This window comes from Artibeus jamaicensis, unplaced genomic scaffold, assembly GCF_021234435.1.
Source record: "Artibeus jamaicensis isolate MK-2021 breed Jamaican fruit bat unplaced genomic scaffold, CSHL_Jam_final contig_465, whole genome shotgun sequence".
Classification (NCBI taxonomy): Eukaryota; Metazoa; Chordata; class Mammalia; order Chiroptera; family Phyllostomidae; genus Artibeus; species Artibeus jamaicensis.
In genome coordinates, this window is record NW_026521843.1 from 14032300 (window position 1) to 14095533 (window position 63234).

Genomic DNA, 63234 nt, shown 5'->3' on the forward strand with positions numbered 1-63234 from the left:
ATCCTGGTGGTGGCATATGGGATAAGTATATTACTTTCTTTTTTAAAAATTATATTTTATTGATTATGCTGTTACAGTTGTCCTGATTTTTCCCATTCCCCTCCCTCCACCCAGTACCCCCACTCCCTCAGGCAATCCCCACACCATTGTTCATACCCATGGGTCATGTGTATAAGTTCGTTGGCTGCTCCATTTCCTATACTGCACTTTACATCCCCATAGCTATTCGGTAACTGCCTTTTTGTACTTCTTAATCCCCTTACCTCTTCACCTATTCCCCCACAAACCTCCATCCCATCTGGCAAACATCAAAACACTCTCCATATTCACGATTCTGTCGCTGTTCTTCTTGTTTGCTTAGTTTGTTTCTTAGATTCAGTTGATAAATACATATTTATTGCCATTTTCCTGTTTATAGTTTTGATCTTCTTTTCCTTAAATAAGTCCTTTACCATTTCATATAATAATGGTTTGGTGATGATGAATTCCTTTAGTTTTTTTCTTGTCTGGGACAATCTTTATCTGCCCTTTGATTCTAAATAATAGCTTTGCTGGATAGAGCAATCTTGCCCAGAAAAAGTAAGACCCCCGCTTTTCATGACTTTCAATATTTCTTGCCAATCCTTTTGAGCCTGAAGTTTCTTTTGAGAAATCAGCTGACAGTCTTATGGGAACTCCCCTATAGGTAACTAACTGCTTTTTTCTTGCTGCTTTTAAGAGCCTCTCTTTATCTTTAAACTTTGGCATTTTAATTATGATGTGTCTTAGAGTGGGCCTCTTTGCATTCATCATAATTAAGACTCTCTGTGCTTCCTGGACTTTCATGTCTATTTCCTTCACCAAATTAGGGAAGTTTGCTTTCATTATTTTTTCAAATAGATTTTCAATTTCTTGTTCTTTCTCTTCTCCTCCTGGCAACCCTATGATGTAAATGTTGGAAAGCTTGAAGTTGTCCCAGAGGCTGCTTATACTATCCTCATTTTTTTTAATTCTCTTTTCTTCTTGTTCTGATTGGTTGTATTTTGCTTCCTTAATCCCAAATCATTGATTTGATTCTTGGCTTCATCCACTCTACTGTTGTTTCCCTGTAAATTGTTCTTTATTTCAATTAGTGTGTCCTTTGTTTCTGACTGGATCTTTTTTCATGCTGTTGAGGTCCTCACTAAGTTCCTTGAACATCCTTGTAACCGGTGTTTTGAACTTTGCATCTGATAGATTGCTTATTTCCATTTTGCTTAGTTTTTTTCCTGGAGTTTTGATCTGTTCTTTCATTTGGGACATGATTACTTGTCTTTTACTTTTGGCACCCTCCTTGCGTTTGTTTCCATGTATTAGGTACACTGCTATGACTCCCTGTCATAGTAGCTACTAGACCATTACAGCAGCTAGACCACTACATTAGTGATCTAATGTCATGGGTGTCCTGTAGGGTCTAGTGGTACAGCCTCCCCTATCACCCAAGCTGGGTTCTCGAGGTGCAACCTTTGTGTGGGCTGAGTACACCCTCCTCTTGTAGTTGAGCTTCGGTTGCTGTTATCGGGTCAATGTGAGAAATTTACTCAGGCCAGTCAGCTGCAGGGACTGGCTGTGACCACTGACCACCAACCTTCACCCTCCATGGAGGATTAGCTGTGCAGAGACAGGTTGGTGGTGCCCCATGTGGTCTGTAGCTGTCCACTGGGTGGGCAGGCCCTGGGGTTTCCTGGGTGGTTGCAGGCCAAGGTCGGCCCCAACCTGCATTTTGCCTGGAGCCACCCTGCCTGAGCTATAAAACAATCTGAGATGGCTGCTACTTGTGCTGAGCTTGGAGATTCCCAGGCAAAGCCAAGCTGTGAACCTAGGCTGGCTGCTGCTCATTCTGAACTTGGGGCCACTTAGCAGGAGGTAGGGGGAACTAGGGGGTCACTGAGGCTGGCTGTTGCTTGTTTGATAGGATTTAGGAAGTTGTGAAGCTTCAGGCGAGATCAGCCATTCATATGGAAAAGTCACTGTTAACAGTTTGGTTAGGCCCAAACATTTGGTGGACACAGTCTCAGGGGATCTCCAGGGTGGGGCAAACAGTGTTAGCCAGGTTGATGGAGTTTCAGATGTGGCACTCACCTGCCAGCTCTGTTGGGGGTACCATGTCCTCTTCCAACCATGTTGTCTGACAAGGTCTGGGCATGGAGGACTCGAGTTCAAGGAATTCGTCTCCCCGGAGGAGAACGTGGCATCCAAAATGGGTTACCAATTGGCTGTTTTATTTTAACCATTTTACTCTTACTACTGAATATAGACATTGTACTATACTTACTTATTCCTGTGAAAATCACCCAAGAGGAAGGGACAATTCAGGGGAAAACATTAGTATTCCCCACGGAACTGCCTGAAAGGATGGACAAATCCCCACAGATTCCCCTCTCCCTTATACAGGAGAGTACGACAGCCAGGGTAATATAATTGTTAACCATAAGGGAAAACACGTCAAGTTGTATAAATTACCCTGGTTTGAGCAACTTAAAGTGATCAAGACTGCCATGGTGTACCAGAAATAAGAAAAACAAATTACATCTCTTAGATCAACAGTTAAGGCCAGTTAAAAAAGAACCAGGTTATTGTTGCAAACACAGGTTGTGCTGCCAACAGTTGAGGAATTGGAAGAACAGATTAGAAAGACTTTCCCACGACTGTTCCTTACCCACAGATACAAAGGGTCTTCCAAGAAAACAAGTAAAAACTATATAGACCCCTATCCACAGCCCAGGGATATGGTCGGGACGGTTGAGATGCATCTGCAGGGCAGAGGCAACTGTGGCTGGATTTCCTGTCTATCTCTCCTTACATGTTTGTTTGGGTGATCAAAATGTGGTAGGATTGTTAGACACCTGTATTTCAGGTTCATTGATTCACATAATTTCAATGAAGTTGTACAAAATAATTTCTTGACCAGAGAACAAAATCCCCTCTAATGAAATAGCTTCTGAATGTCTAAAAGTTGTTGGAGTAACAGCCCCTCCTTTACCTTGAATAAGAATATATATCAATTAGTGCTCGCTTCGGCAGCACATATACTAAAATTGGAACAATACAGAGAAGATTAGCATGGCCCCTGCGCAAGGATGACACGCAAATTCGTGAAGCGTTCCATATTTTTAAAAAAAAGAAAAAAAGGGGACTTCCGCCAAGATGGAGAAGTAGGTGGAGGGTCCACCTCGCCTCTGTGCACAACCAAATCTAAGAACAACTATTTTTAACAGCAGTCACAACCAAGCCACACGGAAAATCAACAATACGGAGTCCAAAGGACAACTAGATACTCGGCTGGAACGGTACAAGGAGCGAGACCAGAAGCGGAGCAGGTTAGCAAGAAAAAATTCCCGGGGCGGTGCGCGGGGCGCGCAGGCAACCGAGGGCTGATCGCCAGCGAGCTGGCTGCGGAGCGCATAGGGAAGAGGCGCGGTGGGTCAGTCGGTCGCGCGCATTTACGTGCGGAGAAACCAGTGAGAAGGGAAACCCGCGCGCGGTGCAGCAGGCTCGCAAAATTAGGATCAGATAAGCAAGCCCGAGGCGTTTGTGTGAGTGACTGGATGCTCTGGGCTAGCGGAGAGGAACGCCATCGCTCCCTCTCTGACCCCGCCCCCACACACAGCATCACAAACCAGCGACCTGGGTCGCCCCCGTCCTGGTAAACAACTAAGGCTTCGCTCCGCTCACTTAACAGCACGAATAAACCAAAAATGGCTCTAGATCAACTCAGAGCCCCAGAACCGATAGACCTAAGTGATGAAGAAATAGCCAGTCTTTCAGATGCACAGTTCAAAACACTGGTTATAAAGATTCTTACAGAACTGGTGGATTTTAGTCACAAATTAGAGAAACATATGGAAGCTAAATTAATTGAAATGAATGCTGATACAAAAGATACCAATAGTAATGGAAAGAAAATTGGGACTCAAATCAAGGGAGAGGACCAGACAGAAGAAAAAAATGATAAAACAGAAAGGAATGAAGAAATAAGAATTCAGAAAAATGAGGAGAAGATTAGGAACCTCCAGGACATCTTTAAACGTTCCAACATCCGAATTATAGGGGTACCAGAAGGGGGAAAGGCACAACCACCAGTTGAAAAATTATTTGAACAAATAATAAAGGAGAATTTCCCCAAGATGGCAAAGGAAATAGACTTCCGAGAAATCCAGGAAGCTCAGAGAGTCCCAAAGAAGTTGGACCCAAGAAGGAACACACCAAGGCACATCATAATTACATTAGCCAAGATTAAAATGAAGGAGAGAATCCTAGAAGCAGCAAGAGCTAAGGGGACAGTCACCTACAAAGGAGTTCCCATCAGACTGTCAGCTGATTTCTCAAAAGAGACCTTACAGGCAAGAAGGGGCTGGACAGAGGTATTCCAAGTCATGAAAACCAAAGATCTACAACCAAGATTGCTCTACCCAGCAAAACTTTCATTTAGAATGGAAGGACAGATAAAGTGCTTCTCAGATAAGACCAAATTCAAGGAGTACATCATCACCAAGCCCTTACTATATGAAATGTTAAAGGGACTTACCCTAAGAAAAAGAAGATAAAAAAGATGAACAGTGAAAGGACAGCAAACTCACAGTTATTAAGAACCACACCTAAAACAAAAGCAAACTAAGAGGATAGCTAGATCAGGAGCAGAACCATAGAAATGAAGATCACATGGAGGGTTAGCAACAGGGGAGTGGGAGGAGGGGGAAGGGGGGAGAAGGTACAGAAAATAAGTAGTACAGACAGTAGATAGAAAATAGATAGGGGGGAGGGTAAGAATAGTAGGGGAAATACAGAATCTAAAGAATTTGAGACACATGTTCATGAACTAAAGGGGGAAATGGTGGGGGAGGGGTATGCAGGGTGGAGGGGGAGGGGGGGAATAGAGCAAATGTAATGGCATAATCAATAAAAAAAATATGAAAAAAAAAAGAAAAAAAGAATATATATCAATTAGACAGGCAAAGAAATAAGATATGCTGGTTAGCAATTACAAATTAAACACATAGAAACGATTACCAGGGAGTCAGAGTCCATAGTACACAGAGAAACATTTTAGACAGAAAAGGCTAGATAGCTAAGTTAGACATCACAAAGGCCTTATAATAAATCTCCTATTACCTCTACTCAATCTAGCATATCCTTTTGCCCCATGACAAATTCTGAGAAATTTTAATATACAATAAGACATTCAAATTCTGTGCACACAGCTATTTCTAATTACCTGATTTATGGCTCTCCTGGTCAAAATAATCTTTGTTTATTATAACTGAATCTATGGGAACTTTCATACTTTTCCTGGTTACCTTTGTGTTAATTTTTTCTGCTTAACTGATCATGCTATACTGCAAATGTTAATCACTAAAATGAAAATATAAAAACCTGCCTGTACTTGCAATAAACGGAACAGAGCTTCACTGTCCTTTGAGGCGTGTTGTCGTCTGTTACCCATCACCGATGCCTTACCCACCTCTCAGGAAACCCTGGACCCTGCTGCGGCTGGTCCACGGCAGGGGGGAGGGTTCAGAAAAGGGACAATGGCCTCTGTCCGCCTTTCTCTATGAAAGATAGTTGTTCCCTAGCTCCTGCCTTGATGCCAGACAGTTCAGTTTCTCCCTGTTTGCCACTGGTGCCTCTTAATCTGGTACCCTGGTGCTGGAGCTCAGAGGGAGTGAGTCTGAGTAAGTCCACATGCGGGTTCTTTAAGGGGAACTGCTCTAGCAGTTTCTTTCACCACCTCAATCCCTGCTGGTTTTTGCAGCCAGAAGTTATGCAGACATCTTCCTGGCACTGGAACCCTGGGCTGGGGGGCCAGGTATGGGACTGGGACTTATACCTGAGATATTTCTCCTGAGTTTTTATCCACCACACATGGATGTGGAACCATCCTGCATCCCGGCCCGTCCTGCCAATCTGAATAAATGTGGTTTCTTTAATTCCATAGTTGTCAGAGTTCCATTCAACTCAATTTCTGATGTTTTTGAGTGATGGTTATTCTATATTTTAGTTGTAATTTTGATGTAATTTTTAGATGTAATTTTCATAAGAGGAGGCAAGCTGTGTTTACTTATGCCTCCATCTTGACTGGAAGTTCTTCTTTTAAAAAACAAACAAACAAATAAAAAACAAACAAAAAGCCAAGAACCTCTACAAGCTGCTTGTAAAGCTAACCTAATTAAAATGATGTATAAATGGTCTTTTAAAAAACTTCCCAAGAACCTCTTTATTTAATGAATTTTCTGAAGTTCTTGTGGCATGAGGATTCTCTTTTTAAAATTACATTTACATTGCTCTGTGTTGCATGCTATCATTAAGAAACAAGGGTAGTCACTTAGGAATGTCACTGAAAATTTAAAAACCATATATTTAATTCAGGTGTGTGACTAGATTCATTTTTTTCCCAGGTGACACAGTACAGGTGAAAGTCTCCCAATCTGTCTAGGCTACAGTTCAAGCATTTCTGTCACTTAAACTCATGACCCAGAAAGGAAATCAGTTGTTCCAAACGTGTCCCTGGAATTTGAGAAAGTTTTATGTCGCCTGCCCCAGGCCATGACATATTGCTTTCCATTTACTGTAGTGATAACAGAAAGTGAGGATGATGGTGATGAACAGAGGGATGAGAACCTTTCCTGGTCTTGGCCGGAAAGACAATAATGATTGATCCTTCTCCTTTTTTCTACTAAAAGATAAGTTTCTGGATACAATATATAATGTATATTATATATTTGTATATTATGATACATACAATATATATTTCACAGATACCTTCTTTTTATCTAGTTTAAATCATTCTAATATTTAAAAACAAAAAGCGAGTGCTGACATTTTCCCCCTATTAGTTGTTTTCCATTATATTTATTTGTTTATTTTTAACACACACAGTTCTAACAGCCGCCATGCCCAGAGGAAACAGGGAAAGCAGCCGCGGTGCCCTTGGTTGGTGATGCCGTGGGCCCTGCCCCATGCTCTCCAACACACGTTGGAATTCACAGGGGCTGCTTTACCCTATAGCTCATGCCTGAGCTCAGTTTCACATCATGTGCATGTTCCTCCCCAACATCTCCACTCCAAAATAAAACACAAACAGTTGTTAATGGTCAGGGTACATCTGTCCCACGGCATCAGCTCCTGCCCTGTGATGGGAGAGTGAGGGGGTCATCGGGTTTGGAGCAAGTAAGAGAAAGGGGAGGGGTGACCGGAACCGGAGGAATGGTCTGCGGAAGACCTAGGTCAGGAGAGCATAGAAGGCACAGGTGAGGTTGGAGCCATCTCTGTGAGATGAAGCATGGAGAATTCTCCCCAGGTTTAGAGAGATCAGTGTACTAAAATTTAAAATAAAAAACAAAAGGCATTCAGATAATCAGCAACTCAAACACTACTGAATTTCTCGTTTTCCCACTGAGACAGCTCAAATATAGCAGTAACATTCTAGATCTTTCCAGGAAGTGGAGGTAGAACCCCAGCATTCTTCCTGACAGCCCTGGGTTGGATTCTAGAAGGATCCTGAGATGCCTCCGTTACTACATTTGCAACCGTTCCGTCGGAAAGACGCCAGGAAGGGTCAGGGGCATAAAGCAAGTGGCCTCAGCCCCCAGGGCTGCCCTAGACGACCCACACATTTTTGGAGCCACGAAGAAGGAGCTGTCAAAAGTGGTCCTGGCCTTGAACCTGGCTCTCTCTGGGAGTCAGACCCCTACAGGGGCTCCTCTAGCTCCTGTCATCCTCTTCAAGCTCCTCCTCAGTCTTCTTGGTCACTTGTGAGAGCGACTCCTCCCTAGAACCAGGGCCGTGGCGGTGGTGGCCCCAGCCGTCAGGTTGCCCCAGCCACGGATGCCTTTTGTTACAAGAGAATGATTTCTTCTCATACACACTTAGGCTTTCATTTCTAAAAGGAAAGTCTTTGCTTCTAGCACACACAAAATTTAAAGCACTTACACAGAAGATGAGATTTTTAAAATTTCCTATAAAAAGTGCTTTATACTACTTTATTCTCCCTTGACTTTTACTGACATTCTTACGTGCAAGCCTTATTCCTTAGTAGCAATTTGGGCTCTTGAGTCCGTCTTAATGCCTTCTTTCTTTATTTCAGATTTCTCTACGGAAGCCGTAAATATTTCACTCTCTGCTGATTGCCTACATACTGTTTTCAAGAGGGAACCGGCGGGTGGCTACCTCAAGGGCTTACTTTTCAAATCACAGATGCTTTAGCCTTTCCTGTTCCCATCCTGAGTCAAACCAGAGAGAGAAATCCAGTATGAGTAGTTTGCTGACACATCAAATCCTTATGACTATCTCTCCATGAGTAAAACACAGGGTATCCTAAACAACCACCCTATTAACACAAGGATGTATCTACCCTCTCCTACTTTATAAAATGATAGAACTTTATAGTTTTACGCTCTCTGGTAGAACTTCATCATTCTACAGTTTTAGCTTTGTACAGGTTGCTCTAATATTATAGTAGATATGCCTTTAAAGTACTAACTTGGAATAACTTTACTTAAAATAATAAAAAGCTCATAAATTAAAAACACCCAATTCATGACATTCGTCTGTCTTCCCCTTGGTGATATCAGCATTTTGGGGGTCAAATTATAAGAGAAAGTTTATTTAGCCCTGGCTGGTGTGTCTCAGTGAATTGAGTTCAGGCTGAGAACCAAAGGGTCGCCAGTTCAATTCCCAATCAGGGCATATGCCTGGGTTGCAGGCCAGGTCTCCTGTAGGGGGCATGCAAGGGGCAGCCACACGCTGACATTTTTCCTTCTCTCTTTCTTCCTCCCTTCTCCTCTTAAAAATAAGTGAATAAAATCTTAAAAAAAGAAAGAGAAACTTTATTTTAGGACATCGTACAGGTAGCAGCAGTGAGCCAGCTGGGCTATGTAGGCTCGGAAAACAAGTTGCAGAAGCACAAGTAGGGCCTTTGGATCTTAGGAGAGAGAAAGGCAAAGGTAACGTGCCTGTGGGGGCAAGACAGAGGGGAGGGGAAGACTCGGGTGCTCCTGATGAGGAGAGTGTGTCCCAACACATTTTTGATGGTAAGAAGTATACTTGTATATATGTGCTATTTTTTAAAAAAACTTTTAAAAAAGATTTTATTTATTTATCTTTAGAGGGGAAGGGAAGGAGAAAGGGAGGGAAATATCAATGTGTGGTTGCCTCTCGTGTGTCCCCTGCTGGGAACTGGCCTGCAACCCAGGCATGTGCCCTGACTGGGAATCAAACCGCGATCCTTTGCTTCACAGGCCCGCGCTCAATCCACTGAGCTACACCAGCCAGGGCTTATGCTTTCATTTTTAATATAACACTGCCAATCCCTTTTGGTTTTGTTGAGATAAAATTCACCTTTCTAAAGGGTATGATTCAATGGCTTTTAGTATAGTCACACTGTTGTGCAACCATCACCACTGTTTCCAGAAAGTGTCATCACCTCAAGAAGAAACCCCACACCTGTTAATCATTCCCAGTCCTCCTCTCCCGACCTGCTGATAACCACGAGTCTCCTTTCTGTCTCTGTACCTCTGTCTCTTCTGGACACTTCCTATAAATGGAATCATACCACATGTGTCTTTTGTGTCTCGTTTTTTTCACTTAAGAGTATTGATTTCAAGGTTCATACACATTGCGGCTTGTATCAATCCTGTATTTCTTTTAGAGGTTAAAAATATTTCACTTATAGATGCACACATTTTCTTTTTCCATTCATCAGTTGATGAGCCTCTGGGCTGTTCCCATTTTGCGGCTGTTATGATTAATGCTGCTGTAAACATTCACGTACAAGGTCTGGATTATGTACTTAGGAGTAGAGTTGCTGGGTCATATGTTAACTCTACGGTTAACTGTTTGGGGAACTGTCAAAATGTTTTCTACAAAGGCTGGACTTTACAATCCCACCAGCAATGCTCAAGGATTTCAATTTCCCCTCCTCCTTGCCAACACTTATTATTTTTCTGGAGTTTCCCCCATGTTTTAAGAACCCACTTGCTTATCTTTTGAATGACTGTATATTTTATCACATTGACTTACCCTAGTTTACAGTTTGGGTGCTTACTTCATTGGGCATTTTGACGACCTGCATTTCCCCCCTGCAATTATACGAGGGTAAATATGGCTCCTTCCAAATCTTCAGAACAAAGATTGTTTTATTTCGGGTTATTTCCTGGAAGTATATTCCTCCAAAGCGGGATTACTAGGTCAGTGAATAGAGAGGTTTTTAGCGCTTGTTGCTGGCAGCAACATATATTTCTTTATTCCCTCGCAATTCGATTTGAATCAACAAAAGCTTACTAGGGGCTTATAGAGTAACAGGCATTATGCTAGGTTCAGGGGTATACAGATGAGGTCCTTACCCTCAACGCACTCACAGTCCAGAAAACAGACCATTTCATAACATGCAAGTGCAGAGAAAGAGGCGTGCGCACGATGCCGCAGGAGCGCAGAGGCGGAGCTGACTCCAGTCGGGGGAGGTTGGAGGAGGTTAGGAACTGGGACCAACAAAAGCTCCTTGGAAGCAATGAAACTTATGGTGCATTTTGAAGGCTGAGACGGAGTGAGCCAGGCATGAACAAAGAAATAGAAACTTTGTAAGTCCAGCCCGACAAGACTCAGGATCCGTAAATAATCCTGCATTCCAGGGAGAGTGTGTGTGTCTGTGTGAGTGTTGGGAGGGGGGGATCAGAGAGAGAAGAAGGACAAGAATACGTGAAAATATTCAAGGCAGGGGGAAATTTCAAGGAAACAATGGGAGGCAGTGTAAGCTGACGCAAAGTGAAATATCAAGTCTGAACGTGCCCTTTGATTTAGCAACAAAGCTGAGGAGCCTGAAGCCACCATTTCAGCGGAGCTGGTGAGGCTGGAAACCAGACGGGAAGGGTTGAAGGGCCACCGAGCAGTGTGGAAGCTAGGAACAGCTTCTGCGGACTGAGCAAGGCCTTGTGATAGGAATTTATTTTTTTTACTGTTTTAGTTTGTTTTTGCCATTCATTTTCTTAGTACTTTAAAACAACTCAAATGTGCTCTGGCCTGTGTGGTTCAGTTGGTTAAAGCAAAAGATTGCGGGTTGGATTCCTGGTCAGGGCACAGGACCCGGTAGCAGTTCAGTCCCCAGTCATGGCACATACAGAAGGCAGCTAACCAATGTTCCTCTCTCACATTGATGTTTCTCTCCCTCTTTCTCCCTCCCTTCCCCTTCTCTCTAAAAAATAAAAATAATAATTAAATTGAAAAAAAAAACAATTCGAATATAATTTAGCAGTTTCTAAAGCTCTCCCTGATGGAACTTACTGTCCTGCCTTTTAGTTAGAGCAGGCAGCCCGAGGTGGCAGGTGGCTTGCAAAGATGGTCGCAGCCATTCCTCCACCCCACTGGTGCAGGCCCCGCTGCCAGGTAACTTTGCCATTCCACCATTAGGAGGTGGACTCTATGTTTCTTCCCAAGAATCTGGGCTGGCCTTGTGATTTGCTTGGTCTGGCAGAGTTCGAGTGACTTCAGAGCCTAGGCCTTGAAAGACCTTTTGGCTTCTACTTAGACCCCTGGACGTAATGACCAGTGGGACCAGGAGAGCTGCCCCCAGCAAGTCCGGCCCAAATTGCTGATCCGCAGAATTATGAGCAAGTACAATGGTTATTATTTGAGGATACTCAGTTTGAGTGATTTGTTATGTGGCAATAAATCACTCTGACATCTGCTTAGTTTTTTAAAGTGTCTCCCTGAAGTGCATGCCTACTGATGTCTCCTTATCAGTATTAGCAAACTGGAAGGGTTGTCTCTGTACCCCTCTTTCTAGATTATTCATCAGAATATTAAATAGATCCCAGCGAGATCTCAAAGTAGATCTACTTGGAGAGTTTTCTTCTGGTTTCAAACATTTATTTTCTGGCGTTAAGTCAATTCTCTGTCCACAACAAAATATCTCACACTTTAACAGTAAATTTTTAAAAAAGAGAGAAGGGGCGAGGGGAGGAAGAAAGAAAGAGAATCTATGAAGAGCCAGGGCTGTTAAGTAGCACTGGTCATTCACAGAGTGTGGTAACAATGACTTCTTGTTTGGGGTTCACACTGTATTCTACTTTGTATCTCCAAGGTCCATCATGGTATCTGGATTTAGCACACAGCTAAGTGCAGCAAAAATATACGTGGAGAGAATGAAGTTGCTGCTTTTATACGTTGTTTCATATTTGTATGTCTTGTTTCCTAAAAGTAGAGCCAGCTTCTGCCCGAGCTCTGGTCAAGCAGGGTACAGAGCCTTGAATATATCAAGGAAGATCTCAAAGCCTTAAGTGGTAGATACCTATGTTGGCAACTTTGTCTCCACCCCTGCCCCAGGTTTCTGAGAGTTGGTACAGGAAAATGGGTCACAGCCCTGTTTTCTACTCTCTTGCTTCTCTTAGGTTTTGGGTTTTTTTTTCTGCCAGGACCTTTCTCTTTCACCAAAACCATGGATTTCAACTAAAAGATCTCACTGTTTTCATAAAGACAAAATGATCCTTACTCAAAAACGGGGTTCCTTGAGTAGCTAGATGTTCAAATTGAAGTAATTACATAAAAAGAATAGTAGTTACATTTGGCTATATCTGCAGACCTGACATTAGGTGAGAGATGTGACGGGTGATGCCACTCCGGCTACTTACCTGAATTATTTGGACTTGGTTTATCTAGAGTTCTGTTGCCATTCTAGGGCAGTACTAATGGGGAGGAGGATGTGTATATAGGAGAGGTATCAATTCTTTCTTTGCTCAGGAAATAGAGATGCTGAGTCACTACCAGAACTTCAAGAATGCTGAAACTTGGCCTGAAATCATTAAAAAAAAATAAGCCTCCTTTTCTTTAACAGTCATGCTCATAAAAAAAGAGGCTATAAAAAAGAAATAATTACTCATCTTCAACACCTGGATGGCAAGAAAGTAAAGAGTCTAAACAAATAACCAGACCTGTGATTTACTCCTTCCTCATATCAAAGTAGAAACTCTCAGTATGACCTGTAATTAATCCATCAAAGTTAATGCAAAAGAGAGGCAGCACATTGTAACTGCTCTGACAAAATTAAAAGCTGCTCTTTTTAAAAAAAAATCTTTTTGAAAAAATATTAGAATTTTTTTACAAAATAAAAACTGTTATTTTGAATTTCCTTACATCTGAAGTGATTAGCAATAAGTGCAGTATGCAAACTAATATTATTATTGATATTAATATTAATATTATTAATTTGTACTCGGGCCACTAATATTAATATTAATATTAATATTAATGTTAATGTTAATGTTATTAATTTGTACTCAAGCCACATTTTATGCTTTTCACAATTAACTAAAATATGTTTTACAAGTATGAAGTTTCTATTTCTGATGGTAGGCACAGGTCTGATATTAAAAATCATTTGATAATGTTGACATAAGAGCATTCAGAGCTCTCTCTTTTGGGAGCGCACCTGCACCTTTCTCCTTCCCTCTCTTCTTTCCTCCCACACCAGGTGCGTTACCTTTGCCTTTCTCTCTCCCAGGCTCCTAGGCCCCTTCGTTTGCTTTTGCAACTTGCTTCCTGAGCCTGCGCAGCCCAGCTGGCTCACCCCTTCTACCTCTGTAACTTTCTAAATAAATGTACTCTTATAATTTGCATTCTTGGCTCTGAATTCTTTCTTTGCTGAACTCAAGAACTGAGGACTGATTTCACCACCAACACCACCAGTAAAAAATTCAGTTTTCTTATCAGTACACAGAAGGGATGTAAATACAGAACCTGCATAAAGGAAATACTTTTATGTCCAAGAAGGTGGTTTCATAGTTTTCCTCTCATTAGAGCAAATTTTCTCCTTAAATTAATGGGAGATTTACATTCGCAGAGCTGGGCACTTCACATAATATTGAAGAATTCTCTGTTTTGCTTATTCATTCAAGGAAATATATTGACAGTGTATTATTTACACTGGGCTATGGGACCTGGGAAAACTTAAGATGTCGAAGATGCTGTGGATAAAAAAGGGTTCTACAAAAACCTCACAGAGTGATCTGATCATGGATTCCTAAATGACACTCAAGGTTATCAATCATCTACCATGTACTACATATTACATCTATCACCTTGTTAGAATCTTATACTTTACAAGGGAAGACAAGACATGCAGAAATAATAATATAGTTGGCATATATTGAGCCCCCAATAGGTATCTGTTGAATGAATGAATGTAAGAAACACAAGAGATCTCAAAATAACTACTCTTCCTTGAGAAACCCAGAAAGATTAAGAGGCTTTGACAGGTAGTGGCTCTTGATACCAAAGACCTCATTTCATGTTGGTCGACCACTTCTGAGCTTTAGAATTACAGGCTTTAGAATTACAGGTTTTCCCCATTATCCAAAGTAGCACATTCCTACGAACACTTTTGTAAGATAAAATGGTGTAAAGCAAAAACCAATCACCATTAATCTATAAGGGAAAAATTTAAGCATTCCCAGACTCCCAAAATAAACAAATCATACAAAATAACACATAAAACTGAAAATAATTTTACTATAGACTATGTGATATAAATAAGAGTTAAGTTCCTATCTTATCAACAACAGTATGGCGACATAAGAAATGTCCAAATGTGTAAAGAACTTTTTATCAGTTTATTGGAGCCAAACTGATGACAACTGCTGGAGCGAAACTGCAACGGATTGAGAAAATGCTCTGGAGAACAGTGTTTTTCAGCTCATTGTGTACATCAGAATCAAAGGAGGGTTTATACATCAGAATGTATGGAGGGTTACAGGACAATCAATTGGTGTTAGGTTAAAGGGATGGGAGAAGGCAAAGTGGGGGAATCTCAGGGACTAGATAAAAAGTAAAAGGGAGAGGCACCTATTTCTTTTACACTGGTGGGTACAAGATAGTTAATAATTGCCTTTTACAGCACATCCATATGGTATTCCAGGAAGCAGGTAACAATGAGGGGTTGGTGTGCTCTTGCTCTGCCACAGAAGGTGTGTTGCAAAATGTCCGGGGGTAAAATGAGGTGACTCTGGCATTGCAAAGGTATCTTATCTCAGACACAAAAAGGCAGCAGACAGGCTCACTGAAGGTAAAGATTGACCTTTGTCAAGGAAACTACAGGCCTAGGATATGACTACTTTGTATGACCCACTTGTAGTTAGGAATTTTAATGTTCAGACCATCTTTGTAGCTCCTTTCATTCTGAGTTTCTAAGGACCACCATGCAGGTTTCCCCTTGGGCTTGTAAAGTTTAGTAGTGGCCTTTCACTCTCTCTTTTTTTTTTTTTTTGACAAGTTATAACTAAGCATGATGAACGGAAATGGTATTATTTGAGGACCTGCTGTAGGCCTTTCCTAAGAGTGAAGTGTACTAATTTGAACTTTTGAAAAGCGGGAGATACCCGTAATAATCCTGGATTAGGTCATCTGATTTTATTAGATTAGGTAATTTGATTTTATTAGTTATTCAATTTTATTATTAGTCACCGATCTAGTTTTCTTTCCACAATTAACTGGCCCCAGTTATGCAAGCATACTTCTTTCAAACGTATTTAAGGACCCCTAGAGACTTGATCAGCCTTTATCTGGTCCGGGGATATGAGCTATCTTAATTTGGAGCACTTTGATAGAGCAAAGTGTGGTGAGGCGATCCAAGGTTCAGAACGCTGACTCGAGAGGTTTGTCTCTGGTGCTCTTTCCCGCCTGCGAAAAGCCTCGAGCCAGCTTTTCCAGGTCTGGTTTAGCAAGTTCCTTCGGTGCGCAGCGTGCCTCCATGCCAGGAGCTGGAAGCGCGCTGGGCACAGACCCTTTTCCTGCTCTTTTACGGCTCGAGGGAACTAAGCCCTCTTGCCTGAGATACTGTTGAACTGGTTCGCATGCAATCACTCTACCGCCAAGACTAAAAGGGTACCCTCGACTTCTATGAACTCCGGAGAACCACGTAACCCTCACCCCTTCCTAGGGGCAAGGGGCAAAGCCCCTTGGGAAACTGAACTTTCACCTCTCCTCTCTTCTCACCTCACCTCACCAATTTTGACGCTAGCGAATGAAGCGATGAGGAGACCTGGTGGGCGGGACTTAGCGTTGCTCTGTCCACGCTGATTGGACTGCGACGGCCAGAGGGGCGGTCTGCGTGGGCCGGCTAGGGAACCTCCCTCTGTGGGCGGGGAGAAGTGAGGGCGGTGCTTGCGCGCCGGGAGGTGGTGGAGTGGCTAAGGCGGATACGCATGCGTGGTAGGCGGAGCTCGGCTCTTTTACCAATATTACCAGCCCAGTTCTTCCTATCCTTGCCTAGCTAGGGCTGGTGTTTCCGCACCCCGTCGTGGAGAGTGGCTGCTGAGTGGCCGCTAGGTGTTCGGGTCGTCATGGCTGGTTACGAATACGTGAGCCCGGAGCAACTGGCTGGCTTTGATAAGTACAAGGTAGCGCGGGCCCCGCGGACGCTCCTGTTCCCCCCGGTCCCGGCCTCTCCTAGGCGGCTGAGGAGCCGGCATGGTCCGTGTCACCTTGTGCCGCGTGGCTCAGGGCGGGCTGGCGGGCGTTTCTCCGGGGGTCTTGCCGAGTCCTGGGGCTTCGGGGTCGAGGTGCGTGGGAGCACCCTAGGCTCGTCCCCCCTACTCGGCCCTCACCCAGGGATCGCCTTTTCCTTCGGAGACTGCTCGACGAGAGTAGAGAGAATTCCCTTCGCTTCTTTACTTCATCATCCTTATTATTTTGTAGCCCCCGGAGAGGTGATACAGTTCCCGTCTGTGGCGTTTTACTTGTCTGCATTTTAATGAACTTTCTATCCTCCTCGCTTGTATACAACTTCAGAGACGGAGGTGATCGTTTGGCAGACGAGGCCCGGGGAGAGGGAGTGACTGCCGAGGCCATACTGCTGATGCACTCCGCTTCTCCCGGGAAAGGGGCTCCCGCGGCCGGTGCGTGTGGCGCCGGGGCTGCCAGGCGGAGTGAGCGCAGGAACTCTGTAGTGGAAGGAGCGCGGGCTTTGGATTACATATAAACCCGAAACCGAAATCTAATTTCTTTACTTGGCTTGGGGCCAAATCATAGTGTCTACCGCGCAACATGATTATAAGAATCTGAGGGGCGCCTGGCATATAATGGGCCTTCGGTAAATGGTTAAATTTCCCTCCGAACCTGGTTCGTCGTCAGTGAACCACTGCTCCCTCCCCAGTGAATGACTCCTCTCTCCGTCCTGTGGTCTGAGCAAGAAGCTGGGCAGTAACCTTTCATTCTGATCCCCCTTCCTTGATCATCGCCCGTGAATCACCAGATGCTGGGTGTTCTGTCATTTTTATCCTGAACTAGAGAAGACTCATTCCATTACCCACACTTCCCAGTAATCTCTTTATTTGAAAATACTTGCAGACTATTTTAGTATAGCTTTTGAGAAAAATTGTGCAGGTAGTACAGAATTCCCATATATTCCACACCCAGTTTTTCCTGTTAACATTTTACATTAGTATGGTACACTTGTCACAATTAATGTACACATTATTAACTGAAATCCATTGTTTTTTATAAGCCAGTACTATTGAAAGATTTATTTATTTTTAGAGAGAGGGGAAGGAAGGGAGAAAGAGAGGGAGAGAAACATTAATGTGTGAGCACATCAATTGGTTGCCTCTCACACCCCCACATTGTGGACCCTCCTGCAACCCAGGCATGTGTCCTGACTGGGAATTGAATTTGTGACCTTTCATTTCCCAGGCTGGCACTCAATCTACGGAGCCGCACACGCCAGCCAGGGCTGAAGTCCATTCTTTATTCATATTTCCTTAGTTTTTAACCTAATATTCTTTTTCTGCCCCAGGATCTCATGCAGGAGACCACATTACATTTAGGCATCGTGTTTCCTTAGGCCCCTTTTGGCTGTGACAGTTTCTCAGGTTTTTGTCTTTGGTAATCTCCATAGTTTTGCAGAGTCCTGGAAGGCTGCAGAGGTGAAGTGCCCTTCTCATTGTGTCATATGAGGAGGACATGCTGTCAGTGCAACTTTCTGCCCTCGATGTTGGATGTTAACTTTGACTGCCTGGTTGAGGTCCTGTTTGTCAGGTTCCTCCCTGCAGAGGCGCTGTCTCTGGAAGGCAGTCCCTGTGTGCAGCCCACACTTACTACCTTGAGGGCAGAGTATAGTCTATACTATACTCTGCAAATTATGTCTATAAATTATAGACATAATTTATATTTGGAATTCTGCATGGAAGATGTGTCGTTCCTTCCGGATGCGTATTTATTTATTAAGTCATTTCCATTCATATGAAATCATGAATGTTTATTTTATACTTTGGGCTGTACTCCAGTACTACTTAATATCGTTGCTCACCTATATTCACCTTTGCCCTTTCAATCCTTTTTTCTGTGTTTCATAGTGACCTTTAGAAAAATAAACATCTGGTCACAGCCATTCTTCACTTGAAACCCTCCAGTGTTTTCCCACTGCTCTTGGAATTAAGTCTGAAACTTCACGACAGGCTTCTCAATGGTCTGGTCCTAGGCTCTGTCCAGCTTCCCATCTCGCCACTTGCTGTCTGCCTCTACCAGCCTTACTAGCTGTCTCCTCCATCCCTCTTGTTTTCCACGTCTTCAGTGTTGTATCTTCCTTCCCCATTATCTTCATCTTCGCATTTTAAGTGTTGATTCCTCAGAGAAGTGTTCCCCAACGACTGCTTTCCCCTAACTTGTGCTTGTACAGCCCACTCTGCTTCTTCGTGGAATTCGTTCTTCAGTGTGTTGCCCCATTAGAATGTAATGCCCCAGTGGTGAGGCTTGTCCGAGTACCACCCTGGCCCAAGCCCTGTGCTACGGTGCATACTGGGCACCTGGTGTACTATTGTGGAATGAGTGAATAACTCAAAAAGTCATAGTGGGCTGTGTTTAGCTGGAATTGGAAAAACTGAAAGGGACCTTAGAAGGCAACACAGTGCATTCCTCTGCTTTCAAGCAACATTGTGCCACAGCATTTTGAACTGAGGTGCTGCTGCCTTGTCTTAAAATTTGAAGTGGAAAGAAGTTCCAGAGCCTTGGTAACCCAGGCCAGGGCTTTACAACTTTAAATTAAAGGAGGTTACTAACCCAGATAACCTCCATTTTGCCTTAAGCTCAACTCCCCTTCTGTTAATCTGTTTTGCACTATAAATATTGAGATATAAAACCTTTTCTTCATTACTAGGATCTGTCTTTCTGGGTAATGCCCATAGTATAGCTATTTCATCTGCAGCAGTCTGTGGAATAGGGACTTGACTTTTTCTTGTAAGCAGTCTTCTCTAGATTGGGGTCCTGATTTCCAGAAAATCTTAGTGTGCTTTTCTGTTCCTAGTCCCCAGCCCTTCTGTTATCTGACTCACTTCCTCTATCTGACAGATTTCCTGTCATCCTGGAAAACAAAGGTCAATTAAGTAAGCATCCAGTGTTTAGTAAAATATAGTTTGTTAATTTTCTGTTATAATGAAGCTTCTTTATTAAAACAGGAGAGAGCACAAGTTTATTTCTTCTAGTGAAGGGGTCCTTACTCAAAACTATGTTCCTATTAAAAAGTATGAATCTGAAGGTGGAGTCCAAACGAAAAATCTGTGTGGTTAGTTTCTCTGGAATGTAAATCGCCATCTCAAGACCTTTTCTACCCGAAGATCACACGTTCCCATTGTGTGGTCTTTGACAGTAAGTCCTTTATGAGTGCTTACTGAATGAAAACAGCTCTACCCATAAATGACTAAAAACTCAGAATACTCAAAGGAGATTTTTATTTTACTCCCTGATGTGATCCTGTATATTAGGGCAAAGAGATGTGGAGAAAAGTTGATACTATAAAAGCAACTGGTGGAAAAATTACTTTTAAAGTAGTTTAATTTATCTTCCCCGGAGGTACATCTGAGAGCTGCAGTTGGAAACCTGGCAGTTATTCAGAATAACTGCTGAAAGGGATGCACACGCAGAGTGGGCATTAGGTTTCTGGACTAAAAAACTGTAAGACAATTGATTTGCAGTACAGAAGAAAGCATGGATGGATTCTGTGCTATGTACTCTCCTAACACTTGTGTCCTCAGTTGTGTTACTGTAGTTTTATTAAGCAGTTAAGTAATTAGTGTCTGCCTTCTCTTTTAGGATATGCGCTCTGGGAGGGCAAGGCCTGTAGCTGTCTTGTTCAACATGACCAAGGTCTAGCACACAAACAGAGTAGGCTCTCAACATAAGTATTGAGGAATGAAAGCGTGAAGGTGTGTAAACCATTTCGGAAGTATGGTAAAAGGGAGCTGTGTATCTGCTTACATTCCTTTCCTCTACTTATCCTTTCTTTGGACACGTCTTGTAGTTGAAGGATTTTTCTGCCTCTCTAGGGGGGAAACTTTTATTGAGATTTACCTAATCTGACCTAGGGAAGGTATAATTTTAATTGATAGTGTAGCAGCTAGTTTCGAATTGTATCATTCTGTGTCAGAGAGGTGGTGTTCTGTGAAGTATCCTGTTTGGTTTCAGGAATATAACATGATGAGCTGTTTCTGCTATTACAGTAGTTAATTTGGCTGTTAATAACGACCAGATTATGGAAATTATGCTCATTTTTAATTATTATTAAATTATGGTTGTAAAGAGAGACTGTGTCTTGGTGGTAATGCTAAAGAACTAGAATCTGGCCTTTACCCTTACTGGTTCACACAATTTAATCTTGCTTCTTCAATAAGCATTTATTGAGGGCTCATTCTGTGTCAGGCATAGCAAGCATCGGGACTACAAAAATTAAGCTAGGCTAAAATTCCTACCTTCAAGAGACCAAGTTTGGTGTATACAGACAAGTAGATAATTATACGCAGTTAATAAATGAAGTTAGCTAAGTTCACGGAGTTCAGCCCAGAAGGATGAAGGCTGAGTGGACCCGTTAAACAAGGAAAAGAGGGGAGAAAAGGCATCACAGAACAGGATAGTGATGGAGGGCAAAGGGGTGGGGCCCAAGAGATTAATTTCTGGGAACCACAGTAATGGTTTAAGCATAATGGCAGGAGGTGAGACTGGGGAGTGAGGCAGGTCCTGTCAGAGGAGGGGGATTTGATGAAAAGGACTTCTGTATTTTACTCAGTACATGAGTGTTTCTATGGCCCAAGAAGAATAGGTATCGGAATTCCGTAGGGAAGGGGTTTTTAATAGCAGGTTCCCAGGCACACTGTGGGAGATTCAAAGTAGATAGGTTGCCATTATTTAATGTTAAACAACTATTAGGTTGGCCAAAGAGTTCGTGTGTTTTTTTTTCTGCAAAATACATATTTTTCATTTTCACCGATACCTTTATTGATTTGGACAGTTTGAGTATGTCAGCAGTGTTCTGTGTGGTGTAAAGTTGATTGTTCTCAATCAGTGCCCCGATCTGATCGCTGTCAACTTCAACTGGTCTACCAACCGTGGAGCGTCATCTGGAGAGAAATCTCCAGCATGACCGCAAACCACTTTCGACACGTCTGATCAGTCACAGCACCTTCTCCTTACACTGCACACATCTTTTTTCATGCTTCAGTCGCATTTTTACCATAATAATGAAAGCATAATATGCCGAAAATGTTGCTTATTTCCATCTTTGATATTAAAATGGCTACACAAATTTTTTTTTTAATGCATGCTGATAATGACAGCTGTCACAATACAATCAAACCAAATTGTTTTGAATGAAGTGAAAGACAGCTAAGTGCTACTAGAGCCATCGTACAGAAAACAAACGAACTTTTTGGGCCAACCCAGTACCTCAGATGGTTCTTGGGTCTATTGCAACGCTGTAGGTTTTGGGGAGCCACTTAAGAATCTTGAAGAGGATCAGATTTTAATATTAGGAAGCTTACCCTGGCAGCTTATAAAAATGAATTTATTAATTCGTAAGTTTATGAGTGTGTGGTGGTGGAGGTAAGGGTGACCTGGAGACAGACCTCTCACATAGGATCCCCCTGCATAAAACTAGGTAAGGAACGAGGAAGGGCCTGAATCTAAGCAATGGGGGTCGAAAGGGAGTTGGGGATTCTAAAGATGGAGGTCACAGTCGCAGCTGGTTAACCTGCCCACTGTGGCCCAGTAGATATGTTCACTTTGACCCACAGCTACAGTTCTCTTGATAAGCCAGAATATTGGCTTTGAATTTCTTCTTCTCATTAAAGATTTTATTCATTTACTTTACTTTTAGAGAGTGGGGAAAGGAGGGGAAAAGAGAAATAGCAATGTGCAAGACATGCATCGATCGGTTACCTCTTGCACACCCCCATCTGGGGACCTGGCCTGCAACCAGGCACATTCCCCTGCTTGGAATCAAGTCAGTGACCTTGCAGTTCTGAGGCGGGCGGGTGCTCAGTCCACTGGGCCACCTGAGCCAGGGTGGACCTAGACTCCCTGACAAGAATTTCCCGAAGCTGACCAGTTAGTTTCTCATTTCTCTACCAGTCCATAGGCTCATGCAGGTCCTTTGTTCAGTTTACATGCCCGGCCCTGTGGACGCTTGAGTTTGTGGTCCATGATTTAAGATTGTAAACTGACAGAACATGGAGCCTGACTAGTGGTGGCACTGTGGGGGCCTCAGGATGGAAAATGGGGAGGAGTTTGGGATGACCCAGGTCCTGTCTGGTGGGCCGACTTGGCTAGAGGCGGCCGTCACGGAGGTAAAGGTTTTGTAAGGCATTCACCCTGGAAAGGTGCTCTTGGTAACAATAGCACCTAACGTTGTTGAGTCAAAAATTTAGTTCTATTGATAGCGCAATGAGGAGGTGTTCTTAATATCTCATGAGTAACCAGAGTCAGGAGAGTTTTATCCTTACAGGAGCAATAATTATAACTTAAATGATAAATGCCACTCAACCTGTAGAATAACAATAATCTTCAGCATGAAGCACTTGTCTTGGACAGGGCCACTTGAAGCTGTGGTTTGTGGACTTGGAATTAAAACTAAAAAAAAATTATATTCTAAGGAAATATCACATGTGGATAAATTGCTGTCTGTGGAGGAACAGATCCATGATGATTTGAAAGATCAGCATACTTTCCTCCTGTTCCTGAGCCGTGGTAGAAACACAAGAAATTCTTGATCTTTTGATTTTCACTAATTATGGTTGCAGGCTGACTGAAACACCATGTGTTCATCATGGCCTTGCCTAGATATGTTACAGTTAATTCACGTGTAGCTTCTCTTTAGTTGTGCCTTAGTCTCCTTGAACAGATTTGAGGAAGTGGCCTCTCCCACCTCTAAGTACATCAGTAAGGCTTGAAAAGCCTTTTTGTAGTCTTAAATAGAGATTTACAAATGTCTCACAGAATTATTTTCGCAGTTGGCAGAGAGAGAGAGGAGTCTTTAAGGAGGAATGAACAAAGAATGGATGGGAAACCTCTGCAGAGAGAGAGAGAGTAAATGGTCAGGAGAAGGTTACTGCGTTATTAGGTGCGATTTGGAGGAAGCATCTTGAATTGGTTCTTTTACTCCTTTCCTACTACTTCAAGTTCTTTTACTACTACTTGAATTGGTTCTTTTACTACTTTCCTACTACTTCAAGTTCTTTTACTACTACTTGAATTGGTTCTTTTACTACTGACAGTGGCTTGTTTTTCTAACCCCTGTAATGCTTAAATATCGAGAACTTCTTTGCTGAATAAGAATTTGTCCAGTACATAAGGGGGTTTGGGGAAAGATATTCGATCAGAGAGGCTGTGAACGAAGGCACAGAGCCCAGGAGGACCATGGTAGGTGGAGGTGCAGGGAGGGTGGGTCTCAGAGGCACCGGGGCGAGCCCAGTGCGCTCAGGGAAGCAAAGTTGTGACAGCGAGAGCAGTGTCATGGTAAGTACTGGATGATAATAATGATAGCAAGCATTTATGTGGCATTTCCTATGTGCCAGACTTTACACCTGTTACCTCATTTAATATCCACAAGTGCCTTGTGAAGTAAAGGTGCTGTTATTTTCCCCATTTCACTGAGGCACAGAGTTTAAGTAAGTGCTCAAGGTCCCCACAGCTGAGATTTGAACCCAGGCAACGTGGGTCCTGGGTCTGTGGACTTCATGCTATGCTGCCTCTCAAATCTAAGAAATAAATATAAATTCTGCCTTGTAGTTACTGGGTATTTGTGTAAGATATATAAACGTTAGAATAAAGACCTTCAGCGTCATGCTTAGTTGAATTTGTGTCTGATGTTTGCAGACGGGGAAATGTACACTGACAAAAACAGAGTTGGTTTAATGTCTCTTCCCCCGGTTATAAATTAGTGGGGGCAAGTGGGCTTTTACATACTAGCCTTACATTTAGTCAAGCGTTGCAAACATCTCATTTCTCTAAGCTGCAATTGAGATAAGAGGCTTTTGATTAAATACTTAGCTTTGGGACCGAAGTTAAAAAGAACCCACATACTCCTAGCTCTGTGATCTTGAGCAGGTAACAGTCTCTCCCAGCCAGGCTTCCTCATCTGTAAATTCGGGCAGTACCCATCTCATAGGATCATTATCAGAATTGAAAGAGTTAAGATTTATAAAGCGTCTGGCACATAGTGCTAAGGATGCTATTAACTAAATAAAGAATAGCAGTTGACATTCGAGCTCCCCTGCTTGTGAACATGGCATATAATACAGGCAGCATCCCAGGAAGTAACACCAAGAGAAAGTATATATTTAATCATGTATAATAGTACAACAGGGAGAGTAAATGTTTTAAAATTCCACTCTCCTGTTTAACCTTCCACGTGTTTATCATAAGTTTAGCATCCAGATTCCTCAGCAAGGATTTCAAGTTTCTTCACCGACCTGTTCCTGCTTTTGTTTTATCTTCTCCTCTCTTGTTAGAGCTCATTATAAATGAAGTCTGGCAAGCCGACCTGTTCATCCTCATGACTTATGTGCTCTCGTCTCATTGTTCTAGCTCCTTTCCAGTTCTTTCTCACCACCATCCTCTCTGACTTCTCAACAGATATAAATGGACGATATTTGGTGACATGAGGTCTCATTGCTACTGAGACGTGTTCTTTGTGGGGGTAGTTCTTAAAAGTCATGTTTGATCTACACAATGGAGTACTACACAGCAGAAGGAAAGAGGAAGGAATTCCTGCTCTTTGTGACGGCATGAATGGAACTGGAGACTATTATGCTGAGTGAAATGAGTCAGTCTGTGAAAGACAAATACCATATGATCTCACTTATAGGAGGAATCTAATGAACAAAATAAACTAATGAGCAAAGCGGAACCAGAGATATGGACCAGGGGACAGATTGCTTGGCCCCAAGCCCACAGTGTCTGCTTCTGTACATCAGGAGTAGGGCCCAAGATTTTGCATTCAGTTTGGCAATTACATTTTGAGAACCGCCTTATGAAAGGAGTCCTCATTTGGATTGCAGCCAGAAGAGCAGTTAGTAAAACCGAGAGATGAATGTAAAGGAATAAGAAAGTATTATTCTGATGCTCATAAGTTAGCTTTCAGGCATCAGACAGTCTTGATTTTTGTAGCTAGGAATCTCAGGGTCTCTTTTTATTACAAGAGAGAATGATGGAGTGCTTTCAGAATTGTGTATTAGTTTTCTGTTGCTGGGCAACAACTTACCACAGACTTACCACACCGATAGTTTCACAGTCTGTGGGCCGGGGGTTTGGGCTTTGGTAGGCGGCTCCTCTGATCACGGTCTCACCTTCACTGTAGTGAAGTGTCCACAGGGCTGTGTTCTCATCCAGAACTCGGGGCTCCTCAGCCAGGTTTCGGTGGTTGTTGGCAGGATTCAGTTCTTCCAACTGTAGGGTTAAGGTTCTTGGCTCCTAGGGGTTGCCCTCTTTTCCTTGCCACATGACCCTTGCCATTCACATCATTGCTGTTGGCTTCTTCAAGGTCAGCTATAGACTCTTCTCTAAACTGCTAAGATGGAATCTTCATCCGAAATGTACATGAAAATGGTATCTCTTCACCTTTGCCATATAATGTATCCTAGTCCACGCTGTGACGTCTACCATCTTTGCTATATTCTGTCTGTTAGAAGCAAGTCACAAGTTCCAACCTCAAGCAGTGGAATGAACCATTAAGGGGAGGCAATTGATACAAGAGCTTGACTTATTGGGAATTGACCTTAGCATGGATCTGTCACAAATCGGAAAACAGAAAAGTGTGTCTTGGGGATACTGTGGGAGTAATGATTTCAGTACATGGGACCTAGGTCGCTCATGATTGTACTGATACTCGAACCAGCACAGGGGAGTCCGGTTTAAAACAAAGCGATCAGTCTCCCAGAAATGTTCCGAGATGATTCAATAAGGACTTACAGTTTAGATCTTCCTGTTGATTGGCTTTGTTACTCTCTGAACTTTGTATCTCTTCATCTGCAAAATAGGAATAATCTACGTTAACTATCTTAAAATATCAAATAAGAGATATACAAATAATTTTCCTTTGGAAACTAAATATACAATACGATACAAATGGAAGTGGTGTTATTAACAGAGGAAGAGGAAGAGGAGCTTCCCTCTATGAAGTTAAAAGTTGGTCCATTTCTGGGGGGAAATAGATTTGGTGAAGGGAGTGGCGCTTCTCAGCACTGATAGATTCGTTCTGTACTACTGCTCCTTAAATCAGCGTGCAGAGTAGCTCACCCATCTGTTCATTCCTGTGTGGAAGCATCTGAAGTGTTTATTGAGCTCAGTCCACTACTGTGTGGTAGAAGCAGAAGGGATCATGTCGGGAAGCTTTCTCATCGTCTTACCTGTCTCTATATCTCAGCGCTCAGTGAGCCCCATGTTTGTACGTGGGAGGGAGGCAGCTTAGTTAGTGTTGACTGAGTGAGCAGCAAGTGGGATCCCTGGTTTCATGTTTGGGGCTCCAGTGACTGGCCCGGAGGGTTGGAATGCCATTGCTAAAGAACTCTGCTCCAGGAGTGGTAGGTAGAGCGTGTTGGCCCCAGGAGTGTCTGCCCCCGTAGAGACTTAAAACTTAAATGTGTTTGAATCACGAGACCATTCATAAAGGAACTGACCTCCATATTTTCCCGGTACCTTACCAGACACTGAGCTTTATTGTGCAGGGGCAGCAAAGAGAGAGCGAGAGTTGACATCTCTTTTCTCTCTCCTGAGTTCTTAAGAGAGGTCGATAATGTGTCTGGGAAATTTAGAGATGTCTGGAAAGTTGTGTGAACCTCGTTGTGAACTTCAGACAGTTCTTTGTGGCTGTCTTGCTTTTTACTCCTAAAAACATGGATGCTTTTGCACTTGAGTTTGGGAAATAATTTTTAAAATTCAGAAATGTTATTTTGGGTTTGCTTACATCTCAATATGTGCAGTTTATGAAATATTAGCTTATATTCAAGCCATCTTTTACAGATTTCCACAGTTAATTAAAATATGTTTTATAAGTATAAAATTTATATTTCAGGTGCCTAAAGACAGGCCTTGTATTAAAAATAATTTGAGAGTAAGAGTCCTATTCTCATACTGATTAGAAGACAGAGCAAGAGAAATCTGATTATACCTAGTTGAACATTATTTGGGACAATAGCTTCAGTCTAATTAATAAGTTACCCAGATCTCTGTATTCCGTGCAAGGGTGAGTCAGTTCATATCAGTTTCTTATCAGTACACAGAAGGGATTTAAAATATAGCACCTGCATAAAGAAAATACTTTCAGGTTCAAGGAGGTGGTTCCATAGTTTTTCTTCCATTAGAGCCAATTTCCTTCTTGAATTAAGAGGAGGCTCCCATTTCTAATGTCCTTTTCAAAAAGGGGCACTTCACAAGCTATTTCAGAAGTAATTTAGAAGTTACTATGCTGCTCCTAATGTTCCCCGTAATTGTCCCTTGCTTGGTGTACCTTAACAGTGTCTGAACTGGTTTCATTTTCCCTTTTGCCCCTTCCAGTCCATTTTCTACACTGTAGTCAGTGTGACCCTCTAAAAATATAAATAAGGGCATGCGTGGGCTTAGGTAAACTTTAGCCCACCGTGGTCCTGCTGGGCGGTGTCCGCCTTGGTCTCCAGCCTCATCTCAAACTACTCTTCCTTCTGTGCTGAGCTGTAGCTACATTCATTGGTCGTCCTACAGTATTTCAAATATTTCTAGCTTTGTGGTCTTTGCACATTTTGTCCTCCCTGCCCGGAAGGTATGTTGAAACTCCCCAGCCCTCCCCCCACAGCCCCACAGGGGCAGGCAAAAGTAGGTTTACAGTTGTATGTGAAACAGTTTATTATTATATTATTATTTAATAGTTACTGTGTTATTTTTTTTTTCTTAAAGGTTTTTGTTTATTTTTTAGAGACAGGAAGGGAGGGAGAAAGGGAGAGAAACATCAACGTGTGGTTGCCTGTCATGTACCCTGCACCGGGGACCTGGCCTGCAACCCAGGCATATGCCCTAGACCAGGAATCGAACCAGAGGCCCTTTGGTTCACAGGCTGGCACAGAATCCATTGAGCCACACCAGCCTGGGCTTATGTATTATTTTCCATGTAAACAATTGTTAACCTACTTTTGTATATTTGTATACAAATGCTTTTGTATATTTTAATTTTGTTTTTCTTTTTAGGTATACATTATATATAAATGCACAGATCTTGAATGTATAGTTTAATGAACTTTTACACATGTGTTTATCCATGTAACCACCAGCCAGGTCAAGATACAGAATTACTGCTAGCATTTCAGAAGGCCCCCGTTCAGCCCCTGTCACCAAACTACTCTTACAATTTCTTTTGCTGTAAATTAATTTTGTCTGTTTTTGAACTTCATATAAAGGGAATCTGTACCAGCATGTCCTGATGACTAGTGTCTCGTTCCTTCGACCTACTGTTTTGTCTCATACATTCCTTACCTGACTGTCTTCTCCTCCTCTGGGACTCAGCTTCGGTCTCCTCTCCTTGGAGAAGCTTCCCCGACCGCTCCGGTTAGGCACACTTCCCGGTCCATTATCTTCATGCACAGCACCCTCTTTGTTTCCTTCATAGTTTTATCACAACCTACGATTATTAGTTGTTTCTTGCTTACCATCTATTTCATACTAGTCTGTAGACTCAGTGGACACAGGACACAGTTTGGTCTTGTCCACCCTTCTCTTCCCAGTGGCCTAGTGCAATGCCCGGCAGAATCACAGGCGGTCATAAATATTTATGGACGGACTGACTGCATGGATGGACTCTGCTTCATTTCCTTGTATTGAAGTAAAAAAAAGTTTTGAAACTTACTCATAGTTGACAAAAGGCTATTGAAGGTAATTCTGGAGTTTGCTAAGACTTTATGAATATCTTCTCTTATGAGCAGATAGATGGAGATGACAGTACAGAATTGTGTACCCAGATGAAAATGATCAAATGTAGGAATAGCAATCTTGAGGCAGATGTTTAGAAGTTCTCCCTTGGTCAGCATTTTTACAGAGACTTAAGTGAAGGCATCATCACCATGACAGATTTACACGCTGAGAGTTTTGGGAGGTGTAGTGATTGCCTTGGGTAACTGAGGATGACTCCGGAGAGATGTGGAGGGGATGGATAGAAAGACGAGTTGAGTCTATCAAGATGAAATTTGAAGTGACAAGCGTAGAGTCTTGCACTTAGGTTCTAATAGTCAGCCTCAAATCAGCACAGAGAAAGGTGGCTTGGTAGTCCGTGTAAGAAAGGCCTGAGGCGTTCAGGTGACTGAAGTTGTATGCGAGTCTGCAGGCGGATTGTGTTGCTTAGGGCAGTAATATGTTCAGCTCAGTTAGAGAAGTAAGTTATTGAGAAAGAAGAGCTTATAGTCGTATTCTTGATCTGCTCAGCGCACCACTAGAAATGCTCCTGTTGCCCTGGATCACACCTTTGTGTGTGTTGGTGTAACAACAAATTGGATCGCCCGGTGCACAGGCCACCTGTTTTGTGAATAAAGTTGTATGTGAACACAGCCATGCTCATTTGTTTACATATTTTCTGTGATGACTGTTTTCCTGTTTCATTGGCAGTGTTGGGTGTTTGTTACAGAGACCTAAAATATTTATGATCTGGCCCTTGACAGAGAATGCTTTTCCACCTCTGGTCTATGGAGCTAGACCTACATGATAAAGGAGGTGGAAACCATGGCAAAAGGGGAGCAGCAAAAGGACCATGGGGTGTTCTCAGGTGAAGACATGTGTGAGGTGTGACAGGGAAAGCTGTCTTCAAATATTGGAAGGAATGTTGTTTGGATGAAAAATTAGACCCTTTCTTGTCTGTGTAACTTCGTAGGGTTCTGAGATTTTGCGCTGGAATGATTCTCTCAGACTCATGCTGTGGTCCTCAAGCATCTCTCCAAGGCTGTAGCTTGGTCTGACCCGGCAGATTGGGGTTGAGCACGGCACAGCGGAACATCCTCCCGGTTAGGTGTTCTGGTGTATATCAAAACATCATTCCAATGGAAGCTGAAAATATTTTAGCCAGCCTTACCAAATAACCTAAATCTAGCTTAGCACCTTTAAAAGCTTATATTTTACTTGTTTTTTTCACACATGTGGAAGGTTTGAATCATTCTTCTTTCCTACTATTGATTCCCAAGATGGTTTCAAGTTTCTGTGTTTATACAAAGTGACAAGTGACCTTAAAAAGCATTCAGGAGAGCCACGCAGTTTCAGCAAAGTAAGGGTCCCCTCTTGGCCAGGTGAGGAGAGAGCCGTGTGGTTTCGGCCAAAGTGCAGACCCCTGCAGCCAGGTGAAAGGGAGAGCCACACGGTTTCAGCAGAGTGAAAGAATACCACTCGGCTTTGCCAGAATGGAGACCTCTGCAGCCAAGTGAAGAAGAAAGACACGTGCTTTTGGTCAGACTGCTGACCCCTGCAGCTTTGGTAGAAGAGACGCACCCGGCTTTGGGATGCCCCCCCTTTGGCCGCACATGTCCTGGAAAGTAGGAGAGACTTTGACTGGAACTTGGTATAAAGAACTCTTGCCAGTGGACCATGAGAGGGTGCCACATGAGTTTGGATTAACTAGAGATCCTGCCTGATGGTCAACACAGCTGACGATACAGCAACCTGAAACGTAGATGTGTGCTTCTTTTCCTGAGATATGGTACTCCGAGTTGGGACATTGGGAGAAGGGAGAGCTGTGTGTGTATGTGGGTGTATACCCTAAAGGACTTTGATATTTTAGTGGAGGCATTAGGCCTGAATAGCATTAAATAAACCTTTCCTTTCCTTCTCACACACACACACACACACAAAAAAAGCAAAAAAAAAAGCACTCAGGTGTGTAAGGCTAAAACACAGTGTTCTTTAGGTTTATTGCTTGCTGTCTTTTGTAATCTAATCTTAATCTTTCGTGCTGTACTTGAGTTCATCATCTTATTACGAAATGTAAAAGAGTCATTTTGACAAACAGACCTCATATTTAGTTCTTAACATTCTTTTTATAATTCTACTGGTCTCCTGAAATATAGATTTAGAGTTAAAATTTCAGAATTTAAAAAGAGCTTTTCAAATCAAAATACCATCAGTTAAGGACCTTCTTTTAGATCTAATTCAAATTATGGAAAGCTGTTGAATGAGACTCATTCAGCAAACATTTGAATTAAGAGCATTGTAGTTTGTGTATCGTATTAGCTATTTTGTGATTAGCTATTGTTCTGATTTGGGTTCATTACAACTTTTGTGCTTTGCCATAGGTGGTGGACTTGAAATGTGTGGTTTTCCAGTTTATCTGACCTGCTGGCTACATCACGTGGGTCTGGGTGCAGACTTCTGTGAAGTGAGGAGGCCAGGGCCTTCCCACCCTGTCATTGGCAGGCCTTAAGGGTTCATACTGGTTCTGTTCAAACGTTGTGTCAGTTGAGAGCTCCTTCATTCTGCAGGAGTTCAGATGTAGTGGTATTTACTATGTGGAAAGCTTTGTAGATAGTAGAGAACCATGAAGTAAAAGTTGATTTTGATAGGAACAGTATAATACTCAAATTAAGTAGGCTCTTGCTGAGAATCTGGAGGCAACACCATAGCTTCTAGCTCTGGCCAGCAGAGGCAAACTGTCTTCTCCATCCCGATTTTCTTTTCTTTTCTTTTTTTTTTTTTTAAGGTTTTATTTGCTTACTTTTAGAGACAAAGGAAGGGAGGGAAGAAGGAAACATCAATGTGTGGTTGCCTCTCACATGCCATCTACTGGGTACCTGGCCTGCAACCCAGGCATGTGCCCTGACTGGGAATTGAACCAGTGACCATTTGGTTTGCTGGCTGGCACTCAGTCCACTGAGTGACACCAGCAAAGGCCTCACCCCCATTTTCTTCCCACAGTTTATCTCAGATCTTTTGTCCGAGTTACCCCATTTCAGTCCGAATAGGATGGAGAAATGGAGGCACTCAGGCATGGAGTCTGTTGAATAAACATTCAACTCTCTTTGCTTGCAGTATTTTTAAGTACTTTTTTGTTCCGTCATACTTAAAAAAATATTTATTTATTTTTAGAGGAAAAGAGTTAGAGAAACATTGATGTGTGAGATGTACATCAGTCGGTTGCCTCTGGCACACCCCCCAACTGGACACCTGGCCCACAACCCAGGCATGTGCCCTGACTGGGTATTGAACTGGTGACCTTTTGGTTCTCAGGCCAGCACTCAATCCACTGAGACACACCAGCCAGGGCTGTTCCATCATACTTTTAAGTCTTGAGGCACCTATGAGAAAATATTCCCTGAATATTCATAAAACATTCAGGAAGTAATTTTGGTCTTTATGATTAAAAAAATAAATGGGAGTAAAAGGCAGAAAACTGTACTTGAACAACAATTAAAATAAAAGAAAAAGTTAGATACTCAAATGCTTACTATTTTCTTTATATGCATACCAAGCATAAGTACAAAACACAGTCAAACTTTTTTCAAACATTTGGCTAGTATGATGTTGCTTAAATGTTGGCTGGACGAGTCAGGTAATATTCCCACTTCTTAAGGATGGGAATTGTCCCTTCCCACAGCTAGTGGAGTACTGTCATGTGTGTGTGTCTGATGAATAAGTCATATATCACTCTTGAAGTTTTACATATTTATATACAGATATTGTTAAAATTTTCTTTGAATTTTTTACTAAGTAGCTCAATAATTGGGGAATAAACTTGGCTACAAGAGAATTCTGGAAAATAACCAGGAACCTGTTATTATCTTCCTTTGCTTATTTATGTAGTCTGTCACAAACACATTTAATAATAATAATAATAATATCTAATGCTTATATATATAACACTTACTGGGGCCAGGTACTATTCTAAGTGCCTCATGTGCATTATTATATTTACTTCCCTAATTTCTTATGGCAACCCTTTGAGGCAAAGGCTATCATCCTCATCTTACAGATGAAAAAATTAAGCAGAGAGGTTAAATAACTTATTCAAGGTCACACAGCTAGTAAGTGCAGTAGTGACGGTATCAAGTGGTGAAACAACTAGATTCCTGTAAGTTGAGAGGGGTGAAGAAGGTTGAGGAGTTGTATGGTGATGTTTGAATGCACATAGTGTACACTTTACTGATCCTATAGATTTTTCTACTGAAACATGATAATATGAAGGTTGAGTAAAAAAATATCTGGGTATGCTTGACAGTTTTTGCCTCATTTATATTGCTCCTCCAGTTTCCTTACTCAGATGATGACATCATGTAAATAGACATATTCCCCAAGTTACTTCTGTACCATTATTTTCAGCTAAGGAATTGTTCTGTTTGCTAGTATATAAGAATTAACTCTGAATATTTTCTTTCATTTCTTAACAGTACAGTGCTGTGGATTCCAACCCACTTTCTCTGTATGTCATGCATCCATTTTGGAACACTGTAGTAAAGGTAAGGTGATTAATAGGCATGCACTTATGTTTTAGAAAGTTTTAAATATTTTAAACTGTTTTGTGGAATGTTAGAGAAGTAACATTCAGCCTAATGAGATATCTAGAAAGACTACCCCTCCCATCTCATTTCCCTTAGTCACATACAAAGGGGGACCCCCCAAAAAAGCCCCGGAATTATCATCTGGAGGGCAGCCCCTTGTAGTAGACTTCCCCCACTAGCTGAGTGTTCTAGGAACCCGTCTGTATCAGTGCACCCGCTGGTTTGTGAGAGGCTGTGTTCAGCTTCAGTGAATTTTTTTTGAAGACTCTTTCAACGCATTTGCCCATTTCATGATGGGAGATTTACAAGTGCACCTGCCCACATCGCGCTGAGTGTTCAGCAGTTTTTGACCAAAAATGGCCTGAACCCTGTGCCCTACCCTCTCTATGCACCCGATCTCTCCCCAGTGACTTTTTTTTTTTTTGTTTCCCTAAATGTAAAAAGTCCTCACGGGGAAACGTTTTGTCACTGTGAAACAAAAACTGCAGAAGCACTAAAAAGGCATCAAAATCAATGAGTTCAAAAACTGTTTTGAGTGGTCAAAAAAAGTCTCGATAGGTGTATTGCATCAGATGGAGAGGACTTTGAAGGTGACTGAAGTTCAAACATGTAAGAGTAAATACACGGTTTTTTGTAAATTAACTCTGTTTTTTGGCCCCACCTATGTTTTGATTTATGTCATTGTTTGAGATCTTAGTTTATACTCTGGAATTTATAATTTTGTAAAATTTTTGTAAAATAAGTGTAATATTATGATTGTAAAAGTTTGCTGATTATAGAATTATCTAAAACAATGGAAAGAAGTGTTTTTTCCTGTCAGCTGGAGATTATGGTATACATTTTAATATAAATAACTCCTGTAGATGACATTTTAAATTATAGCTTTTATTATCATGTGAATCTGATGTTGTTGTATGTGTGGAGAGAGATATTTCTCTACTTTAACTATGTTGTGATTATTTTGGGAAAACAACAGGTATTTCCTACTTGGCTGGCTCCAAACCTGATAACCTTTTCTGGCTTTCTGCTGGTTGTGTTCAACTTCCTGCTTATGGCGTACTTCGACCCTGACTTTTATGCTTCAGGTAAGGTTATTACTTTTTTTTCTTTAAAAAAATTTTTTTTCTAAATGTTTAACATTTTTATTGTTGTTTATGTATAGTTTTCTGCCTTTTCCCCCCACCCCTCCCCGATTATTACTTTTAATGTAAAATTTAAATCGTCTAAATAGAGAAAAATGATATGGTTATTTTCTGGTTTTATTGGGATGCTTATTTCTGAAGAGTTTTGGGTATAATGACAGTATAAAAGCTAAGACATGGTTTCACAATCTGTATATATGTTTCAATTAAGTTCTAGAAACTAACTGGGTATTTAATTTAGATGTGGTGTCCAAAAGCATAAGGTTTTGGTGAATAAAGAATAACTGGATTTATAAGATGGAGGATCAGGACTGTAAAACTGCCTGAAAATGGATGGGTACAAATAGAGCCCACCGTACCTACTAAATCCTGAAATACTCCTTCCTTTTTTCTAGTTATGGGTGCAAAATCCCATTTTCTAAAGGGAATGTAATGTCTCTTTCCCTCTGCTCACTATTCTTACTTCTAGTGATTCCCAGTTCTAGATTCTTAGATGTTGAAGTATTTATTGACAGAAGTCTGGATCCTCAGTGAGGAAGACTGGAAAAAATCACCACTTTCAGCCGGTCCCCACCTGGGACTCCAGTGTCTTCTTTCACACCAATTTCTGTCGATAGTACCTGCCCCAGGCGACAGGAGGGAGTATGGAGTGTGTTTAGGATGGGGGCGGATAGTGGGAGACAGGGTTTATTTTTACCTTTTCATCTAGTTGATGGGGTTTGGAGAACTAGAAAGATGGAGGTAGGTGAGTATTTTTTGCATTCTAGTTAGAGAGTATATTTTCTAATAAGAATACTTATAAGTGATGTAGTCAGGAGTTTTAGTGTTATAATTCATCCGTGTTCTGGTTTCAATCACTGGAATCCTACATTATTTTTGTAGGAAAAATTGGAGTTTTAAACACTTAGGAGTTTTTCTATTATAGAATTCTAACTATACATACCTAATTTTATCAACTGAAACTTTTACTCACAGCTTCTGTACATTGCGAATAATAGGGAAGTAATAAAGTACCATGTGACGATCATAAAGTACCATGTGAATAATAGGGAAGAATAAATTTCATCAAGCATGGTTTTGATAATGTGTTCTTAAAATTTTGTATTTTAATCCTCAGGACAGCCTCAAAAGTGTACTTCCTAACTAGAAATATTGTTTTCTCTAATTAAGAATATTTACTTAGTTATTAAGAGACTAAAAATATGTAAATATTATATAAATATATTTTCTCAAATCATAGAACTTGAAGGGCCAACTCAACCATCTAGTCCCAGTGTATTTGGGAAATGGAAGGCAGGAGACGTTCAGTGACATTCAGGTCACAGTGCTCGTTGGTTTTAGAGCCAGGAGTGGAACCCAGACTAGGACTTCTGGTCCTTTTTTTTTTTTTTAATTGCTCTTTTAAAGAGAGAGGAAGGGCTGTTGCAGGGTGGGGGAGGGAAGAGAGAAACAATTGGTTTTTGTTGTTCTGCTTATTTATGCATTTATTGGTTGATTCTTGTATGTGCCCTGACCGGGGATGGAACCCGCAACCTTAGCGTGTGGGACGGTGCTCCAACCAACTGAGCTACTCGTCCAGAGACAGACCTCCTGGTTCTTAGTTGTTCTGTCTTGAGGAAAAGTGAGGTCCAAACATTTCATTGTGATTCTGATGCCAGAATCACACTGGTGAGGTAATTTGTCTGTACCCAGATCTGAAGGTCTTTAATTTAGCTAATTAATGCAGTAAGAGAGTGTAGGTTGAAGCCTTAGTGCATGTTTGTAGTATAACTATAAATAGTGAGAATCAGATTAAATGCAAGCATTTTCTTAAACTCCAAAAGCATTATTTTTCATTCTACATAAGTAATTTTTAAGTAAAGATGAGTTAATCAGTCCTGAATTATGATTAAAGCTCAAAATAAATGTCTATTGTTTGTGAGGGGTTGGACAGTTACCTTTTTTTTTTTTCAGAGTTTACTGATATATTTTAACATTTATCTGGTTCTGCATTTAAAATGTATTGCAAAGTGACCTGCCTGGTGTGGCTCAGTTGGTCGGAGCATCGTCCCATAACTGAAAGGTTGTGGGTTTGATTTCTGGTCGGGGCACATTCCTAGGCTGTGTGGGTTCACTCCCCTGTCTGGGCATGTACAGGAGGCAGCTGATAGGTGCTTCTCTCTCTCATCCATGTTTCTCTCTCTCCCTTCCACTTGTTCTAGAAAGCAATGAAAAAGTGTCCTCAGGTGAGGGTAAGAAAGTAATCATAATAAAATGTAAAGTACTGTAACTTCTGTTTAGTAAATAGGAACTTTTCCCCACTGGCAGTATATACTCCAGTAAGACTGACTGTACTGAGACTGCATTAAACTCAGAGTTGTTTTCCTTTGTAGCACCAGGTCACAAGCATGTACCCGATTGGGTTTGGATTGTTGTGGGCATCCTCAACTTCGTAGCCTACACTTTAGGTAAGAAACTGGCAAATACTCTAGTCAATGGCTGGTGAATCGAATCTGTCAGCAAGGATAGCTGTCCACTGAATTAAGTATTTTCTCCTATGCTTCATTCGTTTTAACTAGGGATTATTAAATTCCATTCAATTTGATAAATATATTTTCAAACTTCTCTATGAAAAATATTGTCACTCATTGGTAAGGACTTAAAGGGTAAGATTGGAGTTGGCAAACTAGCACTCGTGGGTCAAACTGGCACGTTGTCTATTGTAAGTAAACTTTGGTTGGAACACAGCAGTGCTCCTTCCTTTACATATTGCCTGTGGCTGCTTCCATGAAAGGAAGATGGGGTTGAGTAGTTGCCAGCAGAGATCATATGGCCCAGAATGTCTAAGCTATTTATTTCCTTTCTGCCTCTTTTGTAAGTATTTTACAAAAAATATTTGCCAGCTTATGGAATAAGACATAATTTTTGCCCTAAGTTTGGGAAGCAGTGCTGACATACCAAATAATTGCAGAACACTGAGATACTGTACAGAGCATGGTGGAGAACAAATAAGGAAGAGATCAGTTCTTATTTGGTGGAGGGAGTGGTTAGGGAAGTCAACTGTACTAGGCCATGCTGTCTGTTCTGCCAGGAGTGTTTTCAACTGAAATATCTGAATGACCTGTCCTGCATTCTCTTTGCATCCTTTCCTTCTTTATTTTTCTCATAGCACTTAAAACCATATGACCTAGTATTCATTTACTTGCTACCTATTTGTTGTCTGTCTGCTTTCAAATGTAAGTTTCTTGAGGGTGGTACTTTGTTTTAGTCACTGCTCTGTACCCAGTGTTTAGAACATAGGCACTCAGGATATAGTTTTTAAATGCATGTGAACTAGCAGGCTCTGAGTTCAAGTTGCTTAGATCTCTTCAGATAAAAATGACTTACACTCATAAAAACCAGTATGATCTGCTGCACGATTAAATGCTGACATGGTGGACGGCCAGCACTGCAATGAAGTCTATAAGAATTAGAGAAAAAGCTTAGTTACATACTTAGGTAGAGACTTTTGTGCATTTGTTATTAAAGATGAGAAGGTTTTAAAACTATTTGGTTGCCAAGGAGCAGGAGGAGTAGGGGAAAGGTTAGGGTAGCCTGTGGGCTCTGCCTTTTAACATTTAGCGTTTCCGAAGAGCCTTGTGATACACTGTGTCATCTGCCTGTTTCAGGTCCACAGTTCTGGCAAAAATCCAGACCTAACAAGAACAGTTTGTTGCAGAACCATCTTGAATTCACCTGAGGTGGTTTACAGCCTTTATACTCGTGTGACTGTGCTTACATTTTGCTGCAGAAATTATTCACGTGTTTAATCATAAGGTGCTGCTCTAGGTCTCACTGCGGTTTTTAATAGTATATGGCATATTCCCTGAATGACCTTTCTTTAAAAAAAATAACACACCACCGCTCCGACCCATATCTAGACCTCAGACTTGTGGGTTCGGTGAGAAGATGCACAAGACCTAATTAATATGTAATTCATGAATTCAATATTTATTATAACTGCATGGAAGTTGCACTGAAAATAGGAAATTAAGCCAGCAAATAATGAGAATAGACTTAGGAAATATTTTAGCTACTTAAGGGCAGAAAGACCTTATATAAGAGGGATCTGTAGCCTTTGGGCAGGAGTTTGGCCTTCATCCTTTATATATTCCTTGACCAATTTTTTAAAAAAATGTTTTATTTATTTATTTTTAGAGAGAGGGGGAAGGAGGGAGAAAGAAAGGGAGAGAAACATCAATCAGTGTGTGGTTGCCTCTCGTATGCCCCCTACTGGGGGCCTGGCCTGCTACCCAGGCATGTGCCCTGGCTGGGAATCAAACTGGTGACCCCTTGGTTGTCAGGCTGGTGCTCAGTCCACTGAGCCACACCAGCCAGGGCCCTTGACCATATTTTTGAAAGTCCTCTCTGTCACAAACTGAGCTAGGCACGAGGGTAATACTATACTGTGACGAGAAACAGTAATTGCAAGGAACTTCTAATTTCTTTAAAGCTGCCTAATTCTAATGCACTTACTTAACAAAACTGTTTCTTTTGGGGAGAAATTTTTATAATTTAGACTTTCCTTTTCAATTAAATTTTACCATTCTCTCTCTCTTTTCCTCCCCATCTCCCGCTTCATCTTCCTCTGCCCCTCCTACCTACCCCTTCTACTTCCGCCTTCATTTCCTTCCCTCAGGTTCCTCTGTTTCTGCCTGTAAATGAAGGTGTTCTGCTATACTTTATCCTTAACTTTTTTTTCCCTCCTAATTCCTTTGGTAGTCCTGATTCTTAATACTGTTGAGATGACTCCTTTGTTTAGAGCTAGCTATTATTTATCTTCTTAGTTACCAGTGGGTACCCTGGGGTTGAATTGCTTGACATTTACCATTTGGATATCCTGCTAACACTTCAGTTTCAGCCTCTAAAACAGTGCTCAGCATCTTTTCTGTCATTCTTGCTCCTCCTGCTGACTTCCTCATTTCTATCAACACTGCCACTGTGGTGCTACTCAGACTGGAAACTTTGGAGATGGTCTTCTTGTACTTGGGCCTCACCTTTCATCTTGTGTTTTTACTTACTTACTATCTCACCCAGTCCAGCTTTTCATTCATCCCGAGTTCCATCTCAATGTTGGCTTGCTAATTAGTGTTTTTCTTCCAGCTTGTCATTCACACTGACGTCAGGGGAATCTTCCCAAACCACTTCATCGATTTCCATCTTGTCGCTCCCCTACTTACGTACTTTCACTAGCTCCTTATACTCCCTAAAAGTTTTATACTGACTCAAACCTTCCTTCTCTAGCCTCTTTTATACTGCCCTCTGCACATGCTAGTTTCTCGTCAAACTAAACTACTTGGCTTTGAACAGGCACGTGCTTTTCCATCTCAGTGTTTTTGCTGATAGCACTCCCTCCTCTTGAAATGACATACTCCTTTATCTCTCCTCCACTGAAATCCAACTCAAGCTGTATGTCCCCACTCCGATTTCATCTTGTCTTCAAAGCCATTCTAGATTATCCTAGGCTGAAGAGAACCTGTCCCTTTTCTGTACTCCTCTGTGGCTTGTGATGTGCTGTCTTTAATTACCGTGTTTTTTCTCTCTTATCAGTTGTAAACACTCTGAGGGCACAAAATTAGTTTATTCTAACATTCTTGTAATCTTTACAAAATTGAGAAAAGTGCATTGCATGGATTCAACAAATTCTTACATTTACTGAAACTTATTTACTATGTATAAAACTTTTTCCGGAAGCACTTAAAATTGTGGAGGTGGTAGAGCTGCAATATCAAACAAGATGGGATAGGTGTTACAGCTGAAGTTCAGAGTGGTTTTGGATCTTAAAGCAAGAAGTGCTTAGATAAAATGTAATGAATAACTAGTGAATGTTCTCTGGAGGCTTGAGACTGTGTGGCTTGTAGAATGATTCAGTTGTTAGGCCAATTTGGAGAAATTCAGAGTCCAACTCAAAGGCTGCTTCCTTAGATCTAAAATTGACACCATTCAGTGTAAAGTAACATTTTAATTTTTTTTAGATTAAATTTAGAGAAATTACTGATTTTATTTCTGAAATATTAGGAATTAAAGGTTAGATTTTTATTGTACTGGCTGATAGATATACTTTAATTAACATTCCTGTGATATGCTGATTTGTTTTGGTTTGTTTTTTCCAGTTTATTGAAGAAGCCTTTTGCATACTGGTGCAGATTTGACCTTTGGTACTGTATTTTTCTTGCAGATGGTGTGGATGGAAAGCAAGCCCGCAGAACCAATTCCAGCACCCCCTTAGGGGAGCTTTTTGACCATGGCCTGGATAGTTGGTCATGTGTTTACTTTGTTGTGACTGTGTATTCCATCTTTGGACGAGGATCATCTGGTGTCAGTGTTTTTGTTCTTTATCTGCTGCTATGGGTTGTTTTGTTCTCTTTTATCCTGTCCCACTGGGAAAAGTATAACACAGGGGTTCTCTTCCTGCCGTGGGGATATGACATTAGCCAGGTGGTAAGTATGTGTTGTAACTTAAATTGTCAACATTGCATGAATTTGGGGGAAGGTTTTTTGTCATTTTTTTTCTCTATTGCCCTTACGTTTTTTTATTAGAACTGATGTGTGCTTTAAGAAAAATAATCTTATATTGAAATATTATTTTTACTTACTTATGGACAATTTTAAACATGCACAAAAGTAGAGAGGATAGTATAGTGAACCCTTGTGTACCTGATACTTAGCTTCAGCAGTTACCAGTGCATGGCCAGTCTAGTTTCATGTGTACCCTTTCTCCCCTCTCCCTCCCTGCCCAGTTATTTTAAAGGAAATTCCTAAAATTATGTCATAAATATTTTACTCTATATCTGTTAATGATAAGAGCTCTTTTTAAAAGGCATAAACACAATGCCATTATTACACCCCAAAATGAATGGTTTCTTAATGTTAATAGACTTTCATTTTAACTGTTGATTTTGTAAAAGAAAGATATGCACATAATTGTTGGCTTTTTGTCCTTGTCCCCAACTTTTCAGTGAGTGGTGAGATTGTTTTCTCTTACTTAATAGGCTTGCTGTTAACTCTCCCTGCCTTTGGAAACCGCTTTTTGTGTTGCCATTTTGCCCATTTGCACCTAAGGCTCCAGTAACCAATCGGAAGTTGGAATGTTTTTGATGAGGAAAGCGATTGGGTGGGCAAATTGGGTCATCTTGTGTCTGACTCACCCCACTTAGGAGGTGAGGTGCCTTAAAGTGTTTCAAATGATGGCCAGTTGCTTTCATTGTCTAGAAGTTAGTTATTTTATGGCATTGTTGGCTGAAAAAAAATTTTTTTTAAAGGCAAGAAGACTTGCCACAATATCAAATTTAAGCATACTTCTTGCTTTTACTAAAACTGTATGACTAGACTTAATGCTGCATAAAGCATTATCGACTCCCTGGTCTCTCCAGCTGTTAACGCCTTTGTCTGCTTTTGTCTGCATTTTCCTTCCAGACTGTTTCTTTTGTCTACATAGTGACTGCGATTGTGGGAGTTGAGGCCTGGTATGAACCTTTCCTGTTTAATTTCTTATATAGAGACCTATTCACTACAATGATTATTGGTAAGAAGCTCCATGTTGAAGCCTATTTTAACATCACTTTGTTATCAAAGCCAGTGTTTGATTATAACAAGCAGTGGTACCCTTCTCCCTTGCCAACACCCTACAGCAAGCAGGACAGCCCTACAGTCCTGTAGGATTTCAACCGAATCATGAAGGAAACTAAGGTTTCTTTGTGTTTTGCTGTTGTTCAGCATTAAGCTATTTTCAGTGGGAAGAAAATATCAAAATAGGTCATACAAACCTTGTAAATTATTCAGAGTAATCTAGATTGTATTGAAGGATCCACCTGTAGATCACGTTGGTACAGATTTTCTACTTGTGTGAAAGTCAAAGAGTATTTGTAGAAAACAGAATGAAGATTACTTTGTAATACACCCACTGAAAAATTGAGCCTCTAGGTGTCTCCTTCTTATGCCACTGAACCTAGGGAAAGGTTTTCATCATGGCGATGTTTCCCTTTTAATTGAGCCGAAGGGGGTGTCCATGGGATGATTGAGTTGGGGGGAGGGTTTTCCGTGGAAAGAGGCAAAGAGGAGGAGGACTCTGGATTATCTGGCAGCATCAGGAGTGGCACTAAAGAGCTGTGTAGAAGTGAAAAAGCAGACTTGTTGCCATTGCTCTACTCCCTTAGCTAAGAAATAAGCCCGGCTGTTTCTGTTGAAATGGGAATTAGGTAAGGCTTAGAAGCTGCTGAGAAAGTGGTGCCTTAGGCACTGGCTGTCGTGTGGCTCTGGGTCACAGAGATTTTAGGAACTGCTGCTGTAATGTACCAAATGTTCACTTTCTGGTGCCTATGTAAACTGTGGTTTTTACCTTGAAAAGGCTGGCTGTTTCCCATTTCCCACCACGTAGTGAATCTTTGGATTTTAGGCAGCCTGTCCTATAGCAGGTTTCCTGCATTCTACATTTAAATGTTAAATTTTAAAGATAAGGTGGAATTCTGCGATACAGGAGATGTATTTGTGAATGTTAAGTGGGTACTTTATTGGGCACGTGAATGTTCTTTGTCATTTATAAGTTTATCTGAATTCCCCCCTCAAAAATAAAACAAAAGCCCACATATTTCTCTACGAATAAGTAAACTAGCTTTTCCAGCACTAGATTTGAGTAGACACAAATAGACAGAAGGGCCTTAGGGCCCAAGCTGCTTAGTTTCTGCTGATAAAATTGGTAGTGCTGGCACTGGGGTGGCTGGGCTGGGCTAGCGTGTCCAGTGAGGCAAGGGGTGCTAAAAGGTTGGTAGGGGTGGGGTGGCCCCTGTTTGCCATTAGGAGCAGTACCTTCTTTGGGTGCAACAGGCAGGCCACCAAGATGAAGATCAGATGCCCACTCTCGTTTTTCCCCCTCTTTTGATTATGAGAATATTTAAACACCTATATTCTGTTGCTACTTTTATATAATAAATCTCTATGTGCCATCACCCACCTCTAACAGTTTTCAATACTAGCGCCAATCTTATTTCAAATGCACTGCTCCCCCATAACCCTCAGGTTAGTTTATGATATGCAGTCTTTCCTGTGTACCCACATAATTGCTATTTCTGCCGCACTTCATTCCTTTTTGTATATCTGACTTAAAATACGGTGTTCTCTCTCAGAGGTCTGAAGTACTTTCTTTAACATTTCTTACAGAGCAGGTCTGATAGCATTGTATTCTCTGTTTTTGTTTATGTGAAAGTGTTTTGATTTGGTCTTAGTTTTTCTTTCGCCACTTTGAATATGTCGTTCTAATGTCTTGCGGCATCCCCATTTTCTGAGCCGGCTTGTACATCATTGTCACCTGTATGTGATACAGTGCTTTTCTCATTGCTTTCAAGATTTTCTATCTTCGGCTTTTAAAAGTTTGGCTATGATGTACATAGGTGTGGTTTTCTTTGTGTTGTTCTTCTTGGTGTTTGTTGAGCTTGTTGGATCTGTAAGTTAATATTTTTGACTAAGTGTAGGAAGTTTTTAACCACAGTTGATTTCTTCAGATTTTTATTGTGTCTTTCTTTTCTCCTCTGGGACTCCATTTACATGTATATTAGACTGCTTCTCTTGATGATATCCTGCAGGTAATTTTATGGGGCTTTATTAATGTTTTTTTAGTCTTCTCTCTCTCTTTTTTTTTTTTACTATGTGATTTCTATTCATCTATCTTTTAGTTCACCCCTTTTTTGCTTTTACTATCTCCTATTGCCTCTTAAGGCTATCTGGTGAATCTTGCATGGAATTTATCATTTAAGTTATCATACTATTCAGTTCTAGATTTTCCATTTGGTTCTTTTAAATTACTTATTTATTTATTTATTTATTTGTTTATTATTTTAATCCTTACTCAAGGACATTTTTTTTCATTGCTTTTAGAGACAGAGGAAGGAAGCAACGGAAACATCAGTGCTAGGGAGAAGTGTTGATTGGTGTCTCTCATACATGCTATGTCTGGGTGTTGGCACCCGGACCAGGGATCAAACTCACAACCTCGGCATGTGCCCTGACCAGGAATTGAACCTGAAACTTGGTTATAGGATGACGCTCCAACCAGCTGAGCCACACTGATCAGGGCTCCATTTGGCTCTTTTTATACTCCATGTCTCTGTTGAAATTTCCTATCTGTTCTTTCATTATCACTATATTTTCCTTTAGTTCTGTGAACGTATTTAATGTAGCTACTTTAAAGTATGTTTGCCAAATTCAGCATCTGGGTCCACTTCAGAATAAGTTTTTATTGACTACTTAAAAAATTTCTTTGCATTTTGCTAATTACATTTTCATTGTGTCATTTAACATGTTTCTCTCCCTCTTTTTTTCCCTATAAACTAACAGATCCACAGACTTGGTTAGATAAACGTTTAATTTTGTTGCTGTTTTGGCAACAATCCTTATTAGGTAATAATACTTTTAGGAGGACACAATATCTAGTTGTTTCTCTTTATTTTGATGTGAATAGTAATCAGAGAGAGGGTTGAGGTATTTATGTCTATTCCCATCTATTACAAAGTTCTGCATCAGCTGAATACTACTACAGTAGTATTAACAGACATTGATGATTGTTGCTTAGGAATCCATTAATTCAGTGGATAGGCAGGGCAATAGGTTTGTTTTTAATAAAATATCTTATAAATTCATACTGATAATTGCAAATCAGATTTGACAGTACAGATTTTTAACTTCATTGATTTTATCTTGGTATCCTTTAAACGGTGACAAAAGTCTTTGTTTTCAGTGACACAAAATATTTACAAAATACCCACAACAGTCTCAGAATACAGTACCAAAATCAGCAACAATATAATTACTGAAAATTATTCAAGATTTTGGTTGTTTTTTTTTTTAAGGCTTTATTTATTTATTTTTAGAGAGGGGAAGGGAGGGAGAAGGAGGAGAGAAATATCAATGTGTGGTTGCCTCTCATATGTCTCCTCCTGAGGACCTGGCCTGCAACCCAGGCTTGTACCAGGACTGGGAATCGAACCAGCGACCCTTTGGTTCACAGGCTGGCACTCAGTCCACTGAGCCACACCCCAGCCAGGGCTAAGATTTTGGTTTTTTGAGGTTCCATTTATCCTTATGGTTTATTCTACTAGAGACACCCAGTGAGGTTACTATACTTTAAAGTTACCACTCTGTGGCTCTGCCACCAACTGGATATATATGTTTTGGTTCGTTTCATTTTACTTTTGAATTTTAGGGATTAGTTTTGCTTTTAAAATTTACTTTTTCTTTGTATTTATATAAAACATTCACGTGATTACGAAGTCAAATCTATACATGAAAATTTAGCTGCAGTCAGTGCTGTAACCCTCTCCGCCCTCCGAGTGAGCCAGTCTTGGTGTGTGTGGGGGGGGGGGGGCGTGCCAGCCAGACGAGCCACCAGCCAGGGCTTCGTTAACCACTCTTAGTTTTGAGTTTTTGGTTTATCTTTACATCGTTTCTTAATATAAATGAATGTGTGCGCGCGCGCGCATGTGGCTTTATCACCCCTTTTTATAGGTAAATGGTAGCATACTGTACACTTTTTACTGCACTTGCAGCTGCCTGGTGCCTCACTGTGGGGCTGTATTATAGCTCATTCAACCAGCCTTCTACTGGCCGGCGTTTGAGTTATTTCCAGTCTTTGGCTGTTACCCAAATTACTGCAGTGAATAGTCTTGCACATGTGTATGTCTTTTTATATTTTTATTAGGGTATTTTAGGAGAGATCCCTAGAAGTAGAATTGCTAGTAAAGGACAGATTTCTTATAAATTCTCACCAACTGTGTATGAAAGTGCTTATTTATTTACAGTTTTATCAGCATAGTATATTGTCAAACTTTTGGATTTTTGCTAATCTGATAGGTAAGAACTGGTATATCTATAGTTTTAATTTGTATTTCTCTTATTTTGCGGATGAACTTTGCTTGTGTAAGAGCCATTGGTATCCTTTTTTCCTGTATACTTTTTATATATCTAGTCAATTTTTGCTATAGGATTATTAAACATTTTCTTTATTTTTAGAAGCTCTTCATATATTAGGTATTTAGATCTTTTCTCTTGATGTATATTATTCTTCCCCCTTGTTTGTTTTGTCTTTTTCACTTTCCTTAAGGTACTTTTGTCTTGGTGCTAATTGAAGTTCCCGTTTACTAATAAGCCTGGAAATATGAAAAACCAAAATATGTTATGTGACCATGTTTTCCTTGCAGCAGATCTCATTTTATTCAGTTCTTTCTTAGGAATTCTACTCTAATTTTTCTGTAGCTATTAAGTTTGCTATATTATGAAGTCTGGGCCTTCCCATGCAGGTCTGTACATGTGCGGGTTCTGTCACTGTCAGGTAGAGTTTAATGGAGAAGTAGTTAATAATTAAGGGTTCATAGAATACACATTAAGTGCTTGTTAGAAAAGAACTATTAGATGCATTCTTTTTCTTCGGCAGCCTGTCTAGAGCCCAGGCTTTTCTACATGCTCACTGCACTTAAGATGCAGCTATTTGAAGATGTTGTACGCTACTGAATGTTCTTGGTAGCAAATATTTTGCCAGTTTCTCTCAGTCTGTTTCCAGCACCTCAGAGCCACAAGCAACTCTGTGTTAATTCACTTAGCCTTGACTCCCTTTCATGGATTAAACTGTAGAAATTTCTGAGGACTTTGAGGACCAGCGTGTCTTCTCCTTTGTTTCTTTCTAAAATCTTCTAACTTGGGGAACTTTGTTCCAGTTGGACTTAGAAATAGGAATAAGACTTTTCTGTTGTGGATTCCAGTCATTTCATCTGTTTTTGCAGCATGTCTTAGGAATTGTTTCGAAGGGACGCTTTTCTGTCTTTGAGCTGTACAACCATAGCTGCATGGACACCCCTCCCCACCCGAGCCCTGCATAGTTACTGGGAGTCTGGAATGGACAATCTGGGGCTGTTGAGTGACATCAAGATGTCCAGCGGGTGTCTGGGAAGTGCCACATGCACTGATTTGGAGTTTAAAATAAAGAATGTGAATTTATACCTCAACAGATTATAGAATCATAATTTTAAAGATGCAAGGAATACTAGAAAATCATTTAACCTATAGTCATACAGCTGAGGAGTCTGAAGCTCAGACAATTAAGTATTGTCTGATTTGGCCAAGAGTACCTAACGAGGTTGCAGGAGCCAGCAGAACAGCCAGTTACGAATGTGCAGGAGGCAGAGTTCCCACCAAGAGACCAGATGTAATGATTCGATGGTTAGCAGGGACATTGGCAGAATGGAATCACAAAGGCAAAGGGAGGAAAGAATTGCAAAGTGGATAGTTAATGGAGTCATCTTATCAAGAAGTCAAGAAAGAAGAAAGAATATTGAATTTCATCATTAGGAGAGCTTGGTAAATTTTAAGAATGAAATTGCTGCAGATTGGGAGGCAGAATGAGCTTTTGAGTGCTGAGGAATTAAGGCGACAAAGATTAAATTTTGGTGAGTGATGGGAGATAGTAGATGGGGCACAAGCAATGAAGGTAGGGTTTCTTGGGAAGGCCATTCTTGTTTTTAGGTTTGAGAGGAAAGAATTGGTGTGTGTGGGGTGGGGAGGGGCGGGGAAGAAGTTGAGGATGCCAGGGAGGTAAAAATAGATGGGAAGGAGCAGGATCCCCTAGCCACCCCTCTTCCAGGAGCTCACCTTTATTGAACTATATATATATAGTTCAATGAACAGTACCTACTATATATACTATATATATATAGTAGGTACTGTTCAAGGTGCCTTTCCATGGAATAATTCATTTAATTCTCAAAACTCTGTGGGGTCAGTGCTGCTTTTATCTGTATTTTATAAAGGAGGGAACTGAGGCAGATTAACTGACCTGGAGTCATGTGACACAGTTGGTGGCACAGCTGAGCCTGAGGTCCGGTGCAGCTCCTGGAAGTCTGCTCTGAATCTGCCAGCTGTACCGCCTGCCACTCTTCCCGTTGTGACTGTTGTTCGGAAAGGTGTTTGATTTTATTACAGAAGTTAAACTAGAACCTGAAAATCATTATGTCTAAAATTAGTACATATTTTGTGTATATTTGATTATTATAAAAGTCACTCGAATAATAATCATGATGATTTAAACATTTTTCCTTTTAGGTTGTGCATTATTTGTGACTCTTCCAATGAGTTTATTCAACTTCTACAAGTAAGTATTTTATTTCTTTAATTTAATTTTCATTGTTTACCATTTAGTTCCCTTACACCCACCTCCAGCCCAGCAGTCACCACACTGTTGTGTATTTTAATTTTTAATTGGGTTGGAAATAAGGAAATCTTTAGAAATTGTAATTTAGATGCGTTTTAGGGTCTTTTTTTCTTTGGAATCTCGGCGGACACATTGAAAAGGTCCTGAACCCGAATTTTGAGTGTAGAGTGAGGTTAGGGTCATGGAGGGTGTCTGGTGGCTCCTGCGGGCACTTCGGCACAGCAGCTGCTTGTTCTTCTTCTCGTGTTACCGTTTTGGGCTCACCCAGCAGGCTTCCAGTTTGTCGTTTTTTTTGCGAGTGAATCTGACCACAGGAAGTATGTTCCTGTTGAGTATCGGTACATTTGCATTGTTTTATAAATTGATTATCTCTAAGTGTATTTAGTATGATCATTTAAAAAAAGCTGAATTTATGTAGTTTAGGACCAATTCCTAGACCTATGCTAACTCTTCCCAAACCGCGCTGTATTGTAATTCCTGCCTGTGGGGGAGGGTGGGGCTTGGGAAGCAAAGTTGCCTGGGTAGAATTTCATTTTTCTGATCTATGTATTTCCCCACCTTTGTGCAGCCACACTGAATTTTTTTTTGTGACCTAAATATATTCTGCTTTTTCTTTCCTTGGTGTTTAAAAAAAATTTTTTTTAATTTAAAGATTTTATTTATTTATTTTTAGAGAGAGGGGAAGGGAAGAAGGAGAGGGAAAGAAACATCAGTGTGTGGTTGCCTCTTGAGTGCCCCCTACTGGGAACCTGGCCCGCAATCCAGGCATGTGCCCCGACTGGGAATTGAGCCAGCGACCCTGTCTTTCGCATACTGGCACTCAATCTACTGAGCCACACCAGCCAGGGCTCTTCCCTCAGTTTTTGCTTCTACTGCTTCCTCTACTTGAAAAACTTTCCTGTACTTCCTGTTTAATCCTTCAGCTCTCAGATCTGTCTTGCAGAATCCACTCCATGTCAAGCCACACTCTGTGAATCTTCTTTGTTTATTACAACTAGCAAACATTCAGAGAAGTCCTAAAATTTAAAGCTTGAAGGCCCCAGAGACTATTTCAGTCATTTCGTGCTTATCTTAAGATGAGGTCCTGACTGGGCAATGCCTTGGCCAAGGGCATGCAACCAGTGGCGGAACCAGAACTAGAACCTGGGGCTCTGTTCAGATGGGCAGACGTGCTCGGAGACACTGGGGCGCTCTCCGCAGTCTCATTGCAGAGTCTTCCGTGGGAACTAGTTCTCACCCTAAGTTCTGTGTCACTTGTACTGTAGCAACATCGGGAGGTCCTCTTCTGGTATTGCTTTGTATTCATTTTCTTTTCCCTATTAGAATATAATCTTACAGAACAGCAGTTTTCAACCTTTTTCATCTCAGGGTACACGTAAACTAATTACTAAAATTCAGCAGCACACACACACATATATATATATTTAGTTTTGCTGGTCTGACAGAAAAATAGATATAATTTTGATTCATTCACATTGGATGTCTACTGTTGTGTTGGCTGGGTTTTTTTTTTAACTTTTTAATTGAATTTAAAACTTCAAATTAATATAAATTTAATCAATGCGACATTGGTTAAAACAATTATATAGGTGTTCGGTTATCATTTTTTCTTTAGACAATCTAAGGGAAAGAGGACAGTGCTCTTGACTAAGCCTGACTAAGTAGTCAGGTATTGCTTGTTTTTCAAATTCTTGCGGCACGCCAGCTGAAAACTGCATCATGGAACAAAGACCACGTTTTATTACACCCCAGGGGTAAAAATGGGCTGGGCCAGAGGACTTCAGTTGTGGTCCTGGCCCTGCCACTGGGTAGCAAGTTATGTAAATTTAAATTCTCACATCCTCACCTAAACAGATTCTTGCCTATGCCACAGGACTGTGGTGATTATAACATAAGAGAATACGTATGAAAGTACTTTGAGGGGAAAATTGGGATGACTGGAATAGAATAACAATTTTTGAAAAAGTACTTTGAAAACTATGAAATGCAGATATAAGTTTTATATGTAATCATGTTCTTTTGTATTACTCGGTCTTGTTTTTCAGAAGCTATAGAAATAACACCTTGAAACACAGTTCGGTCTACGAAGCGATGGTTCCCATCTTCTCTCCATGTTTGCTGTTCATCTTGTCTACGGCGTGGATCCTGCAGTCGCCTTCCGATGTTTTAGAGACACACCCCAGGCTGTTCTACTTCATGGTCGGGACAGCCTTTGCCAACAGCACAGTAAGACTGGTTTTGAAGCCCTGATATATACAGGGAACATAAGATGGAGTTCGATAGTGTGAGAAACCTTATACAGTAGTAGAAAAACCAAGTTTTAAATTAAAGATACTTTAATTCAGAATTTGAAAAAAGATAATAACCTCCAAGACAGAACATGCTGAAATCATTTTATTTTTCCCTTAGAAACCAGTAGGATTTAGCGACAGCAGTAGTATTTTAGAACCGTGGCATACTTGAGATTTTTTGTTTTGGTTGCCTGCTGAAGAATCCAAGGGATAATTTATAGATTCCTTTAAGACTGTAAATATTACCAGTGTAATTGAAATGGCTGCAGACACGATTAGTTCAGGGAGCGTGAAAGGGGTTTTTGCAAGAGAGAAAACACATCATGTACATTCATCCCACACATTTTTTTAATCAACTGAACTTTCAATTAAGAACATGGAATTATAAACTATGCAATAAATACAACATGTTTTTTAAAAGTAGGAGTTGAGAAAAGACCGTGATAGTTTTGACAGCCAGGAAGCCTGTGCTGAGACCAGATTCTTAATAAGTTTTTTATTTTCTTACTTAACCACTGAACTTCTGTTTCCATGTATAAAAAGTAATTACAAAAGCATGAAGCACGTTTGAGTGAGGTGTTGAGAATAAAGGGAGCCAAAGAGGCACTGAGGTGTTCATTGGTAATTCGGCTGAGTTGGAGGTAACATCTCATCTCCATGAAGAAATTTAGTTGTGTTGAGGTTTTGAAAAAAAATTTTTCTTTTAGGTAACAGAGAATCTTAAAATTTCTGTTACCCACACTGTTGCCCAGTGGAAGAATGCCTTCTGCAGCATCCTTGCTAAATTATCTAACAGACTCTTCCGGCACACTCATGGTTCCAGGGGCCACAGGTTTGGAGGTGGAGGCAGAGGTCCCGTTGGCCCCCGAGCAGTTGAGGTGACTGAACTTAACATAACAAATGTGTTGGAGTGACAAGTATTGAAAGTGGTTTGCTGATTAAATCCCCCGCCCTCTTATTTTTTTCTAATTTCAAGTGTCAGCTGATTGTTTGTCAAATGAGCAGCACGAGGTGCCCAACTTTGAGTTGGTTGCTGGCGCCCCTCCTCCTGGTTGTCATGGCGGTAAACCTAGGCGTGTCTGCGTACACGGAGAGCGTTCTTCTGTATGTCCTCACGGCTCTTTGCACTGTGGCCCACATCCACTATGGAGTACGAGTGGTGAGTAGACCAGAACTGGTTCCATTTGAGAAGAAGTTTGGTTTCATTTAGTTAGTTCTTATAAATAATGGAAAGAAGGTGAGGGAAATTTCAAAAGGAAGCTCGCTTATAGTAGCTGGAAGGATTTTAGTATATTCTCTAAATATTGGGTAACATTCAGGTGTGTAATTTTGAAGATTGTTTCTCTAATAAATATGTTTAGTAACTACAACTAATTTAAAAACTAGATAATTATAAGGAATTAGTTCTTGTTTTTAAGTAGGTAGAAATGTAAATCATTTTCTTGGTGAAGAGAATGGTAAACTCTTTTGTGCTTTTAATAATATAGGACTAGATGATCCCATTTTATTATTATTTCTACGTGTGCTTCTTTAGCTTTACGGGCATTTTTGTTGCTTGCTAACATAATTTGGAAAGAAACTGAAATCGGTTTGCTAGCACTGCCTTCCTCCCTCTCTCTGCCCAATTCTGTAAGTGGCATGGTAAGGGAGGTTAGGACTTCAGACTAAAGGGAAGCTTTTGCATTATTTGAGGTTTTACTTCATCCATTTCATTCCTGAGTTCTCATCGGGAGAAGTAATACATAAGGGGATATATAGAAGAGAAAGGGTTTAAGAAGTATTAGGCAGACCTTAATATTGTCTTCTGAAATAAGAGACTAGTTTCAGGACAAATGAACTAAGATAGATGTAATAAAGTGAAAATCATAACCGTGCAGTTCATTTTCTTTTTTATCACATGTGAACATCCTTTTCTAATTATCTCACATATTTTAGTCTGGTCTCATGGTTTTTGAATGGTATAGCATATTCTATCACGGCGATTACTTAATAATATCCCAGTTTACTTAATCATGATCCAGTTATTCTAATCCTTTAGGTTTGTTTCCAAATTTTCCTTGTTATAAATAGTGTTGGAGTGACAAATCTGGAAGAATATTTTTTCTTTCCTTTGCTTTATTTTCAGATAATAATTTCATAGCAGTGGGGTTATGGAGAAGGCTGTTTACATTTTTATGTCTCTTAAATACTTCTATTTGGTTTGCTTGTTTTAAAAGGAACCTTGCTGTGAATCAGTTTGAGAAACAGTTTTATATTGTCGTTCATATTTACAAACCAGGGGCACCTGTCATGCTAGGTAACAACTTCATACTTTGCACATGTCGCTAAACGTAGGCGTCCTTTTGTTTCTCCCCAAAGTGGTCCACATCTGGGGGACAAACTGCATGAAATTGTTATGGAAAAAAATGATGGTATAAGTCTATGAATTATGACAGGAAGACACGATTGTTTATGTTTTTATTTGCGCCAATGTAACATCATACACTTTAGAGTAACAGCCGTAGGCCTTTATCCTGATGTTTCATCCGCTGTGTGTATGGAGTGGAGCGCACTCGCCAGTGCCTTGAAAATCATACAGAAACCAAACCAAACCAAAGCACATTTTCCTTTACATTACCAAGGTACCACATTTCTTTGTTAAAAATCCGGAAAATAAACACAAGCTAACGGAAAGAGATTCTAGGAGCGTTTCTTTTCGTCTGCCTTTTTGCTGTCTTACTTCTGCAGCTTCTGACCGAAGGTAAAACTTGCTGAGTCACACGGAACCTTCACTCGCTCTTGCATACCCATTAGTGATACCCCGACCAACATGGCTCAGACCTCTGAAAAGGGACACATCTAGTTTTAAACTGTTTCGTTGGGTTCAGGAATGATCACCTAGAAGTGTTATAAAAAGCCGAATATTGAGTCTATGTGTGTAAATATTTGACCTACTAGATAGTCTAAGTCAGCTAACCCTGTAATTCGTCAGTAGATCTGACGTGAACCCGTGTGGGCTGGAGGGGTCTGGACGGACTAGGACAGCGGAGCCAGGCAGGCCCAGGTTTGGGCCCCAACTCCCAGGGCAGTGCCGGCCCGCTCACTGAGCGCCCAGCTCTTTACCTTTCCCAGCCCAGAAAAACCTTCATTATTTATGACGAGTTTTGCTGTGTCAGTACATTGTTGTCTCCGGAGGGTTAATTCTCTGTGCTTTTGAAAATTAATTAGATACGTATTTGTCACTGCCTCCTGTTCTGGTTTTCTGTAGGTAAAGCAGCTGAGCGACCATTTTCAGATTTACCCCTTCTCATTGAGGAAACCAAACTCAGACTGACTAGGAATGGAAGAAAAGAATATTGGCCTGTAACCTACAGAGAGAAGTACTGTAAATAAGATGCTTGTAAATATTTCACCCATCACCTTTGAACTACACTGATCTGCCTGACGGACATGGGAACTCTGTGTGTGGTACTTGTACAGCAGGAACGATGTGCATCGTCTGAAACGTGGAGTTTTGGGCCTACGAACTCCCGGCTTGTTTTATTTTTTTATAAAACCATGTGATGTTTCCGTTAAGCATATTGTACATTAGACCAGCAAAATATTTCTAGTGATTTTAGCTTCATGAATCCATAATGTTTTGGTTCATACAGAGTTAAAGATGCTCTATTTTTATTGTTTTCAAAGCCCCCAAATTGGTTTAGAGCACTGACAGATAACATTCAGAAAACCACAGTATGTTTTCATGTTGGATACTTAGTAGTTGTAGTCGGTTGCTCACTATGGAAGCCATCGTAGCCCACATCTAATGTAGGGAAAAGGTAAGAGCAGGTCACCTTCAGCAAGAGATGCCAAAAGATTCCAGAACAATATACAGGTTTGCCAAATACTGGTTCCTCTTTCCCATGGAAATGCCTTTGTCCTCATGTGCTAACAGATTCTCTAGTGTTCTGGCTGTCTTAGTTGTGGAACTGAACTTGGTAAATGGTTTGGTTTTCTTTTAAAGAAACATCCTATTGAGACTCAATAGAGAATGGATTGTAATTACAGCTCACCCATTGGCATGGTCCACTGTTTAAACGTGGCATTCCACCCCCACGCCCCCTCAGATGCACGTTGCTGAGATTTGGTGCCTGTAAACTATGATTAAATGAACGTCTGTGACTGCGTGAGTCTTACGGTAGTTACTCGTGAGGAACACAGATACGCTTTCTTCCTAGAGAACTTTACTTTGGAGTATGAATCTCACGAACCTCATTATGAAATTACTACCGTGAACCTCACTGCAAAATTAGTTTTCTGATTGAGTTCGTCCGTCCTTCCTTCCTTGCTCTCTCTCTCTCTCTGTCTATTTTTTGTGAAGGAGAGAGTGCTGTGGTTTTTAAATTTTTCATTCAGGATAAAGAACTAGAGAGAAATTCTTTCTTCTCCAACTTGCCCACCTCCCCACTTGAAGAAAATTTTTATATGAATGCCTTACTGAGTCCTCAGTCTCTTTACTATAACTTGGAGCAGTTTTTGAGGTTTACTGACAGACATTAAAATCCCTTTGATTTTAATGTGCTTGTTTTAAAGATCACACCTGTTCATGAATGTAGATATTTTCTTCTGTTGCTTTTTGACTTTGTCTCCGTTTACGTTGGTGGTGGTGAAACTTACTTTTAAAATTTTTTCACTGAATGGAGTTTGTGCTTGAATGAAGAGTGTGTCTTAAACCCTCGTTTTGGATGGATCGCACTTGGATGAAATAGGCACCGCTGTGTGGCTCTGTAATTAAATTCATAACCATTATTTATCTGTGAATGACCATTTCAAAATTTAATTCTAGTGTATTCCTTCATTGAATTTCTTTCTGCTGCTTTGTAAACATAACTATGTAATTGATATTTCAATTTTTAAATATGTAAATCTAATAATTGTCATCTAGGTTTGTAGGGATGAGTCAAGGAGCTAACTCACGGTTCTGTACTCATTTTAAAAAATGTTCGTAAAGGTTGAGGTCTATTCAGCGACCTTCTCTGAGACACAAACGATCACTGAAAACAGGTGCGAAACTGATGCCGGGGCACGTGGGCTGCGATTCCGCGCGTGTGGTGGAGGTGCCATCGCAGAGGCTGGAGAGCTGCTGGGCTCAGGGAAGGGGGCGCGGTCGTTTGTCGCCTTGTTCCTTGTCGTTCGTGAAACTGAACTGCACAAGGTGCTCATTTGATCTGGGAGCAGAGCTGTTCTTAGGGTTTGCAAGCTAATCATTTTACTGTTCTGTTGACCTTGTACAAAAGAATGAAATTAATCTGCATGATAGAAGAAAGGAACTGCTAAATATTTATGAAATGACTCATTTGGACCATGGGCTTCCTTCCCTTTAGTAGTATACCAAGAAAATACTTCTTCTAGCAAAAGGTCATGTCCTGCAATTTTGGGGCTTTTACCTTGGAAGTGTGTTTCCGCTCTCTTTCTGTTGCATCAGGTTTATTTGAAAATTGTTTTGTGGCTACACTTTACAACTTCCTTCCCCGTAGTGGTAAAGAATTATGTCATAGTTCTGTTGACACCCTCAGATGAAGGAAGGTGGCGGTCAACCAGATGGGCGTGGAACTGGGCGACTGACTGTTTCGCACCGTGGCCTTGTGCGTGGGTAGCGCGCCACTGACTTGGTCTTGGTCTAGTTTGCCGTCTCGAAGTGCATCTTGGAGGCGCCCCTTTGTTCTGTAGTGATGGGGTGCCTGAGGCAGGACTTGATTACAGATCGCTGTTCATTCATGTCATGCCAATTATCATAACATTTCCAAAGTATAAAAGCTACTTCAGGCTTATGCATGGTATTTTGGGGTGAGCTCACACCTCAGCCTTTCCCCCAGCATACACTGAGCTGCCTTTTGGGGGATGGCTGGTCACCCGTACACATTTTCTGTACCTTTCGGAATAGTGCCTTAGCCAGGCCGGAGGTTCCCGTCGTGTCTTTGCTGACCAAAGTTTCCTGGACCTGTAAGAGAAGCTTCTTTTCAGGTTAGGGTCTGAAAAATGTCCTTTCTTGCTTGTCAGAAAATAATTCCTCTATATTTGAGGGGGCATGGGATAGAAAAAAGCTGAATCTACCCGGATAGAGTATATTAATGCTGCCTTTTATGATCCTTTAATGGTATGATCTTAGTGTAGTGCTCATTGTAAAATCATTACTGTTTAAATTGCCATTCCTCCACTAATAAGGAATAAACACAGTTTATGGGTTTTGGTCTGAAGGGTAATAGAGTGAGTAACCTCCAAATAAACTAAATAGTGTTCCTTGATATTTAATAATATCATGGTTGACATACTTCTAATTCCAATTAAAACAAAAGTTAAATGTGATTATGGTCTAGAATATTATAGTACTACTAGCAACATGCCATTTATTTTCATGGAGAGCTGTTGGAAAGAGTTGCCCAAATTCTAAATTAAATGCCAAGAGAGTATTGATCGTGACCCGGGGCCTGGGCACCGGGCAGACACGCAGGGGAAGAAGCGTATAGCATCTGCTTCGGGAGGAGGATTGCCTCAGGCCTAATGCCCTCAGGGCCCCATGATTTAGACGTGATGCCCAGTTTGAAATGGTCACAACTGAGCTCATCATTCCTCTACTCATTTCAAATTCAAACTTTCTTAAGTGTTCAATTTTCAAAGAGTTAGTTTATTTTGTGGTCGGTCATAAAGCTTTTGGAATGTACCTTGCTTTCCAGAGGAGACCCCGATGCTGTAACCTGTGGAGAATAAAAAGGTAATCTGAAGGTGTTAGAGTCGAAGCCCACTGTCCCCTCATGTTTTCACCAGAAGTCTGTTTGTAACTCTTCCCAGTCCGACTTCACCTGGGTTTCATTTCCACCAGCCGCCGCCCCGGACAGAGATGCCGCTTGCCGTGTTGCTCCTCGGTTTCACCGCATGCGGAGCTCCTTGATTGGCTGCCTTAGATGTCTTGTCTAGTCAAGGACCGGGACTGTGCCAGAGGGAACAAAGCAAACCCGACAGGCTGGAACTTGTGACTTCGGGTCCCCAGATACACCAGAACACAGACACAGATATTTTTGGTTGTGTCGATTCCTGTGTTCAGGGTGGCCTTTATCCTGACTTCCACTCTGGACTTGACGGAGCTCCCTGTAAGAAATTTATGAAGTCACACTAGAATTCTCTTTGTTCTACGATGAGGTTGCTTAGTAAGACAGCATGCCCTTTCCTGAACACCTCGTGGCCGAATAACCTTGTGGCTGCCAGTGCTAGAACCTTCCAGGAGTTTTAACTAGTACTCTGCATTTGAAGCACTTTCACACGTACACTTAAAATGACAGTTTTAACAATAAAATGATGTTAAGTTAATCACTGTGAAACTTGAAAGTGTGATGCTCTGCATTTTAGGAAGCTTTAAGTAAATTCTGATCTTCCTTTATTAATTATGAAACCCACATGATTTATGTATTTTACTTTCCATCTCTGAAGTGGTATAAATGACTGACATATTACTGGCAGGCAGCTACTTTTAAGGCATATTGTAAATCATGGTTGTTTAACTTTTCCAGAGAAAGTGGTGACGTGTTTACTTCTTCCTTGTGTGGAGCCAGGGGGATTAGATTTACTGGCTAACTCATTTCCAGTGTTTCTGCAACACAAAATAAATGTAACCCTACTCTTTAACTTGCATGCTAGTGATATGCTTTGCTTTTTAGTAAACAAATATGCAAGAAATAGTAATGGCTGATTTTGTTGTATTTTTTTTGTTTGTTTTTAAGCAGGGACCTGCTCTTTTTGCAGACAGACCTTTAAAAAGCTCATATTTAGGACAGCAAGAGCAGGGGTGCCGTTTGTAGCCCTCTCACGGGTGGCCGGGTTCCTAGAACTAGAAAGTGGCACGTGGACTGATGTTAGAAGACACCAGGACGAACACGTCTCCTTAGGAAAGTCCATTCGGACACAGCAGGACGTTTGCTTGTCCACACACTGCTCTTCTTGCCTGCTTGTCACAGAGTCATTCTTAGAAAGCCAGGTTGAAGCAGCACGGTGCTGTTTAAGAGCGCGTGAATCGGACCGTGGCCCCAGCATAGCTAACGCTACGTTGCAATTAGACACAGGTCTGAGACGCAAGGAGCGAGCGGCTCACTGCTCTGGGTGCCTTGTGGCTCTTTGGCTGGAGTCTTCTCTAGGGCAGTTTGTATGGGTAACCATTAGAATAAATTTTTTAGTTAAAACATACTCAGTTCTCCATAAATTCTAGATTCTGGTCTTTAAAAAATACATATTTATTTATTTTTAGAGGGAAAGAGAGAGAAACGTAGGAGAAATACATCGACCGGTTGCCTTTCACAGGCCCCCAACTGGGGACCTTGCCCACAACCCAGGCACGTGCCCTGACCAGTAATTGAACCCAGCAACCTTTTGGTTCACAAGCTGGCGTTCAATCCACTGAGCCACACAAGCCAGGGTTATATTCTGGAATTCTTGACAAGTACTTTTTGTTATCTAAAAAAATAAGCTCTTGACCAGGAAATGTTTAGTTAGAACTTGATGTTATTAATCAGAAGCCTTTTTCAATTTTGCAGGATGTATGAATGCTGCATTATAAATCTGTTTAAAATACTGGTATCATTCAGTGTCAGACTTGGAGTTTAATAACTACTATTAAGACTTCACACACACACATACACACAGCTGACCACAATATTAATGTTTTTTGTAGGATATTTTGTTTAGACAGCTTACTCCATTAGAACAGCCATTCGGGAGACAAAGACCGAGCTGCAGGTGTTATTTACTTATTCTGAAATGTGCCAAGAAAGCAGAATTTAGTATTAAACTCCAAATTTCAACGGTAGCATTTCCTCTGGGTCAAGGGGAAGGGAGGAAATAATTGCTGAGGAAAGGAGGTGTAAATTCCCTGCGGCCCTCTTTCCCCTTCTCTTCCCATCCACTGTGATAGATTTGTAGCCAATTGTAGAGAAAGAATTGCATACTTTTCTGAGTAAGGTTACGTGCCCTGTGACTAGGTGGCAGGAATCATGGCTGAATCAATTACTGAGTGGTCCTGTTGCAGTTTGCTCTCTGTTGTATTCTGAAATAAAAGGACAATTCCATCCCTTCTCAGGTCCCTAGAAACAATACCACTCCAGCAGCTGGAATATATTTGCTATGAGTAGAATATATCAGAGAAGAAGATGAAGAGGAGCACAAAATCTTATTTTTCCCTTTCAAGTAGTTGAATTGAACCTGGTAGTAATCGGTCTGTCTAGGACTTGCTGTGTTCAGAGTGAATAATGTAGCATTTATTTTGTCTGGTCATGTGCGGCGTGTGTGTGTACACATTGAATATGTACACATCTACTGTCTGTGCATATACATGGATGATGTGTTCGTCTGTACCTGCAGTCTCCTCTTGATTATCAGCGAAGTGGCGCGCCCTCACTGCACGGTCCCCACGTGGACGTGACCTGCGCGTAGCCCATAACCCTGCGAAGCCTCTTCCTCATCCGGAGCCACAGCCTTTCTTACTTCAAGTTCATCTGAGCCCCCGGGAAAGGCCCTTGAAATAAGTCATGTTCCGTTTCCCTTTCACCAGGGATTCTGTGGGCCAGTAAGACAGCTTTTGAGAAAGATGGCTGCCTCCATCAGGGTTGGGGCTTCTGGGTCTGAAGATGCTGGGGGCCCATTCCCGGCCAGAAGGCAGCTCTGGGAAGAGGCTCTGCTCCTGGGTTGGATGGGGGAGAAGTCTGGCTCTTGCAGCAGTGGGGCATCACAACCTTGCTTAAATGCCGTGGCTGGAATTGGTGAAATCTTAGATAAGTCTTCGATGTACAAGTAGAATACAACCATGTATTTTACCAATACTCTTGCATTGTCGGTATTGCTGTTCCCCTTCGCTAGCCCAGATAATCAAGAGCCGACTGTTTTTCGCCACTGGATTCTGGAAGCCTTGTCCTCTCAACTGGATTTATGTTTATTTCTGCTGCTGTGAAACCCAAAAGTAATGCAGTAGGTTTTAATTTAAAATCATTTAATTCTATTATTGATAAATATTTATTGTAATAAAAGTAAAGAGTAAATAATTTTTAAATCCTTTCCGTTGTGTTCAGATTGTCTTCTTTGCTTCTCCTTCGTAGGCACAAAGTGGGAAGGAGCTGGGGAAGGGAACTAATGTCTGGTCGCTTGTCCCAGAATCACTGATTGTTTTACAGACAAAACTCGAAAGGATTTTTGTTTTTGAAGAGAGATCAGCCTGCTCCTGGGTGTTCTTGCTCCTGTGACTTGTGTCAGAAGGGCAGGTGGCAGCAACACCTGCTCATAATGTGCTGTTCTCGCCTCCCCCAGAGCTGGACGCTACAGAAGGACACCGGGTTACACTGAAGGGAGTTTGTGAGGTGGCTGTTTCGGACTCCAGAACATTTTCCCATAGAAAGAGTGTTCCTATATGGTGTTAATTTTCCAGGCTAATTCCACCAGCACCTAGTAACCCACATTTTGTCTCCCTCAACTATAGTATTCAATATATAAACTGTAAGTTCTTATGAAAATTCTTGACTTTCTGGCATTACTTCTGAGGAGAATTATTTTCTATATTTTACATCAGAATTGACCTCCCAGTTTGGACAGTGGGCATTTTTAAAAAGCTGAAGAAGGTAAAAGAAGAAATGTCCCAAACTGTGACCGAGGCTGGTTGTCCAGCTGTGTGCTGTGAACCCCTGCGCTCCCGACTTCTTGGTTGCCCGGCAGTCCCCCCTTCTTGTCCGCAGATTGCAAATGCCTGGCAAGTAGCTGACACACAGTAGGCAAGCACTAGGTGACCACCACTCTCCAAATTTAAAGAGACCCAGTGCCCCCAAGTGTCTTGCTCCTTTTCCTGTGCTCTCTCATCTTTCTCCTCCTCACAAATTTCTTGAGAGAAAACTTTATAACTGCTCCTTCTATTTTTCTTACTTTCATTCTGAAAGTTTCTCAAGATCTCCTAAGCTTGCAGGAGAAACAGTCAATACGATGACTGTTTCTTAGTCATGTTCAACTTCCTAAGCGTTGACCCAGGGCATGTGACTTATTTTTTCTACCCCTCAGTTTCCTTCGGTATAAAATGGGATTGTTACTATTACCACAGTTGTGTGGTATATCATGAATAATGCATGTGAAATGTTTAGCACAGTGAGTGGTCCAACGTAGGCGCTTGGTATCTACTAATATCTTGTTTTCAATTTTTACTCTTGAACTTTTCCCTAAGCTTTATGACCTACTCATGATTTCTCATCTTCTTTAATTCTCTATTTCCTCCAAACCTTAAGCAGTGCATAAATGTGATGGTAAGACAGTTCTGAAAATAACAGATAAATGATTAAGATTGCCTTCTGTGAATCTTAGTAAAATTTCACACCAGTTGGGTGAGAATCTTAGTAAAATGTCACACCAGTTGGGAGATAGGAATAAACCAAAAAATTGAACTTGTGGTCAGAATGCGGTGTGGGCAGACACAGCTCTCCTTGCACAACCACATCAAAATTACAACTAAACTGTAGAATAACCATCCTCACACATCAGAAACCAAGTTGAATGAAAGGTTGACAACTACAGAAGGAAAGAAACCACATCCATCCAGACTAGTAGGAAGGGCGGAGACACAGAACAGCCTGTTCCACATCCATGTGTATGGATAAAAATTTGGGAGGTGTATCTCGGGAGCAAGGACTCCCAGCGCCATACCAGGCCCCAAAAACCAGGGTTCCAATGCCAGGTAAGGTAAGTCCCCTTACCTTCTGGCTGCAAAAATCAGCGGGGATTGAGTCAGTGGAGGAAACTCCTAGAGTCCCAAGCAGATCCTCTTAACCCACACACGGACCTACTCAGACTCACTCCTGAGC

General features: G+C 41.2%; 1 protein-coding gene and 1 non-coding gene across 2 annotated transcripts; both read left to right on the forward strand.

Annotated features, from left to right (window-relative positions):
* The first annotated feature begins 3026 nt into the window (after positions 1 to 3026).
* On the forward strand, positions 3027 to 3133 carry LOC128627737 (U6 spliceosomal RNA). The gene has a single exon (XR_008392036.1). It is a non-coding gene; the product is annotated as a U6 spliceosomal RNA (small nuclear RNA).
* Positions 3134 to 16231: 13098 nt separating this feature from the next.
* Positions 16232 to 59095, forward strand: SELENOI (selenoprotein I). The gene is made up of 10 exons (XM_037146711.2): positions 16232 to 16400; positions 33645 to 33713; positions 34732 to 34840; positions 37270 to 37344; positions 41094 to 41356; positions 42332 to 42440; positions 48998 to 49046; positions 51152 to 51332; positions 52374 to 52556; positions 54645 to 59095. The coding sequence occupies exons 1-10, from the start codon at positions 16344 to 16346 to the stop codon at positions 54741 to 54743; spliced, it is 1194 nt and encodes a 397-aa protein (XP_037002606.2). The 5' UTR covers positions 16232 to 16343; the 3' UTR covers positions 54744 to 59095.
* Positions 59096 to 63234: the final 4139 nt, after the last annotated feature.